At 44.9% G+C, this 71,880-nt stretch overlaps 2 protein-coding genes and 1 pseudogene across 2 annotated transcripts; all 3 read left to right on the plus strand.

Annotated features, from left to right (window-relative positions):
- The window catches only part of LOC136542067 (probable RNA 3'-terminal phosphate cyclase-like protein), a 3,529-nt pseudogene extending 3,422 nt beyond the window's left edge, over positions 1-107 (plus strand).
- A 49,741-nt stretch (positions 108-49,848) lies between these two features.
- Positions 49,849-55,158, plus strand: LOC136546427 (phospholipid-transporting ATPase 1-like). Its single transcript, XM_066538406.1, has 2 exons — positions 49,849-51,134; positions 55,032-55,158. Exon 1 carries the CDS (start codon positions 50,376-50,378, stop codon positions 50,958-50,960), a length of 585 nt encoding a protein of 194 aa, XP_066394503.1. The 5' UTR covers positions 49,849-50,375; the 3' UTR covers positions 50,961-51,134; positions 55,032-55,158.
- Positions 55,159-56,668: 1,510 nt separating this feature from the next.
- On the plus strand, positions 56,669-60,694 carry LOC136542059 (serine carboxypeptidase 1-like). Its single transcript, XM_066534334.1, has 8 exons — positions 56,669-57,082; positions 57,248-57,355; positions 57,474-57,748; positions 57,850-58,095; positions 58,167-58,273; positions 58,372-58,458; positions 58,568-58,673; positions 60,187-60,694. Exons 1-8 carry the CDS (start codon positions 56,713-56,715, stop codon positions 60,340-60,342), a joined length of 1,455 nt encoding a protein of 484 aa, XP_066390431.1. The 5' UTR covers positions 56,669-56,712; the 3' UTR covers positions 60,343-60,694.
- Positions 60,695-71,880: the final 11,186 nt, after the last annotated feature.

A 71,880-nucleotide genomic window follows, 5' to 3' on the forward strand; every position in this document is an offset into this window, starting at 1 on the left:
ACTGCAAACATCAGTGGAGTTCCCCTTAGCTGCTCCTGATGAAATTCTATTAGAGGCCGCGCATATTATAGACCCAAAACCTAAATTTGAAGGTGTCGGCACAAAAATGTCAATACGCAGCAAGCCAGAAGGATTTGCTTGATGTAGCAAGGCTGGAGATCCATTTGGCTTCAACGCAAGACCAGTCGACCCTGTGAAATTTCCGAGGGCGTGCCAGTCAATTTGACCTACAATTGACAATGAGAGAAATTTTATCAGTAATTTAATGTGGAACATGTCGGTTTTGCCTAGACAATTCCAAGTGTGCCGCTTTGGGAGCAACTAAATGGGAAAATTGACTAAATAGCCGATTCGACTTTTAAGAACTGTAACAGTCGTGGATCATGATTGATTTTATAGTAACGAATGCAACGTGCCCAGATATAAGTAACATCATCAGCTAGATAAATATAACCGGTGTAAAGCATTGAGCCGATAAGTTTAACGAGAAATGATATAACATGTGAACAAAATCGATTGTCTTGTATAAATGGATCTATAAACGCTCTGAATTTAATCTGTTACTATCAATAGTGAGGTTCGATCGGATTGATGCAGCTGTGATGATAACAACAAACTAAAGCCAAAGAATCCATAAAACCATCTATACGTTGACAGGTTTATGAAAGACATGTTATATGTGTGAAAGCATAAGCGAATCCGCTGAAATAGCCGATTCAGGTAGAAAAAGGATCATAACATGAGAACAATCGACTATTTAATACAAATAGATTTATAAACTCATTGAATCTAATCTATTATCTTTAACAACGGGGGTTCGACCGGATCGATGGTAGCCATAATAAAGATAACAGATTAAATCTTTTAAAGTAAACAGATCTATTCACATTTAACAGAATCATGAAGACACACTATAAGCGTTAAAGTACAGGCGATCAGCTATTTAGCCGATGCAGGCATAGCAAACAACCACGGTCATATCTAGTCGAAAGCAAATCTACCAACCAGCATACTCTGATCTAAAGTACTAATAGTGGGGGATCGACCAGATCGTTACATCTATAATAGCGCGCTATAGACCAGATTTAACTAGCCGGTAAACCTTCTCAAGATCAGGCATGTCTTAACCGCGTACTACGTACGATCAAGATCAAAGTAGAACAGCCGATAAAACATAATCCGTCGTTTAAAGTAAGAATCATCGTAATATGACAGAATAAATGATGGACTAAAAGGGTGTGAGGCCGATCTAGATCGATCTCGATCAGGCAGGTTGATATTGCTGAAACTAATGACAATAAGAACATCAGCAAGATCGATAACTTAATGAATCTACCCGAAGGATACCACCCTTAAGTAGAGCCGATAACTTGACCTTAGTCTAATTCGAGCAGTGGAGGTCGAACTTAACCAATGCAGCCGTATTTGAACTAGATAAGGATCGATAACTAGCTTATACTAGAGCTTGTAAGAGGTCAGTCGGACCGATGCAGCCTTACAAATAGAGGTATAAGCTATGATGGTACTTACAGACAAGCCGGAGGTCAGCCGGACCGATGCAGCCCTGCTTGTTGAAAAACTCATTGAGATTTACACTACTCCTACTCCTAAGGGTTGGTGTGAAACCGAAAAAGTAATTGGTATTGATTGATTGGGATCCACTTTTACAATAGTCAGGGTCCAATATTTATACCCGAAACCTAAGCGTGAATACTACTCAAATACGACTCATTATAATTTTTAGTATAAGAGAAAACATTCCTAACTTAAAATAACTTGGACCCTAATCTTTCCTTTTTTTATAGAGGCCGACATGTTTCTCCCAATGCCAATCGTAGCTTATTGACGTTATCTGCTGACGTCATCCGAAGATAGCTGATCCCAGTACCGCATCTGAACCAGCTAATATTGATCCTTATGCAATTGATTCCTCGATGACATAATCTTGGAAGCTTTGAGTTTTTACGTTCTTCTCCCCAAATTTTGGTGTAAACACATGCCTCTAATTTTTGGAAAAAAGTAATTTTATACCAAAATTACCAAGTCTGTAGCCCCGATGGGTCCGTAGTCACAGGTAGATAATCTTGATCTGAGGCCTACTATCCGTCACCTTCACCAACGTCCTTGCCTGCTTATGAGCCCATACCTCAAAGCTTTATGAGAGCACTATTGCTTCACGAGCGCTTGGATCCATCCTTCCAGACTGATTATAAATGTCTATCCGACTCTAGCGAGAGCAATGCAATAACTCTGTTATGTTTCTCTTTTGCTTGCCTTCTCGAGTACCCTTGGCTCTGCTAGACCCTCCATGGTCTAATTCCTTGCTATGAGGGTCTTGAGTGGTTAGAAGAATTCTTATGCATAGGGTGATTGTGTCGCTCATTTCAGCGCCTTATCGATTAAGAGGATCAACTACTGCGGTTAGAAGAATTCTTGTGATGTCACCTGAGTTTTCTCACCATGATCGCAGAGCTGTTCTAGTATTTGCAAGGGTTAAAATGTATGGACACCTTTCCCTTGTTCACTCTATCAAATGCTCATCGGGGAAAACAATAGACTTCTTTTCCCATGGTTTCCCAGCCACCGAGAAATCGGTTGGATATATGGGCATCTTTTTAGCAGGCGGCCTTTTCTCTCCCCTGATGCCACTTCTATCAGCGGGCCGATATGACTCGGTCCATGATGACCTTCGGCCTTGTGGGGATCCAGACTTCCTTCAATCCAAAGAAGTCTTAGTGGGTTGATCGTCAGTTAATGTAAAACTTTTGTATCAATCCCACGGTATCTTGTAATTATGGGAAGCAATAAGTCCAAATCCGTTATTTTTCATGATTCGTTCCCTAAATTTTTAGAGTGTTGATCCGTTTCCATAATGACTTCAATTCCATAACCCCAATGAATTCTATCTTCTCACCTCCCAGGCTATATATACGGGCCATGGCTGTGGATCAAAAAACAACCTGCTTTGCCCCAAACCATCTGTGTCTTTGGTGCGATTTGCTTTTTAATAGGCTCGAAGGCATGGAGAATGACAAAAGGTCTGTTGAAGAGGCCCTTGGCGAGTCTGTGCCACCACGCCAGTGTCTTCATCATTAGGAGTATGCAACCTGTGATCTTGGGCGAATGGACCTTCATCTGAACGAGTTGCAGGTTGCTCTCACCGTCTTAGAACATGGGGCTGACTCCACTCAAGCGAGGCTGGCCGAGGCTGAAATGTCCTAATATGGCTAGAGGGGGGGGTGAATAGCCTATTTAAAAATCTACAAACGGACTAGAGCAATTTGATTAGTATAACAAATAGCAAAATGCAAACTTGCTCTAGCTCTATAAGGGTTGCAAGCCACCTATCCAACAATTCTAGTTGTTATGATCACTAGGCACACAATTTACAAGGTCACTACTCACTAAGAGCTCTCACAAGATGAACTTAATCCACAAAGCAAGCTCTCAATTCTAGCTACACTAAAGAGCTTGTTATAGCTAGTTTGCGAAAATGTTAATGAGTAAGTGAGGTGATTATACCGCCGCATAGAGGAGTGAACCAATCACAGGATGAAGACTTTATCAATTACCGGGAGAATACCAAAGGGCAAGAGACAACCAATTTTCTCCTGAGGTTCATATGCTTGCCAACACGCTACGTCTCCGTTGTGTCGACCAATACTTGGTGGTTCGATGGCTAAGAGGTGTTGCATGAATCTCGTCCACACAATTAGACACCGCAAGAACCTACCCACAAGTGAGGTAACTCAATAACACAAGCAATCCACTAGAGTTACCTTTCGGCACTTCACTGAGGAAGGTACAAATCCCCTCACAATCGCCGGAGATGACCATGAACAATCACCAACTCGTGCCAATCCTCCTCCGCTGCTCTAAGCCATCTAGGTGGTGGCAACCACCAAGAGAAACAAGTGAATCCTGCAGCGAAACACAAATACCAAGTGCCTCTAGATGCAATCACTCAAGCAATGCACTTGGATTCTCTCCCAATCTCACAATGATGATGGATCAATGGTGGAAATGAGTGGGAGGGCTTTTGCTAAGCTCACAAGGTTGTTATGTCAATGCAAATAGCCAAGCGAGTGAGCTTGAGTCGGTCATGGGGCTTAAATAGAAGCCCCCACAAAATAGAGCCGTTGTACCTCTTCACTGAGCACAACACGGGGTTACCGGATGCTCTGGTCAAAACAACCGAACACTGGACCTCAGCGTCCAGTCACGCGATGCATGCCACGTGTCCCCTCTCTTCAAATGTTGATCGCCCGATCTCAACGGTCAAGTGATGACCGGACGCAGCAGCTCAAAGTGACCGGACGCTGAACCCCAGCGTCTGGTCGTTTCCAGTAAGCATCTAGAGATGACTTTTCATGACCGGACATGTCCGATCATGCTTGACCCGACACACCCAGCATTCGGTCACATGACAACTCCCCTGTGCGCTGCCACGTCAGCAGGACTGGACGCAACCTTCCAGTGTTTGATCATTAAGTGACCTAGCATCCGGTCAGAGACCGTCGCCAGCGTCTTCATGCTTCACCTGACTGGACACGCTGGTCCAACAGAGAATAGCGTCCGTTCACTTACAGTGACCTCCGTCTTTTCTGTCTAGAGCATCGGTGAAGTTCCTAACCCTTGCTCCAATGTGCCAACCACCAAGTGTGTCACCTTGTGCACATGTGTTAGCATATTTTTCACAAACATTTTCAAGGGTGTTAGCACTCCACTAGATCCTAAATGCATATGCAATGAGTTAGAGCATCTAGTGGCACTTTGATAACCGCATTTCGATACGAGTTTCACCCCTCTTAATAATACAACTATAGATCCTAAATGTGATCACACTCGCTAAGTGTCTTGGTCACTTAAAACAAAATGGCTCCAACTATTTATACCTTTGCCTTGAGCCTTTTGTTTTTCTCTTTCTTCTTTTCCAAGTTCAAGCATTTGATCATCACCATGCCATCACCATCATCATGATCTTCATCATTGCTTCATTACTTAGAGTAGTGCTACCTATCTCATAATCACTTTGATATACTAGGTTAGCACTTAGGGTTTCATCAATTAACCAAAATCAAATCAGAGGTTTCAGAGGCCAAGGCCAGAATCATGGGTGAGATATCCACCATAATTTTCTGTTTTTCTTAGTTTTGTCTTCAAGATCTTGATTATCCCACCCTCGAATCTTTCCAGACCTGTCGGTCCAGTTGGAAAGCCTTCGATCAGCTATAGAGTATGTGGTAGGATTCATCAACGCCAGGGGTGTCGTGCTGGTGGTTCGCCTGTACGATGTCCCAAACCGCATCAGAGAGGTTGCCCTTCATGGTGTTCGTCATGGTGCTATCGTGGCATTGGTTGTTGCGCAAGCTCGCTCTAGCCATGAGCTTTAATTTCTTCCCCATGGTTTCCTAGGCATCAAACACCCTAAGGACCATGAGCGCCTGGTCAAGGACTTCTTTAACACTGCCAATTCCATAGCCCTCTCTTCCTAGGCTGAAGACATAGTGAATAAAGTGTTCCCTAGCCTTTAGTTTGTAATAGGAGAAGCTAGCAAACAATCTCTTCGTTTTAAGTGACTTCTCTTTTGCCATGTACTCATGTTCCATGTACCAATTTGTCTATGCTTATTTTTGCTATATAGGCGATACATATCATATCGGCTTTTTCCCCTTTGAGTCTATTTTTTGAACTAGAGGCGATACCCTTCTGGTACTGGCTATTAGAGCCGATGACTGAACAAATCGGCTATCAAGTATTAATTCAAACGCTAGGATATTTCTTTAGATATTTCCCATTGATTGCTCTGTCAAACTCCTCTTCTCCCAGTGTTTCCAAAATATAAGCATTGTCAGGTGCACAACATTTAATCCGATAAGGTCCTTTCCAATCAGGTGACCACTTGCCGAACTTGCTATCTCTTGACCCGATCCATAATTTCACCTTCCAGACCAAGTCCCCTTCAGAAAATTATTTTCTCTTGACCTTCTTATTGTAATACTTCACAATCCTTAGCTTATTGGCTTTGATATTTTCAAGAGCATGCAGTCAATGGCAACTTAAGCCTTCCAAGTCATCCATCATAAGATTCTTGTAAACTTTGGCTGACAAATCATTTTGTAGTGTGACATGCCTCGATCCAGTTTGAATCTCCCAGGGAAGGACTGCATTATGACAATACACAAGTTCATAAGGTGACGCTTTAATCGATCCATGATAGGCCATCCTATATGCCCATAATGCCTAATTAAGCGTTGAATGCCACTTCCTTGGCTATTCTTCGATCTTTTGCTTGATCAGCTTAATCATAATTTGATTGGACGCCTCTGCCTGGCCATTAGCCTGAGCATAGTAAGGAGAAGAATTTAATAACTTAATTCTCATACTGGTAGTAAAATCTCTGAACTCTTCTGATATGAACATTGTCCCCTGATCAGTAGTAATAGTTTGAGGAATCCCAAAATAATACACAATATGCTCCTTGACAAAATCAACCATGCTCTTTGAGGTTACCATCTTCAAAGGAATTGCCTCAACCCACTTAGTGAAGTAATATGTTGCTACCAATATAAACTTATGTCATTTACTTGAAGGCGGAAAAATCTGGCCAATTAGATCAATTCTCTAACCTCAAAACGGCCATGGTTTGATTATTGAATTCATAGCCGATGCGAGCGATTTCTGAATATTACCAAAACATTGACAATCCTGGCACCCCTTATAATATTCAAAACAATCTTGCAGTCTTGTTGGTTAGAAATATCCAGTCCTGCGAATAATCTATTTCATCTTATAGACCGATTGATGAGCTCCACATATCCCTTCATGTACTTCACCCATCAACACTTTAGCCTCTTCTTGATTTAAGCATTTAAGCAATACCCCATCGACTGTCTTGTAATATAGCTGATCATCTAGCAAAACATACTTAGTCGATTTATACCTCAGTTTGCAGGTAACCTTCTGTGATGGATTTTTAAGGTAATCGTCTATTTTAGCTCTCCAATCATTAGTTAAGGTTTTACTACTTAAGATCTCTTGAAACACTCGATAACCTGACGCACTTTGAGCTAACCGATTAGCCTCTTGATTCTGTGCCCTCAGAATATGCTGAAGGAAAGTATGAGGAAACTCCTTGAGTAACCTCTAGCATTTATCATAGTATCCCTTCAGAATATCATCTTTACATTCGTATAGACCGATCAACTGATTAATAATTAATTGTGAATCTCCAAACACTTCGATCGACTAGGGCTTTACTTCATGAAGAAGCTGAAGTCCCTTAAGAATAGCTTCATATTCTACTTAATTATTGGTAATTATTGGTTCAGTTGGAAAAGCAAACTCAAAACTTGCCCCCCGAGGTGAAACAATAACAATACTAATGCCACCACCTTGCTTACATGATGATCCATCAAAGAATAGCGTCCAAGGTATCAGCTCTACATAGCCAATACTCGGTTTATGATGCTGAGTGACAAAATCGGCCATTACTTGCCCTTTGACTGCTTTAACCGATTCGTACCTCAAGTCAAATTCCAACAATGCAAGAATCCACTTCCCCATTCTTTCATTTAATATCGGCATTGATAGCATGTGCTTGATCACATCCGCCTTGGAAACAACTGTACACTCAGCCGATAACAAGTAATGTCATAACTTAGTGCAAGAGAAATATAAGCACAAGCATAATTTTTTAATAGGTGAATATCTTGTTTCTGGATCCAAAAGCCTTCTGTTTAGATAGAAAATAACTCATTCTTTTCCTTCAAACTCTTGCATTAAGGCCAATCCAATCGTTCGGTCATTGGTCGACACGTACAACTTAAACGGCTTACCTTGCTAAGGAGGGACCAGTACGGGTGGACATTTTATATATCCTTTTATCTCCTCAAACATCTTTTGTTGCATGTCACCCCATTTAAACTCTTGATCATTTTTCAACTTCAACAAGGGAGAAAACGGTAGAACCTTTTCTGACAAATTTGAAATAAACCTCCTAATAAAATTAATCTTATCAAGCAAAAATTGTAACTCTATTTTAGTAGTCGGGGGCATTGCCTCATCAATTGCTTTTATACTTTTTTTACCAATTTTGATTCCTTTCTCGTGGACCATAAAACCCAAAAATTGTCCAGTTGATACTCCAAAGGCACACTTATTGGGATTCATCTTTAAACCATGTTTTCTTGTGCACTCCAAAGTCTCCCACAAATCAGCTAGATGTTTCTTGTACCCTTTAGATTTTACCATCACATCATCAATGTAGATTTCAACAACCCTACCGATCAACTTATGAAAAATATAATCCATCGCCCTCTGATAAGTTACACCGGCATTCTTCAAACCAAAGGTCATCACAACCCATTTAAATAAACCAATTGCACCAGGGCACCTAAAAGTTGTTTTTGCTATGTCTCCCTCAGCCATAAAATTTTGATTGTATCCTGCATTGTCGTCCATAAAACTAATAACCTTGTGCCCGGCTGCTGCATCTACCAACATATTGGCTATCGACATCAGATAACCATCCATGGGTGTATCCTTGTTTAGATCTCTGAAATCGATGTAAACTCTTAACTTTCTATTTTTCTTATACACAGGAACAACATTTAATATCCACTCTACATATCGGCATGGTCGGATAAATTTCACTTCTAGTAATCTCTCAGTCTCCTTTTTTATATCATCAAGAACATTTGTGTTAAATCTCCTCGGAGCTTGTTTAAATGGTCGATATCCATGTTTGATTGGCAACCGATGTTCAATAATTTATCGATCTAGACCAGGCATCTTATAGTATTCCCAAGCAAAACAATCTCTAAATTCCTTCAATAAATCTACCAACTCTTGCTTATATTAAGGATCCAACTTAGCACTCACATACGTCAGCCTAGGCCTATCTCCAGAACCAATATCTATCTCTTCTAATTTATCAGCCGACGTAAAGCCATGTCTTATTTTACCATCTGTACCATCTATTGGATTATCCATTAAAATAAACTTTCAGAGCCGACTGCTTGGATCGGCTATTGGCTTTCATCAATGATTTTAATGAAGCCTCCTTCCCATAGCTTGTCAGGAAAACACTCGAAGTCTTCTACCTCCCAATACATTGGATCAGCTGTTGTGATACTTACAGAAACATCAACGTGAACTAGCTCAACATCATTTTCATGCCACTGAATCAAGCATTGATGCATAGTCGATGGTACACAATAATTTGCATGAATTCAATCACGACCAAGGAGTAAACTGTATGAACCCTTTCCATCAATGACAAAGAATATAGTGAACAAAATCTTACTCCTAATTATCAATTCGACGTTTATTGCCCCCTGGTCTTGGATGCATTACCCCTAAAATTCTTAAGCATCATATCAGTCTCAATCAAATCTCATAGTCCCTTGCCAAGCTTGCGAAAAGTAGTATAAAGCATAAGATTAACAGAAGCACATTCATCCACCAACATTTTGCTCATCGACTTCCCATCAACAAAACCTTTTACATATAAAGCCTTTAAGTGCCGATGCTTGACTTGCTTGTCAAATATAGCTTGCTGTACCACTATCAACTTGGCAACTATCTCCTCATACTCCAATTCACCAAAATCTAAATAGACTTCTTGATCTACTGAAGCTCTGAATTCCGATGGCAACAGAAAAGCCATTTGAATATTAGCCGATGGTTGACCCCTATCGACTGTTTATTTAGCATGCCACATTTGAGGTCTACCAGATGTCTAAGCCTGTTCTAGCTCTCTATTCCTTAGGTGTTGCACCATTCTTTTCTAGCTTGTCAAATCTCCTAGGCACCATTGCCCTTTTAGCCAAACATATTCTTCCTCATTATCTTCTTCTTCATAATCAGCCCAATTTTGATCAACAACTCGCTTCCCAAGCCAATCATGAATACTTCTATTTTTTAAGCGCTGATCCATATTATTCTGATGATACTCATCTCGAGCATGGACAGACCGATGGTTGGCTTGAGATTGCCTAAACTCCCAATATTGCTCACTGCACTCTGGGCAATCATTTCTAGTAGGCAATTTCAAACCTTTATTCCAACAATGTCTAAAGACAGGACAATTTCAATGTGATTTAACTTGCTTTCTTTCATACCTCTCTTTCTCCTGTTGACACTAGTATTCTTTCTCTTCTAACCAATGCTGATAATCCTTTTCCTTCTGCCGTTGCCATTTATTCAACAAAATCCGAGATGTGATATGCGGCCTTATCACCCCATCCCATGACGTCTCTCTTTACTCATATCGGCTCTTCTGTCTATCACAACGCATTTTAATCTCTCTATACTCATGAGCCGATATTTGCATCTCTAGATCGATTGTTCTAGTTTCTTTGACCCTAGTCGATGTTAGGACTTTAGTCTTCCCTTTGAGTAACTTAGCATCAACCATGTTCTGATCTCTTGGGAAAGGATTATCATCAACTTTTATCTTTCGAGGTGTGTTAAATTTAAGCTTCCCTTGCTGAATAGCCCTTTGTATATGTTGTCAGAAAATTCTACATTCATTAGTAGAATGAGAAGTAACGTTATGAAATTTGCAAAACTTCTTATTCTTCAACTGATCAGGAGGTAACATAACATGATTGGCAGGCAACTTGATATGTCCCCTCTCAAGCAAGAAATCAAAGAGCTTATCTAATTTTGTGACATCGAAGTCATAGCTCTCCTCAACTCCTTTTCCCCAAGGATTTGGCACTGTTACTGTCTTCTTACCCCAATTCCATTTGGCCACAACAATCTCTTCTTCTTTATTGTCCTCATTGTCGTCATCAACTCAATATGGATTATAGGCTTCGGCAATTGCGGTATTCTTCTAGAATCAGGTATCTCTGCGTATACTCTGAAATTGGCTATTGAGTGCTACCACTCGTTGAGCCAACTGACCTAAGTTGTCAAACTCTTGTCCAAGAAGCTTCTCCCTCCATATTAGCAACATTCCTTGAATAGCCAAAGTAGCTAGCTAATCATCAGTTAGATTCAATGAGAAGCACAAATTTCTGGTCTCCCAAAACATCTAAAGAAACTCGACATCTGATTCATTAGTTCTCTGCTTTATGGTTGTCAAATCCATGATTTTCTTTTCCTCTGTCCTAGTATAAAAATATGTATGAAACTTCTTCTCTAGGTCAGTCCAATTGGCAATAGAATTTATTAGCAATGATGAAAACCAAGTGAAGGCTAGTCCTGACATGGATAAGGAGAAGAAACAAACTCGATGAGCCTCTTCAATGGATGCTTCGCCCAACTGTGTAAGATACCGACTGACATATTCTATTGTCCTTGTGCTATCTTGGCTATTGAACTTAGCAAACTCTAGGAGCCTGTAATTTCTAGGGAGAGCGACCAAGTCACACCACTTTGGATATGGATGTTTGTACGAAAAGGTCTACCCTTTTGGTTTCAAGCCGAACTGATTCTTCATCATCACGGTCACTCTGAGCAACAACTCATCAGTATTTGAATCTAGATTTCTTTGCAATTGTTGACCCATCTGTGGATTAAAATTTTGGGTACCCTGATACCCTAGATTTGAAATCATATGAAGGGTATTGTAATCTGCTCCATAATGATATCCCTGTGGAATCTCTATTTGTTGGGTCCTTTGTTGATTTGCTGCTTGAAGTCTTTGGTTGTAGATGTCGGGATCTGTATCTCTACGAATCCTTTGAACTGATGGTGCTATTTTTTGAGCCAATGGTGGTATTTGGTCTGATGTGCCAAAATTAACCATTTGATTCTGAACTTGCCTCGCCGACTGTTGCACGTACTGCACTGACAATCCAAGATTAGTTTATATTTGATTAGTAGTGATAACTTGAAGTTGTTCAGATGAGCTCTGAACTGCCTGGACGTCATCATTACCAGTTAGTGCTGCTTCTTGATAGCTAGTACCGGCTTGATTAGTCCCCTGAGTCAATAGATGTGGAATGTTATTGTCGACATAGAATTTTTGCCTCTGTGCCGAGGACACACGTAGCAAGCCAGAAGGGTCCGCTCGATGGAGCAGATCCGCCTGGCTTCAGCGCAAGGGTGGTCGATCCTGTGCAATCCTCCCAAGATGTGCTAGTCAATTTAACCCTGCAATTGACAAGGAGAGAAAACTTATCAGTAATTAAGGGTGGAACATGCCGGTGTTGCCAAACAATCCCGAATGTGCAGCTTTGAGAGCCGATATGAGAGGAAATCGAGTAAATAGCCGATCCCAGCATGTTCACAAGAATGAATCGATTAAAGCTCATGGGGTTGTATAAGAAGGATCGGTTATCATTCAAGATAAATGTCATTTAAGCAAATATTAATCAATGACAATAAGATATCAATGATGATTGGTTTATACTGAGTCAATGATTACAAGTAACTGAACTCCTTTTATTTAAAGAAACAACTCAACATCTCTTAACCATTTAATAAAGGTAAATCTAATGAACATGTTAGATCTCATCTATCGCCATGACCAGTGGGGCATGAGGCAGAATCATGCAGGCCATAGAAACAATAATAGACTCAACAACCTTAACTCATTACTAATATCAGTGGGGCATGAGGCAGAATCATGCAGGCCATAATACCATAATAAGATCATGGGGCTAACGCATCTTTCAACTTATCTCTACTTCAATAATCTCATAATGTGAACTGTTCGTGAAAGCATTTGATATCGGCTAAACAGCTGATTCAGGCATAGCGCACAGTTAAGGTCATGCCTTCTCAGGAACAGGTCTACTAACTAATGATCCCTACTCCACGGTGCCAACAGTGGGGTGCGAGGTAGAATCCCACAGGCCGTGATGATGGGCCATGGAACGGTTTTCATTAACTAATAGATCTACTCAATATCGAACATGCCTTAATCGCACGCTATGCACGATTAAGATTGACGCAAAACAGCAGATAAAAACATAACTCACCGCTTAAGATATAGATTAGATCAGTTTTAGATTAGCAAACGATGAGTTAAACAAGATATAAAGCCGATCTAGATCAATCTCAATCAGGCAGAGTGATATTGTTGTAATTAGATAAGCAATGAAAGCAATAAGCAATATCGGTAACTTAATGAATCTACCAAAGACTGCCATACTAAGGTAGAGCTGATAACTTGACCTTGATCTAATTCAAGTAGTGGGGTGTGAGGCAGAATCATATAGGCCATACTTGAATTAGACAAGAATCGATAACTAGCCTATACCAGAGTTGTAGTGGGGGTCGACTGGATCGATGCAGCCATATGAACAGAGCTATAAACCACGATGGTACTTATAGACAAGCAGTGGAGGTCGACCGGATCGATGCAGTCGTACTCACTGAAGAACTCACTGAGATCTACTCTACTCCTACTCCTAAGGGGTGGCTGGAGCCAAAAAAACTAATTGACTTTGTATTTGATTGATTGTTGTTTTTTTACAATAACCAGGGTTTGGTATTTATACATGGAGCCTAAAAATGAACCTTTCTCGAGTACGACTCAATACAATCTTTGGCATAATGAAAACATTCTTAATTTAAGATAACTTGGACTCTAATCTTTCCCTTTTTGTAGAGTCCAGCATGCCTCATCCCAACGCCGATCATAGCCTTTGTCGTTATCAGCTGGCGCTATATGAAGAAAGCCGATTCTAGCGCTGCATCTGAATTAGCTGGTTTTGATCTATATGCAATTGATCCCTTGCTGACATGATCTTAGGAGCGCTCGAGCTTCTGAGATCCTTCTTCCAAATTCTGGTGTAAACACATGCCCCCCCAATTTTGGGATAAAAGTAATTTTATTCCAAAATTATCGTGTTTGCATCCCTAATTGGTCCATAGTCATGGGTAGAGAACTTTGATCTAGGGCCCACTGTTTGTTGCCGCTTGCGTCCATTCATGAGCCTATGCCTCAAAACTTCTTACAAGAGCATCACTGTTTCACGGGCACTTGGATTCATTTTCCTAGGCCGGCTATAAAATGCCCATCCGACTCTGGCGAGAGCAACTCAACAATTCGGCCATGCTTTGTTTCCATCTACTCTAGTTCCGCCAGACCCCCCATGGTCTACCCTTTTGTTATGAAGACCTCTAAGCGGCTAGAAGAATTCTTGTGCCTAGGGTGATTGTGTTACTTATCCTAGCGCCTCGTTGAGCAAGAAGACCAGTCACTGCGGTTAGAAGAATTCTTGTGATTTCACCTGAGTCTTCTCTCCATGCTCGCAAAGCTGTCCTAGTGTTTGCGAGGGCTAGAATGTGTAATCACCTTCCCCTTGTTATTCCTCCAAACGCCCATCGGGAAAGCCTTAGGCTTCTTTCCCATAGTTCCTTAATTTATCGAGAAATCTGTTGAGCATATGTTAGGTAGGCAACCTTTCTTCCTCTCGGATATAACTTTATTGATGGGCCGATGCGACTTGGTTCACAATGAGTTTTAGCCTTGTGGAAATTCAAACTCCCTTCAATCCAAAGAAGTTCTGGTGAGTTAATCCTGGTCAATGCATCCACCCCACTATATTTTGTAATTTAGGGAAGTAATAAATTCGAGTCCATTATCTCTTTGTTATCCATCCCCTAAACTTCTGGAGTGCCGTTCTGCTTCCATTTCTAATTCCAAACTCACACCCCTAGCGAAGCCTATCTTCTCGCCTTCCTGGGCTATATAAACGGGCCTCGGTAGTGGATCTAACAATAACTTGCTTCACCTCAAACCTTCTGCAATCTTAGCATAGTTCCCGCTTGTAGGTCAGAGATCATGGGGAACAGCAAGAGGTTTCCTGAGAAGGTCTTCATCGGATCTACATCATCACGTCAGCGCCTTTGTCGTTAGGAGGGTATATCTTGTGATGTCCCCACTGCCTTGGGGGATAGGGCCAACTTTGTTCGGCCTTTAGGGCCTTCTTCGTTGATAACTCGCCGCTAGCTCCCTTGTCACCAAAGGAGGCAGATTGATAACAATGATCTACTTGCCTCCATTGATCGGCATGGCCAGAGTCTCGCTGAATGTCTTTCCCTCATAGAATCAGCTCTGGCCATGGTCCGATGTCGATCACCTCCCATGGCCGATTTGGTGGAGGATAGGTTGGCCAAGGCCAAAGCCAGAATCACGGGTGAGATACCTATCATAGCTCTCGCTTCTTTTCAATTTCATTTTTGAGACTCTGATTGTCTTCCCTTTGAATCCTTTAGATCTGTCTGCTCAGCTGGAGAGTCTCCGAATGACTGCGGAATATGCGATGGGATTCATTAATGCTAGAGGCGCCGTTCTGGTGGTTCGTCTACATGACATCCCAAACCACGTTAGGGAGGTTGCTTTGGACGGCATTCGCCATGGTGCCGCTATGGCGTTGGTCTCTACGCAAGTCCACTCTAGCCACGAGCTTTGATTCCTTCCCCATGGTTTTCTAGCCATGTCGCACTCTGGGGATTATGAAGGCTTGATCAAGGATTTTTCCAGTGCCACTAATTCCGTAGCTCTTATTTCTCAGGTCGATGGTATAATAGCCAAAGTGTTTTCCAGCCCATAGTTTGTAATAGGTGATATTAGCAAACAATCTCTCCATCTGAAGTGATTTTCCTTTTTCTCTTGTATAATATATGTATCACTTTGTCTGTGTTTGCTTTGTTCCTGTGGGCGATACACTCTGTACTGGCTTTTACCCATCTGGGGTTTTCTTCGCATCAGAAATGATACCTTTTTGGTATCGGCTGTTAAAGCTGTCAACCGAGCAAATTGGTTATCAAATACTAATCCAAACGTTAGGGTAATATTCCTTCAAATATTCCCCATTCGATTGCTCTGCTGAATTCTTCTTCTCCTCCTAGTGTCTTCAAAATGTACCAAGCACGCAACGCCTGAGCCGATAAGGTTTCTCCTGATTAGGCGATCATATCAGCTATTTTTCCTTTTAGTCGTCATAAGTATGTCTTCGAGAGCATCCCTAGATCATCTGGAGAAGTCAATAGCCCATGGGAGCTGATGCCATTTGACTATAAATACCGAGAGCGACCCATGATGTTCTAGACTTGAAATCCATATGTCATCGCGTACCTCATGTAGAACCGACCATGTTCTCCATTGTTTACTCATGCCTCCTCCTTCGGCTGAAGAGCAGATTTAATATAGCCGATCCAGGCCTCTAGTTCAATCAAGTCTAAAAACACGGCTTTCATTAAGAGAACCCTTCGATTTTCTACCTTTCGGTTGCTCGGCGCCGTATTCCCATCATCATTAGTGAAGTGGCGCTTCGCCTTCCATTAATTTCCATTGCCTTTTACACGTCTCGAGGTGTCCGCCTCTTTGCTTTAGGTCTTCAAATATCGGCTAGTGGTTTTGGCCTCGAATACATCCCCACTCGCAACTGTTCCCTCGTTCTTCTTCGCCTGTCGAAGTCTTGTAGCGGTTTTTCCTTTTTCTCTTTTGTAGATCCAATCATCCCTCATGGCCAGCGAAGACAACCGAGGCAAGCACGCGGCGGAGGAAATCATGGAGGGGAATATGCCGATGACCCAGCATCTCTGACGCATGAGGTGAGATTGACATTTCTTGTTTGTGATGATGAACAATTCTAACTCGCCTATAGGTTTGTTGTGAACGATAGTCTTCGTCCTCTTCCTAGGGCCAGTGGGCCTTCCGACGCTGCATCTTCTTTTCTGGCCTCATCGTCGGATTCTTCTGACTCCTACAATGGAGATGACGCCCGGCGCTACCATCATGAGTGGAGGATGGCTTAGAATCACTATTCCGAGGCGACTAGGGAGAATGACCAACTAGAAATTCGCCTTGGGGTTTCTCAGGCCGCCCTTCACGCGGCTGAGGAGGAGGCCAGCGCTGTCCGAGCGTGGCTAGCTAAGTCTGATGCCACGGTTGTGGGTAAGACAAATTCCAGGAATGCCTCATTCCAATTTCCATTATTTCTATCTTGATAGTCCTTTGTTCCTATGACTGTCAGCCCTAATGATGTAGTTAGAGTCCCTCCAACTAGCAACAAACATAGCCACGGATGTCGTCAATGCGTGGGGTTCCCATATTGATGCTCGTCTCTAAGACATCCTAGCCCACATTCGGGAGATCACGCTCCACGGTGTTCGTCATGGTGTGGTGGTGGCGTTGACCGCGGTGCAAGTCCAAACTGGGTACGAGCTCTACGCCATGGAGACCGGTTTCCCAATGGGTGATGGCCCTGAGGAGCATGAAGACCTGCTCGAAGAATTCACCACGGTCGCGGAGGTGTCACACCCTAAAATTTGCTCTTTTGGAAATAGGTGTAAATTGAGATAATTTTGAATTTTTGTGCTCATGAAAACATAGGAAAATAAATTTTTTCATTAAATTAAAATTCATCATAAGGTTTAGCAACATGTATGTGCATACATGCCGGAGCATTTGTTTTATTTGGTTGAGTGGTTTTGAAAAAAATTCAAAATGAAATTTAATTGTTTGTGAAAATAAATGAAGAATGGATTTGAAGTAAAAGAAAAGAAAATTAGAAAAAGAATTTAAAAAGTTGTTTTTGAAAACTTACTAAAATTTGCGTACTTTTATTAGAATTGAAAAGAATATTCAAAACATTATTAGAAGTTGCATTCGGTTCATATTTGAATTTGGTTTTGAAAATGAAATAGGAAAAAAATGGAAAAGCAACACTCATCCTCCCTCTTTCTTTTTCAGCCCAAGCTCCAAGCTAGCCTGGCCATTCCTCTGTCCTCACAGCCCAGGCTCATGCTTTGGCCCAATTCGGCAGCCCACCCCAGCCTCTCTCTCTTAGTCCAGCTCTCCCTCTCGGTTTCAGCCCGGCCTGCTTCCGCGCCAGCTCCACAGTGGCCTAGCCGAGTGCCCGGCCTAGCCAGACATCGCGCCGTGTCCCTTTCCTCCGCCCTGCTGACATGCTAGAGCCAGCCGTTAGGTGCTTCTTCCTCCGCGTCATGACCTAGGCGGACACCACCACCGCCATTGCTGTCTATGTCCGTCCCTGCTACACGCCCCGTGCCATGTTGCCCATGCCTCCATGCCCTTAAATAGTCACCCAAGCTCGAGCCTCATCCAATCCCGTAGCAAGCGCCGCCCCTGCTCGTGCCGAAGTAGCTAGCCCTAGCGCCGCCGCTGCGCCGTTGGGTTCATCGTTGTTGCGCGCCGTCGTTGGTTCCCCGCTCGCGTTGTTGGTCTCGGTGAGTCCATCTGGAGCTTCTCTCTCTCCCCGTGTCCTTGGATATCTCGGTAGTGGACCATGGGCTCCTCCCCAAGAACACCGCCATGCCCGTCCATGGCACCACCATGGACAGCTCGTCGCCATGCCACGTCGGGCTAGCCCGATGCCCTCCTCGGGTTCACCATCTCCTCCTCTTGCTCCCCGTCCTCTTCCATTTCTCATGGGGCTCAGATATGCCCAAACCAAGCTCACCGTGAAGATCCTCATCGCCGGCAATGGTTGGCCACTGCGCCGGGCACTGTAGCCACCGACCGGATCTCCTGTTTCACTCCCTCCTCTAATCCTCGCCGTCCATTCTTAAATCAAGAGTCCAAATCATCCCGTACCCCTTTGATGGGCAGATTTTCAAGAACCCCCCCCCCCCCCGTTTTTCAATTATAGAACCCGCAGCCCATAGCACTTTTCCATGAATATGTTTTCTTCTTTGGAAAGCGTAGTTTCGTCGGTTCAGATCCAAAATATGTTTCACTTATTTACAGATTTGCCATTGATTTTATTTTAGCCATAACTTCTCCATTTTAACTCCGATTTGACCCGTTCAACTTGCGTTAGGTTCATAATTTCATAATCTACATGTTCATACTACTGTTAAGTATGTTTTCAACTTTTAAAATTTGAGGTTAGATTTAATCTATTATTTTTATAAAGGAAATCTTGTTTATTTCATATCTTCTACATTTTAACTCTGTTTTAGTCCATTCAAGTTGCGTTAGATTCAAAGCAACGAGATCTATGCGTTAGTAATGGTGGTTACCACATTACTATTTCTGAAATTTTATGGTTTAAAACATATCTTGATTAATAATTATGTAACTAGGTTTTGTAAATAAAATATGATTTGTTTTACTTTAAGTTTTAGAATTCGAATCTAAATTTGACTTAATTCAATTTATATAAGCTTTTATATAGTTAAATAAATGAAGCCTATAGTTTTCTTTTCTGCGTATAAAGTAAATCTTTCAGAAGATGTATCCTTCTAATCGTAGCTCCGATTAACGTGCCTCTCGCGACTGTGTGTTCGTAGCGATGCGTAGAATCATATTTCAAATTCTTTCACCTATTTTTCTATGATTGGTGTACTGTTCTAATTTTGATCTATTGTTTGCTTCATGTATGATTGTATGGATGCTTGTGTGGTGATATATGGTTTAGTCAATCAATGAGGTTTACGTGGTGATTAAGAAGCTGTTCTCTGAAGACTAGAAGCTGAGAATTGGAAGCAGAAGATTGAAAGTTGAATACTAAAGGCTTTTGAGCATATTGCTTTGGGGGAAAAGCAAGTTAAGGCAAGTATAGCATGGGATCTTGTTGTCCTATACACCTTAATCACTTAATTCATATTGCATGTGTCTATCTTGTTGCCAGTAAGGATATCCTAGATATTTGATATCTTGTACCTTGATACCTATGGGGTATTGCATTGGGTAGCTTTGCTATCGCTCAACTAAAGTCATGATCTTGTAACTTGACTAATGGTATATGCAATGAACACTAAAAGATGCTTTTTAGCAACATGAAACAAGGGGGCTAGAGCATTGGGCTATTTTTATGGTGCTCTATATTCCTCTCCCTAAGGACTTATCTGTTAGTGATCATCTGAGACTTATAGTACAGCTGTGAGGGCTACATGGCTCTGGCTTTAGCTCAGTATGAGGACCTTTTCTAGCTTGTTAGTGGTTACCTTTATGGTGCAAGAGGTGTGTGTTCCGGATTGGATATAGTGCGGCCTTTGTCCGTTAGTGTATAGGCTGCGCATCATTGTGCCTGTCGGAAGGGGAGCTCTACATTCGTAGGCCATAGAAACCTAGCGGCCCTAACTTGTTAGACAAACCTTTGAAAGGCTTCATAGTGACCCCTGCCTGCTCACCTTGAAAGTGTATTGGGAGTAATTAACCTGGGCATATGGGTATCATGACTCATAGTGAAAGTGTACGACCTTTGCAGAGTGTAAAACTGGTATATCAGCCGTGCTCACGGTCACGAGCGGCCTTGGAACCCTTATGGAATAGATGATGGACACTAATGATATGGATGATGAAGATGCTCACTAATGGTTAATTGTTTATGCTATTCATTATTCATGTTTACCTGATCATGTGTTTATATGGACTTGTGATAAACTTGTTGCTACTCACTTGCTAAAATCATGACTCATTAAAAGCTAATCACAGTTAAACCAGTGTCAGCCTTTTAAGCCTCATGAACCCCATGTTATATTTGTTGAGTACGACATGTACTTACGCTTGCTTTAGTTTTCAATTATTTGGATAAAAATCCCGCATGGGTACCAGATTGCTAGAGTTTGGAGGAATTAGGCTTGTGATCAACCAGTCAGTTGTCCCTATGGAAGTGGAGTCTTCACCCAAATATCGGAGTTGTCTTTCCGCTGTTTGCTATCTAAGGTTATATTCTTTATACTAAGTTCCTTATATATTGAGCATTGTGTTTCGATATTACCGTTATTTGTAGCTATATGTGAGATTTGAATTCCTAGGCTCACATATGGTGTGTATCTGGTTTTGTTCTTAAAACTGGGTGCTACAGAGTGGTATCAGAGCAATGCTGACTATAGGACACAAGCCTAGTTAGAAATTAGCCGTTCTAAGGTTTAGAAGTTGCTACAAAATTCCTTGATCTATGAACCTTGATATTTTCTTCTCTACTATATCTCTATTCTTGCTATTCATCTCTACCTTGGTGCTTATTTTAAAGTCCTTGTTCTCATCTCCACTCCTTAATTTGATATGCTTTTAGAACTATTCCTCATCACCTTGCGTAATCTAAAGAAGAGTCTTAGGATTGTTACCTCTAGCATAATGAGGACGATAGTATCGCAAGTTGAGACAATGATTGAATTGTGCCTCTTTATTGCTTGTTGAATTGTCATTATGCTTATGATTGTTTTGAATCTTTGTAATGATTGGAATGATCTTGTTGGGTGTTTCCACAATTTCATTTAGTTATAGGCCTAAGGCATAAGGATTAATGAAATAAATAGTCAGGTTTTGGTTATCTCCTGTTTCCTCTATTCTGTCTTTTCGGAGCAGCCAACACTCTTTGGCTTATATCTCTGGTTTTGGATGATCATAAATCATAAGAAAATTCTAGACAATAGTAGACTTCAATATCTTTCTCTGAGCGCAAGAGTCAACTTGATAGTTATTTTGGTTATGGAAATACGAAAATCACAAGGCGATGCATCTGTGCTGTTTGAAATCTGGAGTAGTTTCTATTGTGCGCTGTTTCGACACAGTTAACTGCAGAATTTAGAAAAGTGTTCTATAAGGAAGTTGTGGAGAATTTCATAAACTTTCCAACGGTATAAGCTGCAACTTCATTGGATTAACAGAATGAGAGTTACACCCATTTTACGACGCTGCTGTTTTTTGCTCAAGAGGAATTTCAGGTTTCTTGTCCTTGCCCATACACAAGAGTACCATCGGGATGTCAGAATGACTTCATACTAATTAGCTCATCTAAAAGAATGTGCAAGCTATGCTTGGTGTCCCCTAGTTGATCTTTTCTTAAGGGGGATAGCCAAGTTGAAGAATTTGTAAGATGAAGAATCATACGTTCTAGTTTGCGCAGTAGGAGCGTGGTGGTACCCAAAGATGTGAAAGAAGTTTAGAGTTTCAATGAGGTTTGGTTCAATGAAGGTTTAACCAAGATCATCAAGATTTTGGTAGAGCTACTAGAGAAGATTTTAAGTTCGTTTGGATCAGAGACCTCAGCTAAGTGCTGAAGGAATCCAAGAAGAGGTTGAAGTAAAATCTAAGTATTAGCTTTGCCAGATCCGGACAAGAGCTTCATAACTACAATGATGCACCTTGTCAAGGTGTGGGATGTGTCCTTATACAAGAAGAAAAATAGTGTCTTGTTCATTAAGTCAACTAAGGAAGCATGAGTTGAACTACCCAACATGCATCTGGAGTTATCCATTATGGAGCATGGAAGTAATATCTTCTTGGAAGTAAAAGTGACATCTAGGAGGATTATAAGAGTCTACAGGACATCTTCACTAAGTTGGTCTTAAGCTTGTGATATCCTCATTGGAATGAAATAGGTTATGACTTAGAAAAGTGCTATTGCTTCAAGGAGCAAAGTCATGGCCGATGCCCTTAGCAATGGAGAGTCATGCTAAGAAGGTTTGTGTCGACGAAATATGGTCGGCAGTCTACCTAGGGGTATGCCCAAGGTAGTAGATTATCGGCAGATAGGTGCACAAGCCATAGACAAGATGGTGACGCAAGACAGACACGAAGTTTTATCCAGGTTCGGCCACCAAGAAGTCCCCACAGCTAGTCCCCGAGCACCATGTATTATGCTACGACACGCCATTTTAACCTTCTCCGACAAGTAAGGCTTGAGTCCTTGACATCTCTGACCACCATTGTCGCCGGAGAAGTAGGTTGTCCAAAGAATGTATGGTGCTCTTAACAAAAAAGAAAAAGATTTCCATCATGTGAAGTGTGCCCACTTGTATTTCTGAAAAGAAATGTAAGTGAATCTTGAAGCATAGCATCCTTGATCATCAGAAGCGTAGGGGTCGAAAAACAAACACATTCACCACAAGGTGAAGTGTGCCCACTTAGTCCCCGAGCCTGGTAGTATGTGACATAGGCACGTGGTGCCAGGGTCTAAAAAGAATTCCCAGTTAAGTTGAGAACCTAATTGTCGTACAAACGATACGAGATGCATCGGCAGGTGCATCGTACCGATGTAGTCCCGGGCTTGCTGGAAGTCAAAGTATGAGCCTTGTAGCAAGGTCTAAATAAATGTCTCTTAGCAGTATGTGAGTACAAATCACATGTAGCCGAGGAGAATGATCTCCGAGCAGTGGTCGGGACAGTCCCCGAGCATAGTAGTGGTCGTAGCAGTCCCCGAGCACGGTAGTGGTCCGGGCAGTCCCCGAGCACGGTAGTGGTCGGAGCAGTCCCCGAGCATGGCAGTGGTCTGGGCAGTCCCCGAGCATGGTAGTGGTCAGAGCAGTCCCCGAGCACGGCAGTGGTCGGAGTAGTCCCCGAGCACAGCAGTGGTCGGAGCAGTCCCCGAGCACGACAGTGGTCTGGACCATCCTTGAGCACAAGACAAGCAGCGAAACAACGAATGCCGCTTGTACTATTATTTGGTGTATTTATTTATCTTCATATTCTGTCAAGTCCAATCGTACATGTCTGGTCAAAAAAGCTGACAGGTATAGCACGTCATACTGTCTTCTTGCCCTTTCTAGCAAACAGTCGCTTGGCACCTGTAAAGAGGTGCGTCAGTGTGGGCCCTCTCACACTAGCAATGAAGAGGCGCATACACTGGTAACAAAGGGGCATGTTTATTGGCGTAGATCTTGAGGTTGTGAAAACAACCATCTGTGGCGCATGCGCACGTCTCCCAAGAATCTCGGGTGGATGAAACGATGGAGCTCTTAGTTATTTATAATATAGAACTGGTAAGTTACTTTTTACCGATCCCCATTATCATTTGCCACCGCAGCCTTCTTCTTCCTCTTACCGAACCCTATTCCTCTAAAATCATCACCAATCCCCCCTCCACTGCATCCACCCCTTTAACAAGGATGGATTAATGGCGAAGAGAGATGCCTAGAAGAAAACCGGAGTCATGGAGAAGGAGTGGTGGAAGTCAAGGAGCAATAAGCAGACCATCGAAGACCTCATCACCATGGGAGTGCTCCATAACAAGGCACTTGTGGGATGGCGCGCGCCGGAAGGAGAAAGCTTTCCTGATCCACAACCAGGTGAGATTGTGGTTTTCAAGGATTTCTTCAAGCGAGGTTTTGGGGTTCTAGTGCACCCTTTCCTTCAGGGGCTCTGTTTGTATTATGAGATTGAGATTTGCAATCTGCATCCCAACTCGATTCTTCTTGTCTCCACCTTCATCCATCTTTGCGAAGCCTATGGTGGCTTCCAGCCCCATTTCGACCTCTTTCACCATCTGTTCTGTCTATGGAAGAAGGGGAGTGGTGGCTCAAAGATAGCCAGAGGCATATACCTCAATCTGCATGATGGGATGAAGGCCCAGTACCTGCACTACCCTTGGAACACATCACTGGATGACTGGTACAAGAAGTGGTTCTACATCCGCGAAGAGCCAAACACGATCACCCTATGCGATGTGGGGTTCATTCCAGAGAAGAAGAACAGTGAGAAGCCCGAGCACTTGGAACAGATTGCAGAACTGCTTAGGATGATCCCGTGGGGGAAGCTGGATGGTCCAAGCGTGGTCAAAAACTTCATCAGCCAAAGGATCCAGCCCTGCCAGAGGATGGTACATCCTAGCTACGAATACCAGGGTAGCACAGATCCAACAAGGACCAGAAAAGAGACGCTTGACAAGATCGAAGTCAAGGCCAGGATTGGGGAGCTATTCAACTTAGACGATCCCAATTATGTTAGGTTAAATGACATCGAGCACGCCTTCAAGCTAGCCTGACCTCCCCCAAAGGTAAATTATGCTTCCTTGTACCTGTAAAGTTATGTTGTAACAAAAATTGACTATGTTATCGCCTTATGTCTCCCAGAGTAATGGTCGTGACAGGGCAGCAGTGTTCGTGTCTCCACCCCCTGGTGTGGATTGGCCACAAGTAGCTGGCCCAACCGCCCAGACCAGTGCCAGGGTCGAAGACGTTGACTGGGTTGTACTCGAGGTTGGGGAGGAGGCAACGGCCAAGGCTGCTGGCAAGCGGCCGGCGACCAACAAACATCGTCAGGCCATCTTCCCCTTGTCAGATGATGAAACAGAGGATGCAGACATCTTCCGACTCATCCCTTGAAAGAGGAGGAGACAACTGGAGTCGACGGAGTAGGGTGGCTCCTCCGTGCCAGTAGGGATCGGATCACCGACCACTGCAACACAAAGGACAAGTAGTGAAGGGGTCGAGCACCAAGCCCCGGCGCTGGTACTGGTTGTGGAGAAAGACCTGGTGGAACCCGCCAAGCACGTGGAGCAAGCACGGTCGAAGAGACGCTCCTTCGCCATGTCATTCCGTGCTTCCAAGCTATAAGTATTTGTAACCTTGATGTAAGCTTACGATTTGTATTGAATACTATTATCTTCTAAACTTATCCCTGATATATTAGGTCGGCGTCCACCGAAAATCCTGACCAGCTTGCTGGGTGCGACATTGCTTTGCTAGCAATGGCAGAAAGAACTGCCCAGAAGCTGGCTGTGGAGGAACCTGTAGAAGAAAATCCATCGGAACCTCAGCAGATGAGTGGCCAGATGACAGTCCCCAAGCAGCTGGTCGAGAAGAGAGCCAAGCCAAGTACAAGTGCTCCGAGCACTAATCCTGCTGAGGGGGATACTTCGGCGCCAAGGGGACTAGACCAAGCCGAGGAGCAGCAGCCGGAGGTGGCATAGAGCACGCTTGCCGATGCTACGGCTCTTGGGAAAGCCATAGTGGTCGTAGAGACTACAAACTCCAGACCAGTGCTGCCTCCTGAACAAGAGGCCGAAGAGGACAAAGTAGAAGAGGTTCTGGGCCATCCCCATGACAAACGACAACATGTATATGTGTCACGCTGGCAGAACGACAAGTGGGTTATGCATGAGGAAATCCCAGAGGTCGAAGAGACCTTAAAAGTTGAATGAGCGGCAAAACATCTGGTGATAGAAGTCCAGGTATGTTTGGCTTGACCACTTGATCCTGCTATTTAGTCGAACTGTCTGACTTAGCTTGTTTATATGCAGGACTTGATGAAGACCGCAAAGTACCGAAAGAGGTGCTTCGACTAGATTGAGGGAATCATGGCAAACAATAGAGAACTGGCGGCCGAGGTGGAACGCTTGCACCGCCAACTTGAAGCCGCCGACCAGGAGAGGACAAAGCAAGAGGCATAAAACCAGAACCTGGTCATCCAGCTCAGTAACAAAGAGCAGGAAAAACAAGTAAGTTATCATTTTATCACATCAAGTGCATGACACGTGTTGTTGCATTGTTGGTAGTGACAGCTGTAGTGCAGGCTTAGAAGCCGAAGTAACCCGCCTCCAAGAGGAGAATAGCCATGTGACTGCAGAGTGTGGTCGCCTGAAGGAGGACAACGAGAAACTGGCGCACGACCAGTCTCAACTCTGGGACCGCACAACTAAGATGAAGGAGGAACTGAAAAGTAAGTGTTCCAGACTAGCTTGCTCATTTTGTTGCCCACCTTATCTTGTCATGCTGTTACATTCTGATGTCTTGTACGGTTTGTAGTTTTAAAAGTCAATGCCAAGAAACATCTAGAAGATGTGATAAAAGATTGTGACGGCTGGAAGGCACGATGCTTAGAGACCGCCGGGGATCGGGACACATGGAAGAACCGGTGCTAGGAAGTGGCAACTGGCATTTTGCCCCTCCTCGACCTTGTCGACCCGACGCTTACAGAGGAATTGCCAAGGACGCCGCAGCTCAGACCTGTCACCAAAGATAATTGGTGATATTAACCTGTGTGGAGGTGGGACAGCACCTGTACAAGGTACGCCATCGACAAGTCAGCTAGAAACGCCATCAGTTGCAAGCCAACCAACGAAGCATGCGGTCTCGACCAGCCAGGCATCGGTGGGGCCCTCCTCTTTAGCTCGACCAGCACAAGAGTCCCCAAGACTCGAGTAGGATATCGGAAGCAGCGAGCAGTAGGTGCTGCATGCCCCGACCAGCCAATGGAATAGGCTTAGAGCTGTAGAAGAAGGACATAGTTGTGTTATTGTAAACTTGGGCCTCTTTAGGCAAGCTTGTAATAATGTAACTGTATATCATCATAAGCTTGTTTGCTTTGTATAAAACGTATTTAAGCTTGATACTCATGTTGGTGTAACTAAGTGAGAACATGTTAACGTTCTGTTTAGTTGTACCATTTTGCTCGACACGTCATCCCAAAAAGTTTGTATGGCCCTAGTTTGCCATGTGGTCAGAGTGTGAGGTGCGTGACATGTGCACAAGTAGACGCGGACAAGTCAAACCAGGGGGGACCTGTCGATCACCCGTAACGTAGAGAGTGGATCCCATGCATGCGTTGGGAAGAATTGGAGACAGGGCCTGCTCCAAAAATCATAGAAGGAATGGTGGTCGGCTTTTACTGGCTAAGTTAGAATAACCATAAAATTCGAAGTGACACATTAGAGTGGCCGGAGAAATCATAATAGCTTTATTGAAGTAAATTGAAAGTACAAAAGGAGTACATATCTCAGTGGTTAAGCATAGAAACGTCTAAGCTTGTCGATGTGCCACGAGTTTGGTACGTCTGTACCGTCCAGGTGAGCTAACCTATAAGACGTTGGTCGTGTGACTTCCTTGATCATGAAGGGCCCCTCCCATGGGGTTGCGAGTTTATGGACACCAGCCTGGTTTGTCTTCCACTTCAGGACTAGGTCCCCGACCATAAAGAACCGCTCTTTAACGTTCTTGTTGTAGTACCTGCGCAAAACAGCAAGGTATTTGGCCGTACGTACACAAGAATCGAGCCGCTTCTCTTCTGCGCTATTCACTTCTAGCTCCCGTACTTCATTGGCCTTGCCTTCATCAAAGTTCTCTACCCGTGCTGATCTAGAAGCTATATCTGCTGGGAGGACTGCCTCAGCACCGTAAACCATAAAGTACGGTGAGACGCCGGTGTTACGACTGGGCTGAGTTCTGAGGCCCCAGACCATGGCTGGTAACTCTTTGAGCCATCTTCCGGGAGCTTTGTCATTTGCTCTGTACATCCTCTTCTTCAATGCATCCAAGATCATGCTATTGGCCCGCTCGACTTGTCCATTAGCTCTAGGGTGCGCCACTGAGACGTATTTTACTACTATGCTCCTTTCATCGTAGAAGTCCCAAAAAGCGTTCCCGGTGAACTGAGTACCCAGATTAGTGATGATGCTGTTGGGTATGCTGAAACGGTGGATGACCTGGCCAAGGAACGTGACAGCCTTTTCCGAGGATGCCTATACTAGAGGCATGTATTCTATCCACTTAGAAAATTTGTCGATCAGCACAAAGACGCATGTAAATTTCCCAGGAGCCAGTTTGAAAGGCCCAATCCTATCCAGTCCCCAGCATGTGAAGGGCCAGGAGGCTGGTATTGTCTGGATCTCATGTGCTGGTATGTGGATTCTCTTGGCGAAGAACTGACAACCCTCACAGTGGTGGACTAACCTCTCTACGTCGGCTACTACTAACGGCCAATAGAACCCTGCTTGGAAAGCCTTACCGACTAGCGTTCTTGGGGCCGCATGGTTGCCATAGGAGCCAGAGTGGATTTGGTCCAGGAGATGTTCACCATCCTCCTGGGTTATACACTTCATCAAGATTTCCTCCTTTGCGTTCTTGCGCCATAACTTGCCATCGACGAGCAGGTACTGCTTACTGCGACGCATCAGGCACTCATTTTCTGTCTGATCAGTGTAACCGCTGCCATCTGTTAGGTACTTGATGAAAGGTATTCTCCAGTCGGGCTCATGAGTGGTCGGAGGCATTTCGGTGGTGCTCGACGCCGGAACCGTAGCCACCAATTGCTGGTCTAGAGGCTTGTCTGTCGTGGAATCTTCCTCTTCGATGGAAGGCATGAGCAGGTCTTGGACGAATACGCCATGTGGGATTTTGGCTCGGGGTGATCCTAATTTTGACAGCGCATCCGTTGCTTGATTCTTGTCCTGGACCACGTGTATGTACTCGATGCCATAGAACCTACCTTCCAGCTTTCTGATCGATTTGTAGTATGCATCCATCTTTTCACTAGTCGTGTCCCAGTCCTTGTTGAGTTGGTTGATGACCAGAGTAGAGTCTCCGTAGACATAGAGATGTTTAATGCCGAGCTCAACCGCAATGCGCAAACTATGTAGGCATGCTTTGTACTTGGCGGCATTATTAGATGCTGGAAAATAAATCCTGAGGACGTACCGAAGCTGCTCCTTGGATGGTGACATGAAAAGGACTCATGCCCCCGCACCGTCAATGTTGAGAGAACTGTCAAAGTACATCATCCAATACTCGTCGGACCCCAGAGAGGCAGGCATGCTTAAGTCTATCCACTCAACGATGAAATCGATGAGTGCCTAAGACTTGATTGTAGTACGGCTTGCAAATTCCAAGGAGAAGGGGCATAGCTCCATTGCCCATTTAACGATGCGCCCATTCGCATCCTTGTTGCTAATGATGTCTCGTAGAGGGTACTCAGTCATGACCACCACACGATATCCGTCGAAGTAATGTTTCAACTTTTGGGATGTTATCAGTATGGCATAGATCAACTTCTGAATCTATGGGTACCTGGTCTTGGACTCATTGAGTACCTCACTGATGAAATAGATTAGCCGCTGTACCTTGTAGATGTGGCCGGGCTCGTCACGCTCGACCACCATGGCCGTGGAGACCACTCGATTAGTAGCCGTAATGTAAAGCAGGAGTGTTTTGTCTTCTCTGGGAGCAATGAGGACCGGAGGTGATGTAAGGTATTGTTTCAGCTGTGTGAAGGCAGCGTCTGCTTCTACCGACCACTCAAACTTTTCGGATGCTTTGAGCAGTTTAAAGAACGGTAATCCTTTTTCACCTAATCTTGATATGTAACGGCTGAGGGCGGCCATGCATTCGGTAAGCTTCTAAACATCCTTTACCTTTTTGGGTGGCTTCATATCCAAGACAGCTTTGACTTTCTCTGGGTTAGGGCGTATGCCATCGTGACTGACGATGTTGCCAAGTAGTATGCCAGAAAGAACACTAAAGATGCACTTTTTTGGGTTTAATTTCCACTGGAATGTGTTAAGGGCTGCAAAGGTGCGTTCTAGGTTGTCAACAAGGGTATGTGCTTCCTTGGTTTTGACAACTATATCATCAACATAAGCCTCGACAAGGTCGTCTTTTATCTCTTCTTTGAGGCAGGCCTATATAGCGCGTTGGTAGGTAGCCCCGGCGTTCTTGAGCCCAAACAACATGGTCATGTAGCAGTAGGTGCCGAAAGGCGTAATAAAAGATGTCTTGATCTGGTCGTCCTTTTTGAGTGCGATCTGGTGATAACCAGAGTAGCAATCAAGAAAGGAAAGCAGCTCGCAACCGGCGGTTGAATCTACGACCTCATCTATGCGAGGTAAACTGAAGGGGTCCTTAGGGCAGTGTTTGTTGAGATTAGTGTAATCAACACACATTATCCATTCATTATTCTTTTTGCGTACAAGAACCGAGTTGGCTAACCACTCCGGGTGACACACTTCTTTGATAAATTCGGCTGCCAAAAGCCGTGTAACTTCTACCCTAATCACCTCCTTTTTGTCGTGAGCAAACCGTCATAGCTTCTGCTTGATAGGTTTGGCCTTGCCATTAACATTCAAGGAGTGCTCGATCAAGTTCCGAGGTACACCGGGCATGTCAGTAGGTTTTCATGCGAACACATCCACGTTGCTCCTCAAGAACCTAACGAGCGTGTCTTCCCATTTGGGATCTAGGTTGGCCCCGATAAGGGCCATTTTGCTGGGATCGCCATCGACCAGCTAGATCACCTTGTGCTCCTTGGACTTGATGTTCTTGCATGGAGCCTCGAGCTCTGGGATCTCTAGGTGGTTGGCGGAGGTCTTCTTGGTGTCGAGCATGGTCTCGACCATGCGAATAGAGAGGTTGTGAGCCTCTGCTATTTTGAAGCTATCGTCCTCACAAGTATAAGCTGTGTATACGTTGCCCCTGAGGGTTAGAACTCCTTTCTCGGTAGGCATCTTGAGCACCAAATGCCTGTAATGAGGTATGGCCATGAACTTGGTGAGTGACGGTCGACCAAGAATAGCATGGTAGGTGCCGTCAAAGCCAGCGACCACGAAGTTGACGTAGTCAGTGCGGAACTGGTCCAGGGTCCCGAATTGCACAGGTAGCATGATCTACCCGAGAGGTGTAGAGCTCTATCCGGGGAGAACACCCTAGAACTATGCCTCGTATGGCTTGAGATCCGCCTAGGTTATCTTCAGGGAGGGCAGACTGTTCTTGAATAGTATATTGATGGAGCTGCCACCATCGATCAGCACTCTGTCGAACTGAACCTTGTTGATGTAAGGATTGAGGACCAGGGGAAAATGTCCTGGCTTAGGTATTGCGGCCCATTGGTCCTTTTTCCTGAAGGAGATCTCACGGTGAGACCATGGAGGGAGCCGTGGATCGGCGAGGAGGTTATCGGTGTTGGCCACATTCAAGCAAGCGCGGGCGAGCAGCTTACGTTCTTGTTTGGTCTCGATGGACACTTTGCCTCTGATGATGGTGTGCATGTGATTGGTTGGCTTGACATACTTGTGACGGGGATCTGCGTCTTCATCGTCGTTGTCCTCGTTGCATTGTTCCCCTGTGTCGTTAGGCTTGTCGGACGTATCTAGAGCCTATTGGCGCATGTAGATAGACTTGAGAACATGGCAATTCTCCATGGTGTGGTTTGACTTAGGATGGAGTTGGCAGGGCCCTTTCAATGCTTTGGCGTAGTCGTCTTCATAGTTAGGATGTCCGCCACCTTTTTTAACGGTGTTGACCTCGCCATCGTCTTCCCGAGCATGCTTGCCCCTATAATCATCGCGGCGGTTATGCCGCTGATTACGTTGGTCATGGTGGTCATGGGAGTCATTGCGCTGGTTGTGGTGGTCAAAATTATCGTTCCGACCATGGTTGCCGCGGTAGTCATCGTGGTGTGGGGGTGGTCGGAGCGTGGAACTCTTGCTGCTTCTTCGATAATTATCTTTTTAGCGTCGTCGGTGTCCGCATATTTCTTAGCGGTGGCTAGGAGCGCTGTGACTGATTCAGGTCTCTTGTGGAGGAGCTTGTCCCTCAGGGTGTCATGGAAGCGGAGGCCAGTGATGAAAGCCTCGATTGCCTCATTGTCGGAGATTGATGGGACCTTGATGCGCATCTCCGAGAAATGCCGGACGTACTCGTGCAGTGGCTCATCTTTTTGATCTCGAATCCATTGCAGATCGTATTTGTTGCCGAGTTGTTCGCAAGTAGCAATGAAGTTGTCGATGAAGGCTTGCTTGAGCTCTTGCCAAGAATCAAAGTAGTTTGCCGGCATGCTGACCAGCCATTGGTGACCTGCATGGCCAACAGCGACTGGGAAGTAGTTAGACATAACATGCTCGTCAGCCATGGCTGATCTGCACGTAGTTTCGTAGAGCATGACCCATAATTTGGGGTTCTCCTTGCCATCGTACTTCTAAAGTTTCTCGAGCTTGAAGTTTTTGGGTCATATGACTTGGCAAAGGTGCGAAGTAAACTGCTTCAAACCCGGCGGGTCATGGGCAGTGTCATATTCCATACGGCGATAACTTTCATGGGATGCTCGATCGTTGGCTCTCTGGTTGATGCGATCGCGTAGATTGCGTTCCTCGAGGTAGCGGTGGAGATCGTTATTGCCATCACAGCGATCCCGGTTGCTATCCTGATTAACCCTACGGCCGCGGCGATTATCGCGGTTATCTCGGCAGTTGTCCTCCCGACGGTGGTTGTCATCCTGACCACCATTAGGACCACCGTTTCTGCCTTGACAGTTGTCTGATGGGTCATTGTTGCGCGAGCCACGTTGGTTGAGTGGCTGTGAGTGACTTGAGTATTGGCGGCTGTGGCTTGATTCGACCGAAACGGATGGAGCCCAGGCTTGATTCACCATCTCCGCAGTCTAAGCCATAGCAGCCGTTAGATAAGCTTGTATATCATCGCAAACTGCCTGGGTTTCGGGGGTGTTGGGTAGCCGTTGCATTGTCACCATAGCGACGGCTACGTTGGCGCTTGGAGTCCTGAAGACCTATTTTTCCCCCACCCTGTCGAAAGCATTGTTGAGGTCGTGTGGTTGGACCCTTATGCGTCGTGCCTCCTCTTCTGCTTCAGCTTCGATTTGCCGACAATTAAACCAGTCAATATTGCGTGCCTCACATGCAATCCTTTCCTGTTCTGTTTCACCAACTACTACCGGTTTGTCATTGCTGACAACATTGATCAAACCCCCTCGCCTCGACGGGAAAGATGAGAATTGCAGGAACCCCAGGGTGTGGTTTGGGATATCCAGATCGTATTCGATGCCTTCATCGTCGTGATGCTGGAGCTCGGTGTGGACGGAGGCATTAGATGCGATGCCAGACGAGGAGCTAGAGTCACCCTCTTGGACCGTGTGGATGAATCCTTCTTGATAATCCTCAATCTAGATCATGTTGACGAAGTTGCTTGGCCTCGGCCGAGGCTGATGTACAAAACATAGATCCGAGCAGCGTTGTATGTTATACACATAGTTGGAGGTGGCATTTCGTGGGTCGTAGGGCTAGGCCTGGTAGTTCTCCATCAAGGCTTCGTACTCAGAGAGCCGGAGACCTATCACGGAGGCTGGCCAGCGATGAGCGGAGCGCCCTTTAGGAGTAGATATGACCATGAGATCTGTACCAAGTCCTGTAGGATGACTAGCCCGAGCTGATTAGGTAGATCTGTTGTGGGGAGCGGTTACCTGCTCATTAGGTTGACTTTGAATTATACTTACTAGAGCTAGGGTTTCAGCAAGTTTGGTGCCGACACGATCGATGGAGTCGAGCAGGTCGGTGTTGTTGATCTGCTTCCCTTTGTAGCGGGGAAGCGGACGATGGGTTGTCGACGTGGCTGAATATGATGCAGGCATGGTCGGAGCCAGATGTACCATGGTCGGAGGTAGATCCTTTATGGTCGGAGCTATTGCCGATGCAAGTGAAGCAGTGGTCGACGCAGATTGAATCTGTGCTTCCTCTGTGGTCATGGCGATGAAGTCATCGGAGCCGGTGGTCCAAGTGATCTGGCCGACGGTGAATGTGAGGCCATTTGGTGTAGCCACGGAGCCGGAGATGATGACCATCTTGTTTGCTTGGAGAGCAGTACACACACCCCCTACCTGGCACGCCACTGTCGATGAAATATGGTCGGCAGTCTACCTAGGGGTATGCCCAAGGTAGTAGATTGTCAACAGACAGGTGCGCAAGCCACAGACAAGATGGTGACGCAAGATAGACATGAAGTTTTATCCAGGTTCGGCCGCCAAGAAGGCGTAATACCTATGTCCTGCGTCTGATTGTATTGATGTATGTCAATGAGAGATGTTTTTTAGAGAGGTCCCCTGCCCGCCTTATATAGTCCGAGGGCAGGGTTACAGATCTAGAAACTAATCCTAGCCAGTTACAATTGCCATAGGTAGCCAGATAAGGATTTCTATTCTAACCGACCAGGATCTTGCTTGATCGCCAAACCTACCTTGACTCCTTGCGTGGGACTCCAAATAGGTTGGCCAGGCCACGCGTCATCTTTTGATGGACCGGACCCTCTGATCTGGGCCAGCCCAAGCCTAGCCATAAGGGTATAGGGGTTAATACCCCCACAGTTCGGGTGACACCAAGGACTACGAATTGTATTCCAAGTTTGAGCAACTTGACCGGAATCATTAATGTTTTGAAGGTTGGTAGTAGAATTTCCTTCTGACCAAGAGATTCGTCAGACTTCATTGGAAGGTGGATATTTTAAAGAAGAGAATTGGTACTAAAGGGAAGGTGACCTAGTAATTGGAGTTACCTGGAAATTTCTCAAGGTACCTATCATAATCTTGGAGTTAGTTTGACAAGTTACTTGGAGTAAGATTTACAGGTATGCAAAGTAAAATGGGATCCTTATCAAGACGATGGAACTGCACGAGGGAGTAAAGAAGAATCGAAAGACGGAATATCTTTATCTCCTAGTTGACGTCTTCCGAATCTCGAGGACGAGATTCATCTTAAGGGGGGTAGAATTGTAACACCCTAAAATTTGCCCTTTTGGAAATAGGTGTAAATTGAGATAATTTTGAATTTTTGTGCTCATGAAAACATAGGAAAATAATTTTTTTCATTAAATTAAAATTCATCATAAGGTTTAGCAACATGTATGTGCATACATGCCAGAGCATTTGTTTTATTTGGTTGAGTGGTTTGGAAAAAAAATTCAAAATGAAATTTAATTGTTTGTGAAAATAAATGAAGAATGGATTTGAAGTAAAAGAAAAGAAAATAAAAAAAAAGAATTTAAAAAGTTGTTTTTGAAAACTTACTAAAATTTGCGTACTTTTATTAGAATTGAAAAGAATATTCAAAACTTTATTAGAAGTTGCATTCGGTTCATATTTGAATTTGGTTTTGAAAATGAAATAGGAAAAAAATGGAAAAGGAAAACTCATCCTCCCTCTTTCTTTTTTAGCCTAGGCTCCATGCCAGCCTGGCCTTTCCTCTGTCCCCGCAGCCTAGCCTCATGCTTTGGCCTAGTTCGGTAGCCCACCCCGGCCTCTCTCTCTCTCTCAATCCAGCTCTCCCTCTCGGTTTTAGCCCGGCCTGCTTCCGCGCCAGCTCCGTAGCGGCCCAGCCGAGCGCCTAGCCTAGCCAGACGTCATGTCGTGTCCCTTTCCTCTGCCCTGCTGACGCACTGGACCCAGCCATTAGGCGCTTCTTCCTCCGTGTCGTCACCCAGGCGGACACCACCGCCGCCATTGCCGTCCGTGTCCGTCCCTGCTACGTGCCCCGTGCCATGTTGCCCATGCCTTCGCGCCCTTAAATAGTCGCCCAAGCTCGAACCTCATCCAATCTCATAGCAAGCGCTGCCCCTGCTCATGCCGAAGTAGCTAGCCCTAGCATCGCTGCCGCGCCATCGGGTTCATCATTGCTGCGCGCCGTCGCTGGTTCCCCGCTCGCGTTGTTGGTCTTGGTGAGTCCGTCTGGGGCTTCTCTCTCTCCCCGTGTCCTTGGATATCTCGATAGTGGATCGTGGGCTCCTCCCTAAGAATGCCACCGTGCCCGTCCATGGCGCCGCCATGGACAGCTCGCTGCCATGCCACGTCGGGCCACCCCAATGCCCTCCTCGGGTTCACCATCTCCTCCTCTTGCTCCCCGTCCTCTTCCGTGTATCATGGGGCTCATATTTGCCCAAATCAAGCTCACCATGAAGATCCTCGTCGCTGGCAATGGCTAGCCGCTGCGGCAGGCACTATAGCTGCTGGCCGGATCTCCTGTTTCCCTCCCTCCTCTAATCCTCGTCGTCCATTCTTAAATCAAGAGTCCAGATCATCCCGTACCCCTTCGGTGGGCAGATTTTCAAGAGAACACCCCCATTTTTCAATTATAGAACCCGCAGTCCACAACACTTTTTCATGAATATGTTTTCTTCTTTGGAAAGCGTAGTTTCGTCAGTTCAGATTCAAAATACGTTTAACTTATTTACAGATTTGCTACTGATTTCATTTTAGCCATAACTTCTACTTTTTAACTCCGATTTGACCCGTTCAACTTGCGTTAGGTTCATAATTTCATAATCTACATGTTCATACTACTGTTAAGTATATTTTTAACTTTTAAAATTTGAGGTTAGATTTAATCTATTATTTTTATAAAGGAAATCTTGTTTATTTCATATCTTCTGCGTTTTAACTCCGTTTTAGTCTATTCAAGTTGCGTTAGATTCAAAGCAACAAGATCCATGCGTTAGTAATGGTGGTTACCACATTACTATTTCTGAAATTTTATGGTTTAAAACATATCTTGATTAATAATTATGCAACTGGGTTTTGTAAATAAAATATGATTTGTTTTACTTTAAGTTTTAGAATTCGAATCTAAATTTGACTTAATTCAATTTATATAAGCTTTTATATAGTTAAATAAATGAAGCCTATAGTTTTCTTTTCTGCGTATAAAGTAAATCTTTCGGTGGATGTATCCTTCTAACCGTAGCTCCGATTAACGTGCCTCTCACGACTGTGTGTTCGTAGCGATGCGTAGAATCATATTTCAAACTCTTTCACCTATTTTTTTATGATTGGTGTACTATTCTAATTTTGATCTATTGTTTGCTTCGTGTATGATTGTATGGATGCTTGTGTGGTGATATATGGTTCAGTCAATCGATGAGGTTTATGTGGTGATTAAGAAGCTGTTCTCTGAAGACTAGAAGCTGAGAATTGGAAGCAGAAGATTGAAAGTTGAATACTAAAGGCTTTTGAGCATATTGCTTTGGGGGAAAAGCAAGTTAAGGCAAGTATAGCATGGGATCTTCCTTGTTGTCCTATACACCTTTAATCACTTAATTCATATTGCATGTGTCTACCTTGTTGCCATTAAGGATATCCTAAATATTTGATGTCTTGTACCTTGATACCTATGGGGTATTGCATTGGGTAGCTTTGCTATCGCTCAACTAAAGTCATGATCTTATAACTTGACTAATGGTATATGCAATGAACACTAAAAGATGCTTTTTAGCAACATGGAACAAGGGGCTAGAGCAGTGGGCTATTTTTATGGTGCTCTAGATTCCTCTTCATAAGGACTTATCTGTAAGTGATCATCCGGGACTTACATTACAGCTATGAGGGCTACATGGCTCTAGCTTTAGTTCAGTATGAGGACCTTTTCTTGCTTGTTAGTGGTTACCTTTACGGAGCAAGAGGGGTGTGTTTCGGGTTGGATATAGTGCGGCCTTTGTCCGTTAGTGTATAGGTTGTGCGTCATTGTGTCTTTTGGAAGGAGAGCTCTACATTCGTAGGCCACAGAAACCTAGCGGCCCTAACTTGTTAGACAAACCTTTGAAAGGCTTCATAGTGACCCCTGCCTGCTCACCTTGGAAGTGTTTTGGGAGTAATTAACCTGGGCATATGGGTATCACGACTCACAGTGAAAGTGTACGACCTTTGTAGAGTGTAAAACTGGTATATCAGCCATGTTCATGATCACGAGCGGCCTTGGAACCCTTACAGAATAGATGATGGACACTAATGATATGGATGATGAAGATGCCCACTAATGGTTAATTGTTTATGCTATTCATTATTCATGTTTACCTGATCATGTGTTTGTATGGGCTTATGATAAACTTGTTGCTACTCACTTGCTAAAATCATGACTCATTAAAAGCTAATCGTAGTTAAACCAGTGTCAGCCTTTTGAGTCTCATGAACCCCATGTTATATTTGTTGAGTACGACATGTACTTACGCTTGCTTTATTTTTCAATTATTTGGATAAAAATCCCAGATGGGTACTAGATTGCTAGAGTTTGGAGGAATTAGGCTTGTGATCAACCAGTCCGTTGTTCCTGTGGAAGTGGAGTCTTCACCCAAAGATCGGAGTTGTCTTTCCGCTGTTTGCTATCTAAGGTTATATTCTTTATACTAAGTTCATTATATATTGAGCATTGTGTTTCGATATTACCATTATTTGTAGCTATATGTGAGATTTGACTTCCTAGGCTCACATATGGTGTGTATCTAGTTTTGTTCTTAAAACTGGGTGCTATAGGAGGCCATAGTAGACATCACATCCGCTCAAGATGTAGTGAAGAAGGTCTTTGATTAATTTGTTCTTAGGGTAATCCATTGAACAAAGACCCCTATTCTTCTATGGATATGCTTCAATGCAGTGCCTTCGTATATGATTGCGAATGTTTCTTGCCCTTTTTGTTTTTTGCTCTATAGGCGATTCATATCGTATCGGCTTTTACTATCTTTGAAGATTTTTACTCTTTGAACTAGAGGTGATACCCTCCTGGTACCGGCTAATGGAGCCGAGAATGAATTGGCTATCAAATTCAGATGTCAGAATAACATCTCTTCATGCATTTTTCATTCCAAAGATCAAACGATCGATCAATCCGAGTCAAGCATCCTATTAAGCAAAACAGAACTTCTCTTGACAAATCCATTAACTCTGAATTGCACTTACACTTTAATTCAACATTCACATACGTCGGCCTAAACCCATTTCCAAGACTCAATGTTTATTTTCCCTTAACTCAATGGCCGACGCGATGCCACGATTACTGATTAAAACAAACTTTCAGAGCCAATTGCTTGAACTGGCTATTGGCCTTCATTATTAATCCTGATGAAGCCTCCTTCCCATGTTTTGCTAGAAAGGCATTCAAAGTCTCCTAATTCCCAAAACACTGGATTGGTTGTTGTGATGCTCACAGACTCATCAGCGCGAACCACCTCGACATCATCCCCATGCCATTGAATCAAACATTGATGCATGGTTGATGGCACACAATAGTTTGCGTGAATCCAGTCATGATGAGGAGTAAACTGTATGAGCCTTTTCCATCGATGACAAAGAACGTGGTGAGCAGAGTTTTACTCCCGATTGTTAACTCGACGTTTATTGCCCCCCCCCGGGCTCTTAGATGTATTCCCTCTGAAGTCTCTAAGCATCATATTGGTCTCAAGCAAATCTCCTAGTCCCTTGTCAAGCTTACGAAAAGTAGTGTAAGGCATAAGATTGATAGAAGCACCTTCGTCCACTAACATTTTGTTCATCGGCTTCCCATCAACAAAACCTTTCATGTATAAAGCCTTCAAGTGCCGATGTTTGACTGGCTTATCAAATATCGCTTGGTGTGTAACCGTCAACTTGGCAACCATCTCTTCATACTCTAATTCATTGAAGTCTGAGTAAACTTCCTAATCCACCAGAGCTCTGAACTCTGATGGCAACAGAAAAGCCATTTTGATATTACCCAATGGTTGTTTCTTATCAGCTATTTGCTTGGTACGCCACACTTGAGTTTTACCAGATGGCTGAGCCTATTCCATCTCCTTATTCCTTAGGCGTTGCACTCTTCTATTCTGGCTTCTTGTTAAACCTTCGGGGCACCATTGGCCTTCCTACCAAACATGTTCCCTCTGGTTGTTTCCTTCTTCATGATCAGCCTAGTCTTGGTCAACAACTCTCTTTCCCAGCCGATCATGAATACTTTTATTTTTTAAGCGCCGATCCATGTTATTATGATGATATGCATTCTGGGCACGGATAGACCGGCGATTGATTTGAGATTGCTTAAACTCCCAATATTGATTACTGCATTCTGGACAGTCATATCTGGTAGGCAATTTCAAACCTTCGTTCCAGCAGTATCTGAAGAAAGGACAATTCCAGTGCGATTTGGCTTGCTTCCTCTCATACCTCTCTTCTTCTAGTTGATGCTAGTATTCTTGATCCTCTAACCATTGCTGATAATCTTTTTCCTTCTGCCGCCGCCACTTATTCAACAGGATCCGAGATGTGACTCGCGGCCTCGTCGCTCCATCCTTTGATGTTCCCCCCTGCTCATATCGGCTCTTCTGCTGATCACGACATTTTTAACCTCTTTGTATTCATCAGCTGATATTTGCATCTTGGGATCGACTGTTCCATCTTTTCTTGATTTGGCTGATGTTAGGACCTTAGTTTTTCCTTTGAATATCCCAACATCAACCATATTTTGATCTCCTGGGAAAGGATTATCATCAACTTTTATCTTCCAAGGTGTATCGAATTTGAGTCTCCCTTGCTGAATAGCCCTCTGTATATATACTGCCAGAAAATTTTGCACTCATTAGTGGAATGAGAAGTAGCATTATGGAACTTGCAGAACTTTTTATTCTTCAACTGTTTAGGGAGCAACATAACATGATTGTTCAGCAATTTGATGTGGCCCTTCTCAAGTAAAAAGTCAAAGAGCTTGTTTGATTTCGTGACATCAAAGTCATAGCTTTCCTTGACTCCTCTTCCTCAAGGATTTGGCACCATTACTGTCTTTTTGCTCTAATTCCATTTAGCTGCAGCAACCTCTTCTTCTTCATCTTCATAGCCGTCATCTATTGAGTATGGATTATAAGCTTCGGCTACGGTGGTATTCTTCTAGAATTGAGTGTCTCTACGCATACTCTAGAATTGGCAATTGAGCGCTGCTACTCATTGAGCCAATTGACCTAAGTTGTCAAATTCTTGTCCTAGCAGCTTTTCCTTCCACATTGGTAGCATTCCTTGGACAGCTAAAGCAGCTAGCTGATCATCGGCCAAACTCAATGAGAAGCACAAATTCCTAGCCTCTCAGAATCTCTAAAGAAACTCAGTGTCCGATTCATTAGTCCTCTATCTCATGGTCATCAGATCGGTGATCTTCTTTTCTCTAGTCCCAGTGTAAAAATATGTATGACACTTCTTCTCTAGGTCAGCCTAATTGATAATGGAGTTGACTGGTAGTGACAAGAACCAAGTGAAGGCTAGCCCCGACAGGGATAAGGAGAAAAAATGAACCCAATGGGCATCCTCAACTAATGCTTTACCCAATTGTGTAAGATACCGACTGACATGTTCTATTGTGCTTGTACTGTCTTGTCTAGTGAACTTAGCGAACTCTAGGAGCCTATACTTTGTAGGAAGAGCGACCAAATCATACCATTCTGGATATGGACGTTTGTATGAAAAGGTCAGCCCTTTCGGCTTCAGACCGAACTGATTCTTCATCATCTTGGTCACCTTTAGCAGCAACTCATCAGCTTGCGGATTTAGATTTCTCGGTACTTGCTGACCCATCTGTGGATTAAAATCTCATGTGCCTTAATATCTTGGATTTGGCATCATGTCGAGGGTGTTATAATCCATGCCATAGAGATAGCCTTGTGGAATCTTAATCTGTTGGGTCCTTTGCTGGCTTGCTGCTTGAAGTCTTTGATTATAGACATAAGGATCTATATCTCTACGGATCTTTTGAATTGATGGTGCTATTTTTTGAGCCAACAACGGTATGTGGCCCGATGTGCCAAAATTGATCATCTGGTTTTGACTTTGCCCCGTCGGCTGTTGTACATGCTGTATTGATGGTCCAAGATTGTACTGTACTTGATTCGTAGCAGTGCCTGGAGTTTGTTTAGATAAACCGTGAAGTGTCTGGACATCACCATTACCAGCTGGTACTGCTTCTTGATGGCTGGTACCGACTTGAATAGTCCCTTAAGTGGATCTAGAATGTTGTAACAAGTCGATCCAACCTGACCAACTGGAATCCCATGAATCGCCTCTTTCATGGCGTTGTGAAATGCATCAACGAAAGCTTCATTGCGGCTTGATATGGCATCACGAACAGATTTGCTTATGGCTTCTGTAAAGAAATGCCTGTCTTCAGCTTCAAATGTATCTATCTGCCCATGTAGTAGAACTCTGGGTAGTGGAAATTTCTGAATAATTGTGCTGTCATGTGTTTTAGTGTAGGACAACAAACACTTCTTCTAAAATTCTTCTGTAGCCTTACCAATGGTATCCTTATCCTCATCAGGTACGTCTTCATAGTGTACCATAAGGATGTTGTTGTTGTGAGCCGCCATGACGATTGTGGAGTCTCACTGAGCGTGCCAGAAACGTGTGTCGACACAGAATTTTTGCCTCCGTACCGAGGACACACGCAGCAAGCTGGATGGGTCCGCTCGATGGAGTAGATCCACCTGGCTTCAGCGCAAGGGTGGTCGATCCTACGCAATCCTTCTGAGACGTGCCAGTCAATTTGACCCTGCAATTGACAAGAAGAGAAAGCTTATCAGTAATTAAGGACAGAACATGCCAGTGTTGCCAAACAGTCACGAATGTGTGGCTCTAAGAGCCGATATGAGAGGAAATCGACTAAATAGCCGATCCTAGCATGTTCACAAGAATGAATCGATTAAAGCTCATGGGGTTGTATAAGAAGGACCAGTTATCATTCAGGATAAATGTTATTTAAGCAAATATTAATCAATGGCAATAAGATATCAATGATGATTGGTTTATACTGAGCCAATAAATACTAGTAACCAAACTCCTTTTATTTAAAGAAACAACTCAACATATCTTAACCATTTAATAAAGGTAAATCTAATGAACATGTTAGATCTCATCTATCGCCATGACCTATGGGGCATGAGGCAGAATCATGCAGGTCATAGAAACAACAATAGACTCGACGACCCTAACTCATTACTAATATCAGTGGGGCATGAGGCAGAATCGTGTAGGCCGTAATACCATAACAAGATCATGGGGCTAATGTATCTTTCAACTTATCTCTACTTCAATGATCTCGTAATGTGAATTGTTCGTGAAAGCATTCGATATCGACTAAATAGCCGAATCAGACATAGCACATAGTTAAGGTCATGCATTCTCAAGAATATGTCTACTAACTAACGATCCCCACTCTACAGTGCCAATAGTGGGGTGAGAGGCAGAATCCCACAGACCGTGATGACGGGCTATGGAACAGTTTTTATTAACTAATAGATCTACTCAAGATTGGACATGCCTTAACCGCACGCTATGCATGATTAAGATTGATGCAAAACAACCGATAAAAACATAACTCATCGCTTAAGATGTAGATTAGATCAATTTTAGATTAGCAAATGATGAGTTAAACAAGATATAAGGCCGATCCAGATCAATCTCAATCGGGCAGAGTGATATTGCTGTAATTAGATAAACAATGAAAGCAAAAAGCAATATTGGTAACTTAATGAATCTACCAAAGACTGCCATACTAAGGTAGAGCCGATAATTTGGCCTTGATCTAATTTAAGCAATGGGGTGTGAGGCAGAATCACACAGGCCATACTTGAATTAGACAAGAATCGATAACTAGCCTATACTAGAGTCGTAGTGGGGGTCGACCGGATCGATGCAGCCATACGAACAGAGGTATAAACTATGACGGTACTTACAGACAAGCAGTGGAGGTCGACCGGATTGATACAGCCGTACTCGCTGAAGAACTCACCGAGATCCACTCTACTCCTACTCCTAAGGGGTGGCCAGAGCCAAAAAAAGTAATTGACTTTGTATTTGATTGATTGTTGTATTTTTACAATAGCCAGGGTTTGGTATTTATACCCAGAGCCTAAAAACAAACCTTGCTCGAGTACGACTCAATACAATCTTTGGCATAATGAAAACATTTCTAATTTAAGATAACTTGGACTCTAATCTTTCCCTTTTTGTAGAGTCCAGCATGCCTCGTCCCAGCACCAATCATAGCCTCTGTCGTTATCTGTTGGCGCTATCTGAAGAAAGCCGATTCTAGCGCAGCATCTGAATTAGCTTGTTTCGATCTGTACGCAATTGATCCCTTGCTGACATGATCTTGGGAGTGCTCGAGCTTCTGAGATCCTTCTTCCAAATTCTGGTGTAAACAGTTATAATAAGCCAATCCAACCTGATCAATTGAAAATCCATGAAACACATCTTTCATGGTATTGTGGAATGTGTTCAAGAAAGTTGTATTATGATTCAACATGGTATCATGAATAGATTTGTTTACAGCATCTACGAAGAAACGTCTATCATCAGCTTCGTCTATATCTGACTGCCCGTGCATCAAAACTCTTAGTAGTGGATATTTCTAAACAATTTTATTGTCACGTATCTTGGTGTAGGACAACAAACACTTGTCCTAAAATTCTTCTATAGCGTTGCTGATGATATCTTCATCCTCATTAGGTAGGTCTTCATAAGGCACCATAAGGATATCACTGTTGTTGTAAGCTGCCATGACAATTGTAGTGTCCCACCGAGCATGCTAGGACACGTGTCGGCACCAAAATGTCAATATGCAGCAAGCCAGAAGGATCTACTTGATCTAGCAAGGCTAGAGATCCGGTTGGCTTCAAAGCAGGACCAGTCGACCCTGTGAATTTCCCAAAGGCGTGCCAGTCAATTTGACCTATAATTGACAAAGAGAGAAAGTTTATCAGTAATTTAAGGTGGAACATGCTGGTTTTGCCCAGATAGTTCCAAGTGTGCCGCTTCAGGAGCAGCTAGACGGGAAAATCAACTAAATAGCCAATACGAGAAGAAATCAACTGTTAAGGACTGTAACACTCGTGGATCATGATTGATTTTATAGTAACAAATGCAATGTACCCAGATATAAGTAACATCATCAGCTAAATAAATATAACCGGTGTAAAGCATTGAGCCGATAAGTTTAACGAGAAAGGATATAACATGCGAACAAAATCGACTGTCTAGTACAAATGGATCTATAAACGATCTGAATCTCATCTGCTATCATCAACAGTGAAGTTCGACCGAAACGATGCAGCTAGATGATAACAACAAACTAAAGTCAAAGAATCCATAAAACCATCTATACGTTGACAGGTTTCTAAAAGACATGCTATATGTGTCAAAGCATAAGTGAATCGAAATAGCAGATTCAGGTAGAAAAAGGATCATAGCATGAGAACAATCGACTATTTAATACGAACAGATTTATAAACTCATCGAATCTAATCTATTATCTTTAATAGTGAGGGTTTGACCGGATCGATGGCAGCCATAATAAAGATAACAGATTAAACCTTTTAAAGCAAACAGATCTATTCACATTTAATAGAATCATGAAGACACGCTATAAGCGTTAAAGTACAGGCGATCGGCTATTTAGTCGATGCAGGCATAACAAATAGCTAGGGTCATGCCTAGTCGAAAGCAAATCTACCAACCAGCATACTCCGATCTAAAGTAGTAACAGTGGGAATCGATCGGATCGTTACATCCATAATAGTGAGCTATAGACCACATTCAACTAGCCGATAAATCTTCTCAAGATCAGGCATGTCTTCACTGCATACTACGCACGATCAAGATCGAAGTAGAACAGCCGATAAAATATAATCCGTCATTTAAAGTAAGAATCATCACAATGTGACAGAATAAACGATGGACTAAAAGGGTGTGAGTCCGATCTAAAACGATCTCGATCGGGCAGGTTGATATTGCTGAAACTAATGACAATAAGAACATCAGCAAGATCGATAACATAATGAATCTACCCGAAGGATGCAACCCTTAAGTAGAGCCGATAACTTGACCTTAGTCTAATTCGAGCAGTGGAGGTCGAACTTAACCGATGCAGCCGTACTTGAACTAGATAAGGATCGATAACTAGCTTGTACTAGAGCTCGTAAGAGGTCGACCGGACCGATGCATCCTTACAAATAGAGGTATAAGCTGTGACGGTACTTACAGACAAGCCGGAGGTCGACCGGACCGATGCAGCTCTGCTTGTTGAAGAACTCGCCGAGATCTACACTACTCTTACTCCTAAGGGTTGGCGTTAAGCCGAAAAAGTAAATGGTATTCATTGATTGGGATCCTCTTTTATAATGGCCGGGGTCTAATATTTATACTCGGAACCTAAGCGTGAATCCTACTCAAATACGACTCATTACAATTTTTAGTATAAGAGAAAATATTCCTAACTTAAGATAACTTAGACCCTAATCTTTCCCTTTTTGTAGAGTCCGACATGTTTCTCCCGACGCCAACCGTAACTTATTGACGTTATCTACTGAAGTCATCTGAAGAGAGCCGATCCCAGTACCACATCTGAACCAGCTGATATCGATACTTATGCAATTGATTCCTTGCTGACACAATCTTGGATGCTTCAAGTTTCCGCGCTCTTCTCCTCAAATTTTAGTGTAAACAGAAGGCATATATGCTGGCTTCACTATTTTAAATTACTCTGTCAACAGTCTCTGAATATGTACACTCCTTTTGAAACAAAAAGTATTGATTGCCAGTCTGACATTCTATGCAGACACGTTCGAAAGAAAACAAACTGTGCAAATATTGGCCATGTATATATGTTGCATGTATGACATGCTCGTACGATTTTCAAAGGATACTCTGTTACCATTAGCCCTACATCTGGCCAAGGTTATATTGCGACAAGGGTTACACAGCATATGCAAATTGCCATCGGTTACCTCCCAAATCATCGTTCCTAACGGCCTCGCTTGATTTTATTAATCGACCCACATGCCCGCTCTCAGCAGCCGGCATGTTGCGGGATGGTGAATAGATCTGAGACCTGATAGTCACCTATGATCTCGGATTTGGCTAAAGTAGGCAGTGCCTTGACGTCGGAACGCGTTGGATCGGCATACCAAACTCCACTAATGATCGGCATGATCACTCTTTGCGCGAAATCCCCCTACCTGGCGCGCCTCTTTTGGTGCTTTTTACCGGCAGATATTCGGTTCTTGGAGGAATTCGCTTGATGCAAAGAACAACCACAGTCGGGACACAAGATTTATACTAGTTTGGGGGCCCGGGAAGCGAGTAAAAGCCTTATGTCTAGTTGCTACTTGTTTGTATTACGATCTCGTCGAATAGCGAGATGGCTATTACAAGATGGCTATGCCTACGAGAGTTTCAATTATTACAATAGGGTGGATCACTAGCTATTTATATCCGAGGCCTACTTGCCCTACAAGTTACATAGTCGTGCCATAGTCGGAGTCTTGACGTGATCTTGAGATATCCTTCCTCGAATAGGCGGGTCGTGGACCTTCGAGTTTTTTTCGATACGGATTTGATAGCCAACATATCCGGTAGTCGAGAATCCTGAGAGTATGGCACCGTCACTTTTACTATCTTCAACATGTCTTCTAATGTCTTGCTTGAGGTGGTGATCATCCGGATCACCACGTTTGCCGAAGTCCAAGTCCACTTTGCATCCAATTGAACTAAACCTTGTGAGATTCATCATCTTTGTGAGATTGGGGGAGAATCCAAGTGCATTGCTTGAGTGGTTGCATCTAGAGGCACTTGGTGTTTGTGTTTTACTGCGGGATTCGCTTGTTACTCTTAGTGGTTGCCGCCACCTAGATGGCTTGGAGCAGCGAGGATCATCGAGCGGAGGGTGGTGATTGTCTTCGGCTCCGATCGTGGTGATTGCAAGGGGTTCTTGACCTTTTCCCGGCGGAGAGCCAAAAGGTACTCTAGTGGATTGCTCGTGGCTTGCTCATACTTTGTGTGATCCTCATCTTATGTTGGTTGTGCGGCACCCTATTGAGGGTTTAGCGTGTGATGCCAATTAGCGCGTGAACCTCCAAGTGAGTGAATCGCCACAACGAGGAGTAGCTTGCCGGTAAGCAAGTGAACCTCGGTAAAAAATCATTGTGTTCATCATTTGATTCCGAGGTAATTGGTTTTCATTGGTATTCATCCTTGTGATTGATTGGTTCACTCCTCGATACGGCGGTATAACCTTCTTGCTCACTCTCTTTATTTTACTGCAAACTAGTTATCAAGCTCTTTAGTGTAGCTAGTTGTGAGAGCTCGTTAGTTTGGTTAGTGTGGCTCTTTAGTTAGCTTTTGAGAGCATACTAACTTAGTATAGTGTCATAGCTATTGTGTAGATAGCAACTATATAAACTAGAATTGTGGTAGGTGGCTTGCTTTTTAGTAGACTAGCGCAACACTTCTTTCACCTCATAATTGTCAACCGGTTTATTAAGTGTTGTTGTAGAAATTTTTAATAGGCTATTCAACCCCCTCTAGCCATAAGGACCTTTCAGTGTCCCAAGTGCTGCCCCCTTTGATTATCATGGGCCTCTACAAGGGCCTAGTTAAAATTGAGCCATCATATCACAAGTGTTTTCACGGGATATGCACCCATGACTTATGAGTTATGACTACCGCAACTATTCCTCAAGTCGCGCTTCCAGTTCAGTATATCAACATCCAAGCCGCAGTTGCTACTGCAAAGAATATTCTCATGACGTGATGTACATATATACGATGTATACACTCCAAAAGATTTGGTCAAATTTGAGGCAGAGTTCCATGCTGAATTTGTGACACCTCGCTCTTGATTGGCCTGACAACTGAAAGCCACTCATGCATTCGTTTCTTCCAGGTCTACCACTCCATTTTCACCACATATACGTAAGCAGATAAGCTCAGTTGTCTTTTGCAATCTTTTCGCTTTCCCTACTGCTCCGATCCTCAGCTCCCATAATTCATATGCATATGGGACATTACTAGTATAGACATAAAAATTGACCCGAAAAGCTAGGGTTTTTTTTTCAGCCCAGTGTGCGATATGTTCAAGTCTAAATTTGAGAGATTTGAATTAAGATATTCAAGCAAAGATATGTGGACTTAGATGTCACCTCTTAAAATTAAAGGGCTGCTAATGTATTCTTCAATTGGCAAACTACATATATGTTGTTGCATAACTACATATTTATACACTATTATATTGACAACGACCAAGATCAAATTTATAGTACCTAGGACACTATGCTTTCAATGTCGAAGCGTTGCGCGTCCTACTTCCAAACACCGGGGCTGGCATGCGCAAGAAGCAGTGTCGACGGAAGGCTGTTTCTTGAGTTGAAGCGCCGCCCGTCTCTTAGTTGTTTAGCTTTTGAGTAATACAGTAACTTATATCAGTACACGAGGACGGTCCGATCTTGAGTTGTTCCTTCTAGACCTCTTAGGGCGCTCGCTTGAAGCGCGACGTTTGTATGTTTAAACTCTATAAAAAAACACGTAATTTTTTTTGCGTATTCAAGAAAATATATATATATATATAGGGAGAGGCTATTCAGTAGCCAGCTAAAGAATAAGTTATTCTGTAGCCACCTCCATTTACCATAATTTTATATACTAATTTACGATAATATCAATATATATTTACTATAGTTGGGTTACTATAACACATAGGGATATTTACCATAACGTTATAGTAAACCACTTAGTAAGGAGTTACTATAATCTCATAAATTAACATAGTAATTATAGTAACTCAAGGTGGCTACAGAATAGGTTATTTTGTAGCCAGCTATAGAGTAGTTGTTCTATATATATATATATATATATATATATATATATATATATATATATATATATATATATATATATATATATATATATATATATATATATATATAGTTAAATGCATTAGAGGTCCATTAACTTGTGAGGAAGTTTCGGTTAGGTCCATCAACTTCTAAAGTGACTTTTTGGGTCCATAAACTTTGTACGCGTATCACTTAGGTCCATACATTTCCACGTTGGCTTCTCGTGCTTATGTGGCACGATGCCGTGGCCATGCGGGCGTGCGGGTGGCTTCCTCCTACGGCGCTTCGTGGCTGGAGCGAACGCGACTAGGCTCGTGGTGCGCTGGAGCTTCCCCGCCGCGGCGAGGTCCCGGAGCACGTGGTCGGGCAGACGCTGCGACTGCGAGCTGAGTGCCATGTGGAGTGCGAGCGCGCGACCGGACTTGGAGCGCAGCAGCAACAGCCGCTGCCGGCGCGGCTGTGGGCGACGGCAGCTCCTGAGCGGGAGCCGCCGCCGGCAGCTGCAGCTCAGGCGCGTCGTCGTCGGCCGGCTAGGCGTTGTCGTCGGCGCTGGGGACGAGGTTGGCGCGGCCACGGACCGCCCCGCGGTGCCCGCAGACCACACGACGGCGCCACCGGGGGTGGAGCGGAGCACGAGGTTGCCCGTGGCTGTGAGCTCCGCGGACGCGCCCTCCCCGACGGGCTGGCCGCGGTTGGCGGACCAGACAACCTGCGGGATGCCCGCCACCACGGAGGTCATGAGCCCGCCGCTGTTGCAGTAGACGACCGACGTGGAGATGATGGAGGTAGGGGAGGAGGAGGTGGACAGCACGCCCCCCGGCGTTGCCTACGTGCAGACCATCAACCTCGACGGCGAGTCCAACCTCAAGACGCGGTACGCCAAGCAGGAGACGATGCCTACGCTGGCCGAGGCGCTCGCGGGGGTCATCAAGTGCGAGAGGCCCAACCGCAACCTCTACGGCTTCCTCACCACGGTCGACCTCGACGGCCGCCGCGCCGTCTCGCTCGGCCCCTCCAACATCATGCTCCGCGGGTGCGAGGTCAAGAACACGGCCTGGGCCATCGGCGTGGCCATCTACACCGGCCGGGACACGAAGGTGATGCTCAATAGCTACGGGGCGCCGTCCAAGCGCAGCCGCCTGGAGACGCACATGAACCGCGAGACCATCATGCTCGCCGTCGTCCTGTTCCTCCTCTGCGGCATCGTGTCGCTCCTCGCTGACATCTGGCTCGGCGACCACGGTGACGAGCTCGGGGTGATCCCCCCTTCTTCCGCAAGAGGGACTTTTCCGTCAAGGACGACCCGGACGCCACGTACAACTGGTACGGGATGGGCGCCGAGGTGGCCTTCACCTTCATGAAGTCGGTGATCACCTTCCAGGTGATGATACCCATCTCTCTGTACATCTCCATGGAGATCATCAGGGTCGGGTAGGCTTTCTTCATGGAGCAGGACAAGAACATGTTCGACGACAAGCGACAGGCCAAGTTCCAGTGCCGCGCGCTCAACATCAACGAGGACCTGGGCAGATCAAGTACGTGTTCTAGCTCATATGTTGGCAGCGGATTCAATTCTTGGCGCCGTATATCACTCCGCGTATACAACGTACGACTTACTTATTTTAGAGAGAAATACATGGACGCCATAATAAATATAAAAGCTGCTTGCTGTTGCTGCTCGCCGGCGCCGTGCACGCCGATGGCGTCTACTACCCGCCGTCCGGTGGCCCCGCCGTGCCCGTGCCCCGCGAGCCCTGCGACCCCATCATGGCGCTGCTCCAGGAGCTGGAGGTGTGTGAGGGCATGAGCCATGGCGCAGCTCACGTCCAGCCGCAACGGCGACCTGCACCGGCAGCAGGAGCAAGAGGCTAGGCGCTCTCGTTGACGACGGCGGTGGCCACCCCACCCCCTTGCCAGGTTCCCGGACGTGGCGGAGCTGGTGGACTGCACGTGCCTCGACATCTACGGGACCCTCCCAGCGGCCGCGCTCACGCCGGGGACCCCCTACGCGGCGTACCTGGTGTACGGCACCGCGGAGGGCGGACACCGCGGCCTCAGCTTCCCGGACCGGGAGACGACGGTGGCCGTGGGCGGCCGCGTGGTGGCGCGCCGGAGGTCCAGGAGAACTTGCCGCGGCCCGATGCGCGGCCGCGGCGCCAGGCGCCCTCGTACATGCTGCCGTCGGTCCACAGGAACTTGCCCGCTACCTGCGCAGCGGCAACGGCGACGGCGAGACGGTGGCGGCGAGGACTGCGCGTGTGCTCAGCTTCATGGACGGGCTCTCCTGCTGCGGCGAGGAGCGCGTGATGGTGTTCACCATGAGAAGAGGCAAGGACAGCGTGGACCCGGTCATGCTGCGGCCAGGCCGGCTTGACGTGCACATCCACTTCACCATGTGCGACTTCGAGGGATTCAAGGCGCTGGCAAGCAACTACCTGGGGCTCAAGGACCACAAGCTGTACCCACAGGTGGAGGAGGGGTTCCACGCCGATGCCCGCCTCAGGCCCGCCGAGCTCGGCGAGATCATGCTCGCCAAACGCGGGTCCACGAGCCGCGCGCTCCGTACCGTCATCAGCGCGCTGCAGCACGTGGCGCCGTCGACAGCACGCAGGCAGCGTCCGCGTCCCCGGGCGGCACGGAAGCGCGATGCAGCGCTGGGCGCGCACCTCGCCCGCAACAGCGGTGAGGCCATGCTGCTGCTGCTTCGGTGTTGCTGCTGGTGGCGGTGGTGTCGTCATGGCTGGCCGGCGGCCTGAGGAGCGAGGAGTGACGTGGGCGACGCCCTGATGAAGAGCGACGGGAGCAGCAGGGGCGGCGCCGCCGGGGACGGCGACGGCCGCGGCTTGTTCGCGCGCCCGCAACGGCGGCAGCGGCACCTGCTTGCGCGCCCACAGCGTGTTTGACGAAACGAACGGTCAACGGTTGCTTTAGATGGACAAGTCAGCAGGCCACATCAGCACGAGAAGCTTATATGGAGGGATATGGATTTAAGTGATACAACATTAAAGTTTATGGACAAAAAAAAACCACTTTGAAAGTTGATGGACCTATCTGAAACATCCTCACAAGTTTTAGTAGACTAGCGCAACACTTGTTTCGCCTCATAATTGTCTAACCGGTTTATTAAGTGTTGTTGTAGAAATTTTTAATAGGCTATTCAACCCCCCTCTAACCATAAGGACCTTTCATTGTCCCACGTGCTGCCCCCTTTGATTATCATGGGCCTGTACAAGGGCCTAGTTAAAATTGAGCCAGCATATCACAAGTGTTTTCACGGGATATGCACCCATGACTTATGAGTTATGACTACCGTAACTATTCCTCAAGTCGCGCTTCCAGTTCAGTATATCAACATCCAAGCCGCAGTTGCTACTGCAAAGAATATTCTCATGACGTGATGTACATATATATGATGTATACACTCCAAAAGATTTGGTCAAATTTGAGGCAGAGTTCCACGCTGAATTTGTGACACCTCGCTCTTGATTGGCCTGACAACTGAAAGCCACTCATGCACTCAGTTGTCTTTTGCAATCTTTTCGCTTTCCCTACTGCTCCGATCCTCAGCTCCCATAATTCATATGCATATGGGACATTACTAGTATAGACATAAAAATTGACCCAAAAAGCTAGGGTTTTTTTTCAGCCCAGTGTGCGATATGTTCAAGTCTAAATTTGAGAGATTTGAATTAAGATATTCAAGCAAAGATATGTGGACTTAGATGTCACCTCTTAAAATTAAAGGGCTGCTAATGTATTCTTCAATTGGCAAACTACATATATGTTATTGCATAACTACATATTTACACACTATTATATTGACAACGACCATGATCAAATTTATAGTACCTAGGACACTATGCTTTCAATGTCGAAGCGTTGCGTGCCCTACTTCCAAACACCGGGGCTGGCATGCGCAAGAAGCAGCGTCGACGAAAGGCTGTTTCTTGAGTTGAAGCGCCGCCTGTCTCTTAGTTGTTTAGCTTTTGAGTAATACAGTAACTTATATAAGTACACGAGGACGGTCCGATCTTGAGTTGTTCCTTCTAGACCTCTTAGGGCGCTCGCTTGAAGCGCGACGTTTGTATGTTTAAACTCTATAAAAAACACGTAATTTTTTTTGCGTATTCAAGAAAAAAACTATATATATATATATATATATATATATATATAGGGAGAGTATATTCAGTAGCCAGCTACAAAAATAAGTTATTCTGTAGCCACATCCATTTACGATAATTTTATATACTAATTTACGATAATATTAATACATATTTACGATAGTTGGGTTACTATAACATATATATATATATATATATATATATATATATAAATAGAGAGAGTATATTCAGTAGCCAGCTACAAAAATAAGTTATTCTGTAGCCACATCCATTTACGATAATTTTATATACTAATTTACGATAATATTAATACATATTTACGATAGTTGGGTTACTATAACATATGTGGATATTTACTATAACGTCATAGTAAACCACTTAGCAAGGAGTTACGATAATCTCGTAAATTAACATATTAATTATCGTAACTCAAAATGGCTACAGAATAAGTTATTTTGTAGTCAGCTACAGGTTAGTAATATATATATATATATATATATATATATATATATATATATATATATATATATATATATATATGTGTGTGTGTGTGTGTGTGTGTGGTGTGTGTGTGTGAAAATGTAGGGAGAGAGTAGGTCTCAGCCTCGTGCATAGTACCCAAAGCTGCACACGACACGACTGAGCCCTTGTTTAGTTGGACCCCAAAATTCAAAAAGTTGCTACAGTACTTGTCACATCGAATGTTTGCGGCCCGTGCATGGAGCATTAAATGTAGACGAAAAGAAAAACTAATTGCACAGTTTGGTGGGAAATTGCGAGACGAACGTTTTAAGCCTAATTAGGCAATGTTTGGACACTATTTGCCAAATAAAAACGAAGGTGCTACAGTAGCCCCAAAATCCAAATTTCGCGAACTAAACCAGGACTGAGATTGCGAAGGTGGGAGGACATAAGGTTGCATTTATTCTATTTGTGTGGTCCAACAAAGAAAACTCCACAGCGATGTTTTTTGGCGTATGACAAGAAGTCCACATATATGTAAGTGGTTGCGAAGGTGCCACAGTTCCGCGGTAGGATGATGTTACGTACTGCAACGGCAGATACACACGATATACCAACCTGTATAATTTAATTTTATGCATGCCTCTAAAAATGTTACTCTCTCCTTTTTTCTAAAATGTAAATCGTTATGACTTTTAGATACATGGTTTTTTGAAACGTCTTGCGAACTGATTATAGATCAGTTGGTTGAGTTCCTTGTGATAGAACCTGTTTTCTTGACTTGGCACATGTGCTAGTATTTTTCTAGATTTATTTTAGGATTTAACAGCGCTATACTTTCAATGGTAGGCAATGTCTCCATCAACAGCGAGGCGTCCGAGATGACTTCGTGAATCTCAAGATATGCTAGCTCAGTTCTTCGAATGTGCTCATAAAGGTAGATAGAGTTTGCGTACGTGTATTCATATGGGTGATTGTGCATGCGTGTTGTGAGTGTTTATGTTGTACTACAAAATTCTCAAAAATAAATAGGCATAATGTATATTTAGAAGTGTTATTATAAACAAAGGCTATATATCTATAAAATCTAGAACGACTCGTGCTTTAAAATGAAGGGAGTACTCCAGTAGCTAATAACAGAGGTCATCTCTGTTTTACCATCGGTTTCTCCATGAAGAGTTGTGGGGTAGTAGACGATGGAGCGGTGGTAGACGACGACGCAGTGCAAGATAAATAATGAATATGACTCGTGTGGCGTCCACGTACGTGGGAAGGGCCAGAGCCGGTGCCCGATGGAGACCCTCAACGCAACGCGATAGAAGGTAGCTAGGCACCACACATTAGTACTCGTAGTCTCGGACGTCGGTAGCGCGCACGTCTCTCCGATCCGATCAGGCCCCATTCGCTGATACGAAACTTTTGACTAAGATTGGTTGAAAAATATTGTTCTAAGAAAACGAACAAATCAAACTTCGTACCAGCCGAACGAGGCCTTGTGTGGGGCTGCTGCGACTGCGAGAGTGCGACTGCGAGTGATCCCCTCCGATTCGTGACCGTGACCTGCGACTGACGAGTGGGCCGTGTGACGGGCCGGGGCGGACACTCTAGCAGTGGCAACGCGACACCGAGGCGCACCACCCCCTTCAAGTCGGTCTTGATCACGGACACTTCACTTGTGACGACTGCGCGCGGCTGGACCAGTCAAAGGAGACGACATCAGCTCATCAATGCTCAGATCATTCGTCGTCCTGTTCGCTTGTCTTATAAGTCGTATTTTTTAGTTAATGAATAATATTTTTCTCTCATAACAAATCAGCCAATAATACTTTCAACAATAGCTTATCAGCCAAACGAACAGGACAAACAACCGATCAAAAGGGGGAAAAAAGTAGCCGGCAACATATCCTTTCTCATGGGAACCATTGCCATCTCCGCCAAAGAAACCATGGCGGATCGGAGATATGCCTGAGGAGGAAACAATGATCATAGAACGGCAGAATGTACAAGGCGTACAGCTAGCTGCACGAAGCGTTTCGCTGTTCGTTTGCACTCGAGACATTGGGGTGTTTGGTTTCTGCAGGGACGCCTAAAATTTCTGTCACATTGAATGTTTGGACATATGCATGAAGTATTAAATATAGACTAATTACGAAACTAATTACATAACTTGTGACTAATTTACGAGATGAATCTTTTAAGCCTAATTAGTCCATGATTTGACAACGTGATGCTACAGTAAACATGTGCTAATGCCATATTAATTAGGCTTAAAAAATCGTCTCGCAAATTAGCCTCTATCTATGTAATTGGTTTTGTAGTTAATCTATATTTAATGCTCTTTATTAATATCAAAATATTCGATGTGACATAAATTGTAGGAGCGACTAAAGAACCAAACACCCTAGCCATTGAAGAATCCAAAACTGCTCTTTCAAAAAAAACACTTCTCAGTCCTACTTCTGGGGCTTATATAAACCCATAGCAAGCGAATTGTAAATCTCGCAGGGACATACATTTCACCACCGTGAAGATGAGGAGCAACAATGCTTCTTCTCTGTTTTACGCTTTGCTCATCATCTGCGCTGCTGCATTGCACGCAGATGCGTCCCAAGAGAATCAACTGCGAAAATTCATCAGGTCTAGGAGGGACAGTCATAGCGACAAGGGCACGTTTAAGGTGAGTAGCCTCCTGAGCACAAGGTTCTCCGACAGCGAACAGAGCGCCCTGAAGGCAGCTGACAAGATCACTGCGCTGCCGGGGCAACCAGACGACGTCGACTTCGACCAGTACAGCGGGTATGTGACCGTCGACAAGGAGAATGGCCGGGCACTCTTCTACTACTTCGTGGAGGCGCCGCAGGATGCCTCGACAAAGCCGCTCCTCCTGTGGCTTAACGGAGGTACATATATCTTCTCTGAATTGTGGTAGAGCAGTTGCACGCAATGAGTTTGAACCTAACAATATACTAGTTCTGGAGTTCATTAATGTCAGTATGCGTGTGTTTCTGCATGTTAATGCATCAGTATGCATGGGTAATTAACCTGGTAATAACCGTCCACTACAGGGCCAGGATGCTCGTCGCTTGGCTACGGAGCAATGCAAGAACTCGGCCCGTTCCGTGTAAATAGCGACAACAAAACGCTGAGTAGAAACAAGAAAGCTTGGAACAATGGTAACTTGTAATTGCCTTTCTTTTGCTTAAGCTGGAAACTCATCGACAATATGTATATTTTTGGATGGGGAAACTCGATCTAACGGGATTAATAATTAAAAAAACGGTGTATATGTAGTGGCTAATGTGATCTTCTTGGAATCGCCGGCGGGTGTCGGATACTCTTACTCCAACACATCCTCGGACTACGACCGCAGTGGAGACCAAAGGACTGCTAATGACGCGTATTTGTTTTTGGTTAATTGGCTGGAACGCTTCCCCGAATACAAAAGCCGTCCATTCTACATCTCCGGGGAGAGCTACGCCGGACATTACGTGCCTGAACTTGCTGCCACAATCCTAATCCAGAATTCCTACAACAGCAAGACGGCAATAAACCTACGGGGCATCTTGGTACCAAATTGATTTTTTTTTTCTTTGCAGCAGGTTATATATCTGGCTTTGCAAAATAACAAAATTGTCCATAATGGTTATATATATCCTTTTCCTTCAAGGTTGGAAATCCACTTCTGGATTGGAATATGAACTTCAAGGGTGCAGTTGACTACTACTGGAGCCATGGGTTGATGTCAGACGAGGTATTTGACAACATAACCAGGCACTGCAATTTTGACAATTCAGATGGTGTGCTATGCAATGGCGCTGTGGATGCGGTCGATCCTGGACAAATTGATCCTTACAACATCTATGCTCCAATCTGTGTTGACGCGGCCAACGGAGCATACTACCCCAGTGGCTACGTAAGGCAACGATTCACAATGTTTCACTTCATATATTTGGTTCTATATATAACATTTTCCACATATTGCAGTTACCTGGATATGATCCATGCAGCGATTATTACACCTATTCCTACCTCAATGACCCAGCAGTGCAGAAGGCCTTCCACGCTAGAATGACAAATTGGTCCGCATGCACGTAAGATCTTTTAATTGGGCCCATCACCACCGTTATAATATTAGTGAGCTAGGAGTAATTACAAAGTATTCACCTCCAACTTCGTGTGGTTTTTGCAGAAACTTGCACTGGAAAGATTCACCGATTTCCATGGTGCCAACAATCTCATGGCTAGTTGAGAAGAAGTTACCTGTCTGGATTTTTAGGTAATTTAGTGGCGATTTTTCAGTGTTGACAAATTAAACTATCCAAAGCACATATAGTAGTAATATGTATTGTACAAATGAAAATAATGCCATTATGAAAAAATTTCAGTGGCGATTTTGATTCCGTATGCCCACTTCCCGCAACGAGGTATTCTATCCATGATCTTAACCTTCGCATCACAACTCCATGGCGTCCGTGGACAGTAAACAAGGAGGTAAGTTCTATGCATGCCAAAGTAATATTTATACCATCCTCTATTGCTGCAAATAGTTTGTATTTCTTATGTTCCAAATAATTATAATTTAGTTTAACTTAATTTTACTAAGCTATTAGAAAAAAAAATGTTACTCTCTTTATTTTTTCCAAATTGTAAGTCATTTTGCCTTTTATTTTTCTATGCACCCGTATCTAGAAAGGACAAATGATTTATAATTTGAAATGGAGAGAGTACCATTTATAAGTTCAAACAACTATCAAGGCATATTTCATAGAAAATTTAATGAAACTAATTTGACGTTGTAGATTTTTTTCTATAAAAACTTGGATAAAATTAGAGGAAATTGATTTATAATAACGTGAAAGTAAACTGCAACTTTGAACAGGGTGTGTTACTATTTGAAGCTCAAAAAGGTCTCCATGTTAAGTTTTCCGAGGTGTGCTAGGAAAAATAATAAATACTAAAAATTATAAAATAAAAAAAACATGGCTTTTAATTTGGTAGGTTCTAATTATCACCACCACTAAGACATTGGATGTATTATGTTTTCTAAAAAATTACCCACTTATACCATTATGATAAATTCATAAAGTAACGACTTTATATCTAAATTACCCACATCTATCATATAACCCCCTGAATTTGCATCAAAATGGCCCACTTCTGATAATTTAAAATAAATCCTTAATTTTGTATCTAAATTATCTACATCTATCATTAACAAAGAAAATTCAAAGTAACCCCTAAATTTACATCTAAATCACCCACATCTTCCATAACAAAAATAATATAAAGTAACACCTTTAGTTTGTATCTAAATTACGCATTTCTATCATTTGAAAAAAAAACCAAAATATACCTCAAACCGATCTTGAGCACTTCATGCAGGTTTAAATGGACATACCACCGTAGTACTTCAGAGCGCAATCTACAATCTAATTTTTTATTTTTAATAAAATACAAAACGAGAGTTGATAAAAGATACAGTAAACATAAAGTTTCAACTTAAATTGAGGATACAATATTATAGCAACTAATAAATTCAAAATTTTCAAATCAAAATCTAGATTAATGGTGGTGCCATGAGACATGGGCTGCAACAAGATCCACCATAACTTAAGCTAGGGTTTTAAATAAATGCATATTAAAGGTACATGAAGCTGCCATGCAGAGGGGGAAGGTATGTATATATGGATGAAAAGCCATATAGATAATAAGTTAAACAAATGAATAGAAATCACTGAGTTTCTATATATGTATTGCATCCAAAAATGACGAAAGAAAAAACATTAATATAAGTAAATTTTATTAGTTGTAGGTATTAAACATAAACATCTAATAAATATGTCTTCTATGGTTCTAGCCCATGCGGGAGCTTGGGTTGATGGGCTAGTAAGATATAGATTTATTTCCTATGGAAATCTCATCTTTAGAATAAAGCCTTACATATATATATATATACAAGTTTATAATAAGCTTGGCTCGTGAATTTTGATGATTATGCTTGCAGGTTGGAGGATATGTTCAACAATACAAGGGAGGATTCATATTTGCCTCTGTCAGAGGAGCTGGTCATATGGTTCCGTCCTCTCAACCCGAGAGAGCATTAGTATTATTGGACTCTTTTTTAAAAGGGGTGCTCCCACCGTACGTAATGGAGCAGTAATTCCTTCAAGGGTTATATGCTCAATGGCAAACTCAATAAACAGGAGCAAAACTTTTCTATGAGACAATGTTGGTACTTTTCATTTAGTATAACTTTGATTGATGTTGGTTTTATATTATATGGTATGTGGTTGTTATAATTAAAGCTTCATGTTTTCCCTTAGTGGACATGGATTTTCGGTCTGTGTGAAGTGACAAGAGTACTATGCACAAAGATTGTTTCCTATGCATGTGAGACAGTGCACTCCGTTATCCTATTTTTCTTTAAAGCTAGGCAACCTTCTGTTTTCCAATGTAATGACCATGAGTATGGTTGCATTCTTTAGGTTTCAACACTATATTTCTTTGGGTTATTGGTGACGTCTTTCTAGAGTTGTTTCTGGAGTGTTTGGTTGTGTGAATCAATCCGTTCTAGATGAAATAATGCATCATGAGTCTATCTCTTAAATTTAATGAAATGACTTTATTTCTCGTGCTAGTACTAATTATTATCTTTATTAGGAACGAGGTTATATAGATCAACTTATTCCTCAAAACAAACAAAAAAAGAGTGAAATGATAATGGACTACCTCATTTCACACATCAAACACCCCCCTAGCCACCTGATGTGACCGTACCCAAGACTTGTGGAAATGGACTACTTTAAGAGACAAAACAATCCACTTATAGAAATTGATTTTCATTCATAGTTCACTTTCAAACTAAAACAAACTAGAATTTCAAAACCAAAATTCTGACTCTTTTACCCCTCTTTGATAGTCCTAGGATATTACGGGCATCTATTTTCAACTGATTACATTACCATACAACATCAAACTACATAAATAAGATTATTACAATGGTTTGGATACAAGCCCTTGGCGCTAAAATCAAACAAAAACATTGATGTTCTATTCGTAGCAACGAAGCTTGGCGAATCTCTAATCCATAGGCTTCCTTGAGTGTAGACGTGAACCCACTACTAATTCCAACATCACTGCAAGTCCAAAAATCTACACACCACGTAATAGATATGTGTAGGCCATGGTCATCACCAATGAGATATAGGGGAAATAGAAAATTAACTAGAAGCATGTATGGTCTATGTCGAAGGTGTGACAGACGATTCATCTGCCACACCTTAGAAAGTTGGTGGAAACAAAAATGAACTAGCGAATGGTAGGTTGTGTCGCGATGCGCTAAACGAAATGCATGACGAAAGGTGTGGTGCGGGAGCTATGCTGTGGCATGGTGACCTTTGATAGCAAACCAAACAAACCCTAGATCTTTAGCATCTTGATGTAGATCGGGTAAATCTAGATCCAATCTAACATAAAATAACTCCCTACAACTAAGATTTGATTGATACAGACATGAAAAATGCATTTCTAACCCCAAATAGGAGCATCACATTTTAGTCATTAGTGATAGGCTATAACTTATAAGCCTCACCATGCCATAGGTAAAGCTGCATAGTGACAGGAGATAGTTGATGCCCATCACTACTGCACTAACAAGTGATTGACAATTAACTCATCACTTTTGAGTCTGTTGCCTTTGTAGGATCAAGATGGCGACTAAAGGGAGCTACATAGTGACAGGAGTTAGTTGATACCCATCACTACTTGCCTTTACCACAAGTCTAGGTGCAGACATGGGATACAGCTAAACCAATTGGCTTGGTTAGAAAGATTGGCCATACCGTGGGGTATAGCCGAACCAACGTTCCCTAGCGGAGTCATCCAAAAGTGTGTTGATGCGAATTAGATCACCACACTAGTAAGGAGCTGGATCGCTTGGTATAGGCGGGCCAAAGATTAGACAAGCCAACCCTCAAGTTGGTTGACGCCTATAGTGTGCTCACAGATGAATACTTTATCTGGTGCCTCCAACAATGAGCGCGATACACAAGACAAGTCACCGGAGGAACCTCGTCAGGAGCATGATACACAAGACACGCCAATGAAGTCTCTTGAAACCCAAAACCCCACTTGCCTAGGGGGGACCCTATTGGGGTGTGTGTGTGGTGGCTATGGGGTGCCCTAGCCAGCTTGATCGCTCTAGAGCTTCATCGTTGTCGATCCACTGACCATGTAGCAGAGATGAAGAATGAGGAGAGGTAATAGATGGGAAAAGGGTAAAAGAGAGGTAGTAGATTAATTTTGTCGATTGTGTAGTTAGATTACCTCAATCGGCAATAATATTCTAATATATAGAGGGGTGGTTTTATCCTAGTAGGACACCTTTCTCAAATGAAACCTACAAGTTTCCCATGATATTGGGCTAGTTTAGATCAAGTAAAACTCAATCTAGACTCGAAAAACTGGCTAGGTGTAAGGTCCTAAATGGCTAGAGGGGGTGAATAGTCTATAAAAAATCAACAAAATCACTAGATAGAATTCATTAGTACAACAAATGGCAAAATGCAATTTTGCTCTAGCTCTACTTTGTGTTGTAAGCCACCTATCCAAACAATTCTAGTTGATTATAATCTCTAGGCACACAAAGACTAAGTCACTAATTCTACGACCAGGATCCGATAGATTTCCATGTAACTGACTTAATAGTCAACATCTCATAGAATCTAGGTAGGCTTGCATAGCTAGACAAACATATCAGTGCCCCTGTAATTCCCGAGCATACGTGATAAGAGATCGATTATTCACTGTTCATAGGATACCCCGTACCCAAACTAGTATAAATATATGTCTCATGTGCTACCCATCTAATTCCCTGCATACAAAATGCATTGTCGATGAGAATTTCTTTGGCATGGAGGCTTGGCTAAGTATTAGCAAATCCGTTGGCCCACATGTTTAGATCTTTAGGGACTAAAGATTAGCCAACTAGTTGTTAATGCCATGGATCCAAACAAGACGATGCTCCCGTTCCAAACTAACTTCCTGCCATTGCTTCATGGTGTTTGCAACATTTGATTAGAGAAGTTTGATTTATGTAAGTGTCGGTGTGAAAAGTGACCAACTAGTAAATATTTGTCATTTTGCCGTACGTTGTAATCAGATGTGGCCTAGCAATCAATGACATAGGGTTTATACTGGTTAAGGCAACGTGCCCTACGTCCAGTCTGAGTTAGTCGGTGACTTTATTCCTGAGCCTAGGTGCTCGAAGTTTGCTATGGGGTTACAAACGAGAGGGAGTAAGATGGGGGGTATCAGAGGTCCAGTCGGACTCTGGACCGAAGGGCCAAGAGTGACGAGAGCTCCAACATGTGCTCTGTCTGGCTTTAGAGTTCTAGAGCCAAGCAGAGAGAATCGTCTGTTGTCTATGTGAATCGCTAGAATCATGAATGAATCGATCATCCTTTTGAAGAGAGCACATCCCCTTTTATAGATGAAGGGGACAACTTTACAAGAGAGAGAGAGAGAGAGAGTGTGTGGGAGAGAGAGAGAGTGTGTGAGAAATAGAGTGTGTGTGTGCTACCTAGTCTTGTTGCCCACACTGTCGAGTACAAGGCGGTTTGTCGATGCCCACAACACTGTTGATGGCTGGATGCATGTGTTTGGTTCCACTGTCTTCTTCTGGTATGGCAAATGTCGGCGCCTACCACCATGTAGGATAAATGTCAGCGCCCACAACACTGTTGGTGTTCTGACATATCTAGAAGGATATAAAGTACCCTTCTAACATGACCTGATAGTACCGTCCTATAGGTGTGCAGGGTACGGTCCTTGGTATTGTGGTTGACTAGAGCACTCTGCCTTACTTGCTCTATCCGTTTCCTGGGTCTTCACTAAGCGGGCGTCCTCGGTCGGTCTTTCCCTAGTCGGTTCTGGCCTCCCGATTGGAGAAGAGCTGTAAGTAATGGTTCGGTGTATTCCCGGTCGGAGAAGACGGTCGAAGTCAGAAGCGAGTGCCATCCCTCCTTGGCCAGGCCTTCCAGTCGGAGAGGCGGGCTAGAGTCAGAAGCGAGCGAGCCCTTTCGGTCAGAGAGGCGGTCGGAGTCGGAAGCGAGCGAGACCTTCTGGTCAAAGAGCGCGGGCCAAAGTCAGAAGCGAGCGAGGCCTTCCAATCGGAGAGGCAGGCCAAAGTCGGAAGCGAGAGCCGTTCCTCTCCTTGGTCAGGCCTTCTGGACGGAGAGGCGGGCCGGAGTTGAAAATGAGTGTCGTTCCTCCTTGGCCAGGCCTTCCAGTCAGAGACTAGATATGGCTTGTCGTTAGGTTTTTTGGGCTAGCCCAGGAGTTACGCATCGTTCACAACGTCGTCTGCTGGGCTGAGCTTTTACTGAGAAGTAGGTCCATGAGAGACCTTAGGTTTATGAACCCAACAGGAGCCTAGAGCCCCCAGGCAATTTGGGTAGAATCGTCTAGGGGATTTTTGTCTTACAGCGGGTGTGCGCGAGCGCACCCACGGGTGTAGCCCCAGGCGATTCGGGGAGAATCGTCTAGGGGGTTTTTGTGTTGCCAGCGGAGGAATTTTTGTTTTGACAGCGGGTGCACACGAGCGCACCCACGAGGGTAGCCTCCGAGCCTGCATCCGACTGGTGAGTCGGTTGGAGGCTGAGCATCTTGGTACTCTTTTCCTAGGGCTGCAGACTATTTTTTGGGGGTGTTCGCCCATGTTTGTCCCGCCTGCGACCTACGTGATCGGTTGATTTCTCGAGTCAGTGTCGGGTGACCTGAGCCCCTAAGCCCCATTGGGCTTGGTAGGGGTTGGTCTGGTTCTGTGCATTACCCTATCTATGGTTTTTTCATAACCAGAGGGGCTGAGCTAACATCACTTGCCTCGATGGCTCGAGTGACACGCTCAGTGAGCTCGCTAACAGGCATGTTCGAGTGGAATCCGGGTTCATCGTTCATGACGGGGTCGGCATAGCCCTCATGTGGCATTCCACTGCTCCTTAACCCGTGTCTTGGCAGATGCTCGGGTTGTTCCAGAGACTGACTCGATGGCCCGCTGGCCTCCCCTCGATGGAGATTCTGTGGGCATGGCTCGAGGTTAGGATCAAACGAGAAGGTTGAGATGACCCTGTCTACTTTGGAGAAGATTGGGCGAGGGCCGCTGGGGCTCATCTGCATTTTCTCCCCTAGCTCTGTTTGATGCGGGGTGGCCTTGAGCCCTTCGCGGGCCAGCCTTCGAACCCCGATCGGTCGTTGCTCATGTTGAATGAGGCAACTACCGCTTCATGATGCAACATGGAGCATTTTGATGCATCAACCGCATATGCGATGCTTTGGATGTATGGGATGAATGAATGCGTGCATGGATGGATGTGTGAATGCGTGTATGAGAATGGATGAATGAATGTTTTATGCATTTAGAAAATAAAGTAAGAGGGATTGATAGAGTTACCTCGATGACTTGAGTGACAGGCTTGAGGAGTCTTTATCGGATATGTTCGAATGGGATCCACGTTAGTCATTCATGACGGAGTCGTCATGGCCCACATGGGGTGTCCCTTTGCTCCTTACCTATCTCTCAGCATTTGCCTGAGCCGTCCGATCGACTTAGGAAGCCCATTGGTCTCTCCGTTGGTGGAGATCCTATTGTTGGGCCCTTCCAAGTCTTGCCTGGGAAGGCAGAGGGCTGCCTGCGCGTGGTTGTGCCTTGTTTCTCATGCCCGGCATGTGGTAGTGGTGGGCCATGCATAGGCCACATCCCATCTAACCAGGCGCCGTCTCATCGGGCAGGGCGCATCCCATCGGTCAGGACACGTCCCACCGCATCCCATCCGCATTGAATGGGGGAAGGGAGAGGGTTTTTCGCCCTAATCCTTTGCCTTTCCCCAACTGCTATGCCTCCTCCTTAAATAGGGGAAGGAAGAGGTTTTTTGTCCCATTCCTTCGCCTATTCCCCAACGGTCGCCTCTCCTCCTTCTTCCTTCTCGCCAAGAGCGTTCGTGTGCCGCAGCGGTTCCTAGGAAAAAAGGGTAGAGCGAGGGAAAGGAGAACTCACAGGTCCGTTTTGTGAACCTAGAGCACAATGTCAAGCTAGAGGTCATCCAGTGTAAGCAAGTCGGTGCTGGTCACCTTCGCCAAGAAGGGGCTGCTGCCACCGAAGGAGGTGGCACACTAGATGGCTCCTGCGGGGAGGCTTTTCTGCAACCTCGGGCTGGCGAGGTCATCTCCTTCCTTGCCTTCCACGAGCGTGGGCTAGGGTACCCCGCACACTAGTTCATGCATAGTATCCTTAATGAGTGGGGCCTGGAGCTACAGCATCTCAATCCGACTGGGGTGTTGCACGTCGCCAGCTTCGTCACTGTCTACGAGGCCTTCCTCGGGATGGAGCCGCATGTGGATTTCTTCTGGAGGATCTTCTCTAGGCGAGCTTTGTCGGAGGGGATGCTGCCCAGGACTGCATCGATTGGGGGCTTCGCCCTATAGAAGAAGTTGAGTGCGTCGAGCGCCTACCCCGCGTACACCCCCTACAACTCCAATTGGGGGTGGCATGGGGAGTGGTTCTACATCAGGAACCTGGTGGAGGCACCATTCTCGCCGTTCACCAGTAGAAGGCTGGAGAGGTGGGAGAGCTGGTTGTGGGGCCCTTCCAGCTGGTGGAACAAGCTAGATATCATCGGGGACGAGCTCCTAAATCTAGTGCAGCACAACCTCGATGGGATGAGGATGTTCCACACCTTTTTCCACCATCAGGTCACCCTGCTGGCGGAAAGGACATGGCCAATGTGGCTGTACTCTAGCCCAATGGACCCCGACCATGCATCGTCAGTGGAGTTGGCGAAGGACAAAGTCTGGAGCCAACTCGACCGGGTGCTACAACTAAAGACATGGGAGACCCTCGAGGGAAAGCCTAGACCTTTCCACACCGATCTTGCTCTCCTATAATTTAACTTCAACTCATCCGTTTCGCAGGGACTTATTGGTTATAAATCCCTGCCGCACCTTCCAAAGGGACCGGAGGGCATGGCTCGGCAAGCCGCTCTGAAGGAGGAAGCGGACGGTAGGAAGAAGAAGAGAGCTGAGAAGGCTCAGAAGAAGCACTAGAAGGAGCAGCACATCACCAAACACGTCTGGGCTAGGGAAAATAGGAGCGACATCGAGGCAGAGCTTGAGTCGGAGGACCCCACGGAGATGGGTGACGACGTGATCTCCTCCGAGGATGAGGGAGGCAGGAGGTCATCGTGACCTCGGTGGAGCACCGCGAGCCTACAGCCATGTCTGCCAGCGGCGGGCGGGATATGGGGAGGTGCGGTGATGTTCCCGCACCAAGGAAGCATGCCACCAGCTTGGACGCCACTGGCGGGCGGGAGGCGAAGCGGACGTGGTCACCGTGGCCTTCGGAGACATTGCCGACCTTGTCCCCACCTACTCTAGGCATGGCAGGGTAGGCCAGGCGGTCGAAGGAGCAGGCTCGCACCCGTGCTTCTTCGGGGCTAGCATTGGCATGCGACCCTCAATGGGGGGACGCCCCGCCAGCTGCTCCAGTGGGTGTGCCCTGAGCCAGTGGTCACGGTGATTCATGGGCCAGTCAGGAACCAATCAGGCTGACTCCCCCCGGTTGAAGTGAGGGGGCATGGGTCGTAGCCCATGAGCAGTCCTCGCCCGATGGGCCCATTGCCAGTGGGTCGGGGCTTTAGAGCCCTACCGTTTACATCTTGGTATGCATTGTTTGATCTCATAGTTGAGTTTTTTTAGTGTGACTGACCTATACTTGTTTGACAGCAGCTAGATATTGACAGGATTGAGCATCGGCTCGCCTCCTGTGCGGGAGGAGTGGGGGCCCACCTTGCAGCGCATTGCGACGAGCGGTAGGGAGAGTAGGGTGGCAGTGGTGCGACCTTCCCCTCCGAGGGCTACGCCCTCCTAGTCGGTCGCAAGTTTGGCGGCAGCAGTGGTGACGGTGTTGGCGGTGATCCTAGTGGTGACGGCAGAGACCAGGTCGGAGGTGACCCTCGTGATCCCTCCTGCACTAACTATGGTGGAAGAGGGGAGGGAGACCAGGCTCCCTGCCTCACCCGGTGGAGGGACACATGGCTCGCCCTCCTAGTCGGAGTTGTCAGGGTTAGGAGGAGACACGGCTAGACCAGTGGTAGAACAACCGCCGAAGGGCCGTGAGGTCAAGGAGGTGGAGATCCCCTGCCCCTGTGAGGTAGGCACTAGGGTGGAGCCACCGACCATCCCACCATCACAGGAGCTTGCGGTGGTCTAGTCATCGGCTAGGCCTTCTAGTGGGTTAGGGGCGACCACCGACCTAGTGTGGCCCTACCCTAGCAACCCAAGGAAGGTGCAGTTCATCCTTTGGGATGAGGAGGAGTTGCAGCTCTAGGACATTGTTGGGGTTGAGGACTCGCGATGGAGTCAAATCTCTCCCAAACCAAGGAAAGGCTTAAGGAGACCTTGGAGCGGGTTAAGGTCATCCAATAGGCTATTATGGTCGACCTACCCCACATCACAGAGGTAGGTTTTCCATGCTCGTCCTTGACTCCTCGGTCTTTCATTGGTTGCCTCAGCGTGTTTACTTCTTGCTTTGTAGGGTTTAGAGGAGATGTCGAGCCGCAAGTCTTGTTTCCTCTAGGAGGAGCACACTCAGATGGAGTGGGAGGCAACAGCATCGCGGCGCCGAGCTCAAGCACTAGCTGGAGTCCACCCGCCGTTAGTCTCAAGACTAGGCGGCTGAGGCGACGGAGGCGTGGGTGGTGGAACAGCTTGCATTGGAGAGGGCAACTACCGCTGAGCGGGGCCTTGATGTGGCGAAGGTCCACCAGGCGAAGACCGAGGTGACACTCTAGAAGTCCCTAGCGGAGACCGAGGTGGCACTCTAGAGTTCCCTAGAGGCTCTAGAGTTAGAGCGGAAGGCCCGATCGGAGGTAGACCAGGAAGTGCTCATGTCGGGTGCTCGGGATGGAGGAGGCGAACACTGGGCTACGTGAGCAGGTGTCTCGATAGGAGGAAGGACTTTCCATCCTTGAGAACACCCGCCTTGGTATGTATCTATTCCGCTTTTGATGTCTTGGTTTTTTTTTCCTTAGCTTGATTTTGAGGTTGTCATCCTTCTTCTAGAGCTGGGCGGAAAGGTTGGGTCACTGGAGCAGGACCTGGAGATGACCATGGCGACGATTGGCTGGAATGCGGACGTGCTGGCCAAGTCCCTTGAAGAGCGACATGCTCTTAAGGAGGAGCTCAACCAGATCCACAATGTTGCCTAGGTCATCGTCACAGAGGTGTTCGAGTCAGCGCCAAGCACCAGCACGCCCGCCATCCAACTAGCGGGGTCCCAGATGAGGTTCGGGCCCTCATCTCCGACGGGATGTTCTACAGGACATTGGGGGTGCTAACTTTGGTGGCGATGCACCACCTAGACCTAGACTTCATCTCCATCTATAGCGGGTACGCCGATGGCTGGAGCCCGGACACCATCCATGCGCTCGGGGAAAGATTGTTGCCACACGCACAGTTGGTGGCAGAGCAAATCTTTGCACAATGGGTGATGGAGGCTCGCCGTGCGAGCATAGCTAAAGGCATGTGCTAGGAGGACATCACCCAGCCTATGGATGGAGTGGAGCCCAGGTCGGAAGCAAACATCGCCCCACCTTCGACCGAGCCGAGCGTCGCCCCGTCGGAGGGCGAGCAGCCTTTATCTTCTTCGGTCGCGCCGTCAGCCGATGCCGTCGGGCAGCCACAGTAAAAATTAGAGTAGAAGTACTTAGCATATGTAAAGGATGAGTTTGTGAGGAAGCCCCCGTGTGAACATTTGTATTGATGAATACATCAATTTTTGTTTTGTGATGAATCACTTCGTTTAGAGAAGCTTGTCCCATCCGTTCTTATTTTTACCCTAGCATAGCTTTGTTCTTTTTTCTTTCTTTTTCGCACCTGCTAGTTTGAACCATAGGCTGTAACCTTAAGAACCCAGGTGTGGCCCGTGAGGCTCAGCTGCTCGTAACCGTAGGTCATGGTGGGCTGTGATCGGTCAGAATGTTTAAAGCAAAGTTTCCGTAAGGTAATTAAAGGAACGGACTACCCTTTCATTCGGGTAGAAAAGTATTTACCATATGATAGTAAAAAAGAGAGGTGGTATTGCACCCTCGTGGAGCCCCCGAGTGACCCGGGCTGAAAGTGTTTAGGCCGGGGTGCTTTGTAGGAGCAAACATTGAATGAAAGAAAGTGGTAAGACCAAATTTTTAGGGGAAGAAATGACGTAACTATTCGATGTTCCAAGTATTGGTGAGAATATTGCCGTTGTCGTCCTTCAGTCGGTAGGTGTTCGGTCGGATTACATCGGTCACCATATAGGGTCCTTCCCAAGGCAGAGAGAGCTTGTGTTTCTCCTTGGTCGATTGGGTCCTTCAAAGCATGAGGTCTCCGACCTTGAGGATACTTCCTCTGATTTTCCTCTCATGGTACCTGCAGAGAGTCTGTTGGTAGCGAGCGGAGCGGATGATGGTTGTCTCGTGGGCCTCCTCGAGCAGGTCAACTATGTCTTGCTGAGCCTCCGTGGCTCGATCATGGTCGAAGGCCTTCACTCTTGGGGTGCCATGGTCGAGGTCGAAGGGCAGCACTACTTTAGCTCTATAAGCCAGGAAGAAGGGTGTGAACCCTATGGATCAGTTTGAGGTTATTCTTAGGCTCTAGAGGATCATTGGGACCTCTGCAACCCAATGCCCGACGTACTTGTTGATTCGGTGAAAGATGCGTGGCTTAAGTCCTTTGATGACCATGCCATTGGCATGCTCGACCTAACCGTTGGTACATGGATGTCCGATCGAGGCCCAGTCGATCCTAATGCCGTATCCATCACTAAAGTCGAGGAACTTCTTCCGGGTGAAGTTAGTTCCATGGTCAGTGATGATACAGTTAGGAATGCCAAACCGGTAGATGATGTCGAGGAAGAACTTGACTGCCTCTTCCGAGTAGATGTTGGTGATGGGCTTGGCCTCTATCCACTTGGTGAATTTGTCGACCGCTACGAGTACATGAGTGAAGCCGTCTGAGCCCTTTTTGAGGGGGCCTACCATGTCTAGGCCCCCAGACCACGAATGGCTAGGTGATGGGGATGGTTTAGAGCTCCTGTGCTGGCAAGTGAGTTTGCCGAGCGTAGAACTGGCATTCTTCACACCTGCGAATCACCTCATCTACATCTCATAGTGCGGTGGGCCAGTAAAAACCTTAGCGAAAGGCTTTTCCAACCAGCGACCTCGAGGCCACGTGGTGTCCGCAGATTCCAGCATAGACCTCGAGGAGGAGCTGCTTGCCTTGGCTGGTAGGGACGCAGTTCATGAGTACTCCTGATGGACTTTGTTTGTAAAGTTTATCACCGAACGTGACAAACGTCTTGGCGCATCGAGCGATCCATCGCGCTTTAGTCCTTTTGGGTGAGAGAACCTCCTTGAGGAGGTAGGCGAGTAGCGGCACTCGCCAGTCGACTTGATCGAGTGCAACCACGGCGACGTCGGTGGGCGATGTTGTCATAGAGGCACTGGGGTCGGAGCCCTCGAGTGTTGAGTCAACATCAGGATGTGTCTAGATCGAACCTACCAGGATGTGGGCGAACAGCTCGTGAAGGTCATTGATGAAGACCCCGTCCGGAGTTAGAACCCGCCTGGCAGCCAATTTCATGAGAAAATCGGCGGCCTCATTGTCCTTT

Source organism: Miscanthus floridulus, chromosome 3, assembly GCF_019320115.1.
Source record: "Miscanthus floridulus cultivar M001 chromosome 3, ASM1932011v1, whole genome shotgun sequence".
Classification (NCBI taxonomy): Eukaryota; Viridiplantae; Streptophyta; class Magnoliopsida; order Poales; family Poaceae; genus Miscanthus; species Miscanthus floridulus.

What these genes read in the sequence shown, in the direction of transcription:
- LOC136546427 (XM_066538406.1), top strand. Translation starts at nt 50,376, where the DNA reads ATGATGGAGGTAGGGGAGGAGGAGGTGGACAGCACGCCCCCCGGCGTT.
- LOC136542059 (XM_066534334.1), top strand. Translation starts at nt 56,713, where the DNA reads ATGAGGAGCAACAATGCTTCTTCTCTGTTTTACGCTTTGCTCATCATC. An exon ending in TAAACCTACGGGGCATCTTG is followed by an intron (nt 57,749 to 57,849) that starts GTACCAAATTGA and finishes TTTTCCTTCAAG; the next exon opens with GTTGGAAATCCACTTCTGGA. An exon ending in TTACCTGTCTGGATTTTTAG is followed by an intron (nt 58,459 to 58,567) that starts GTAATTTAGTGG and finishes AAAAAATTTCAG; the next exon opens with TGGCGATTTTGATTCCGTAT.